The following is a 72,089-nucleotide window of genomic DNA, read 5'->3' on the forward strand; positions in this document are numbered from 1 at the left end:
ATCAAAAGGAGTAAACACTGACCGAACAAGCTGCGTTCTCCATGAAGCTGTGGTGTTCTCTATGAGCTCTGCAACACGACGTGGTGGATCCGGCACCAGAGACGTGATTGGTCTCTTAAAACTCTCTCTAGGGATCCAGTTCTCAGCCCATATATCTGTTTCTTCTCCGTCCCCAATCCGGCGAATGATCCCTTGTGCCAACACGTCACGTCCATCCAGAATTCCTCTCCAAATCTATGAGGGCCGTGAACCCAACTGAGCTTCCAAAAGTGATCGGTCTGGGAAATAGACAGCTTTCAAAATCTTAGCACTCAATGGTTCCGGGTCTTCCAATATCCTCCATGCTTGCCGAGCTAATAGGCTCAAGTTAAACAGCTCCAGGTCTCGAAAGCCCATGCCTCCCATGTATTTTGGCATTGTCATCGTATCCCAAGCCACCCATGCCGGTTTTCTCTGTCCTCTCTTGCTCCCCCACCAAAACTGTCGAATGATGGATGTGACACTCTCACACAGTCCTCTTGGGAACCTGAAGCATGACATAGAGAACACTGGTATTGCTTGAGCCACTGATTTTATAAGAACCTCTTTGCCCGCTGCAGATAGTAATTTTCCCATCCAGCCTTTAACTTTTTCCCAAACTCTGTCTCTCAGATACTTGAACGTGCCATTCTTTGAGTGTCCCACTTCTGTGGGCATGCCAAGATAACGATCACTAAGTGATTCATTATGCACCTGAAGCTTGTTCTTCACCCCATCTCTCAAAGTTTGAGGACATCCTTTGCTAAAAAATATGGATGACTTTGCATTATTCACTTTCTGGCCAGATGCCCCACAATAAGTATCCAGTAGGTTTGATACCTTCTCTGCACCCTCAACACTAGCTTTGAATAGCAACATGCTGTCATCCGCGAACAGGAGATGGTTAACGGCTGGTGCCGTGGGTGCCACCTTAATACCTGCCAACAAAGACGACTGAGAACTGGATTTTAGGAGGCACGAAAGGCCCTCTGCTGCAATCAAGAAAAGGTAAGGGGAGATTGGATCTCCCTGCCGAAGTCCTCTGGATGGTTTGAAACTCTCAAGCTTCTCCCCATTAAATAAAACTGAAAAAGATAAACTGGAGATCATAGACATGGTTGTATCAATCCACCTCTGTGCAAAGCCCAATTTGCCCATGATGGCTCTCAAGTAGGCCCACTCCAACCTGTCGTAAGCTTTCATCATATCCAGTTTGAGGGCACAAAAACTGTTATTCTTTGACCTTTTTCGCTTCATAAAATGCAAACACTCATAAGCACAAATTATGCTGTCTGTTATCAACCTTCCTGGCACAAAAGCTGACTGCTCATGAGATATAATTTCTGGGAGTACTTGCTTCAATCTGTTAGCCACTACCTTTGATGCTATTTTATAGAGGACGTTGCATAAACTTATTGTTCTGAATTGAGAGAGAAGGGTTGGGTTGTTCACCTTTGGTATGAGCACTAGGATAGTCTCATTAATGCATTCGGGGCTCTCCTCTCCTCTCACAATCCTCAATACAATGTTTGTAACTTCATCACCGCACACATCCCAGTGTTTTTGATAACTGTGCCGGAAAACCGTCAGGTCCGGGAGCCTTTGTTGGAAACATTTGGAAGAGTGCTGATTTGACCTCTTCCCTTGTATAAGGAGCACATAGGTCATTGTTCATCGCTGCTGTAACCTTGCGTGGGATATGCTGTAGAACCTCCTCAACTCCGTGGACTCCTTCAGACGTATAAAGATTCTGGTAGAACTCATTAACCATCGTCCTTAACTCGATGTGGTCATTTACTAGCACTCCCAACGCATTCTCCAAGGCCCGGATCATGTTCTTCTTTCTCCTTAAGCTAGCACGGAGATGGAAAAAATTTGTATTCCGGTCCCCCGAAGATAGCCACTCTATGTGTGCCCGCTGTCTCCACATAATCTCCTCCCGATGATAAAGCTCAACTAACCTCTCATTAATCTTGAGCTCAATGTGTGTCGGTGCCAGCCGAAGAGGATCGCTCCGCAACTCCTCCAGTTTTTGTTTCAGCTCCTTTATTTCTTTCCTCACGCTCCCAAAGGACTTCCTACTCCACGTAGTTATCCCTCTCGCCACCCTTGCGAGTTTCTCTTGAAGCTGCTGGACAGTCTCGATCGGGCCCCCTCCTTCCCATTCTAAACTCACAACTCCTCCAAACAATTCATGTTTCTCCCACATGGCTTCATAACGGAACGTTCTTGTTGGTTTGGAATCATCAGAACTCCCAAAATCTAAAAAGATTGGCCCATGATCTGAAGTTGCTGATGTGTGATGTTCAAGGCTCGCCAAAGGAAACCGTGTCATCCATTGCTGGTTGACCAATGCTCTATCCAACCTGCATCTGGTAAATGTACCTCCAGACACCTTCTTCTCAAAAGTCCAAAATCTCCCTTTATATCCAATATCCATCAACATGTAAACGTCAGTAGCCTCATGAAAGGCTTGGATTTGTGCATTGCTTCGTTGTCCAACCCCAACGTGTTCGTCCGGATGTAAAACCTCGTTGAAATCTCCCATGCATAACCACGACAGCGAGCTCAAAGTACTTATATTTTTTAAAACTGTCCACGTTTGATGCCGCAAGTGGGTTTGGGCCTCACCATAGACACATGTCAATCTCCCTACATCACATCCCGGTTCCTCCACAGACACATCAAGATGGTAGCAAGAATAACCCAAAACCTCAATCTTTATTTCATTATTCCAAAACAGCCCCAAACCACCACTTCTACCTTGACTACTAACTGCATAAGATTTGTCATAACCCAAAGTACTTGCTAAAGATTCTACCCTCGATCCTTCTATCTGTGTTTCAACAATACAAAGGAGGGCAGGGGCAAACTTCCTCGCGAATTCGCGAAGTTCTTGGACTGTCGCGGTGTTGCCCACACCACGGCAGTTCCAGCATAGGGCACTCATTGGGACGAGCGGCGCTCCTTGATGGAGCCCACCAAATTCTTCACTAGACTATTTTGAGCATCTCTATCTCCATCTTCCATCCTGGTGCGCTTCTGTTCCCTAACTGGTATTGGGCTAACCACGTTGGTACCACTTGGAACGATGGTCAGCTCATTCCCCCGATGAACTTGAGCCTGCTCTGGCCCCCGAGAGTAAGCACGAAGGTCATGGTCTGATCGGTCCCCTCTCTTCCTGTTCAGGTCATCTGTTATCATATCATCGTTTGTATCCTCTGGATCATACTCCCGGCCATGCATATTGGTCGCATTGGATTGCTTTCCTGCATCTCGGTTCCCCGATCTGCCCCCTCTGCGTCCTCCGCGGCGTCCACGTCCCCCACCGGGGCCTCGTCCAGCCTGCATTGTCCAAGAAGCATGGAGGTTGCTGAAAACTAAAGCAGATTTTGGGTGGATTCCATCCCCATGCTCCTTGAATACATGACCCAAACGTCCGCACACCGCACACCAATCCGGGAGGCGCTCATATTTTACCCTATAGATCTGCCTCTCTTTGTTCCTGATAAGTGACACTGCATTCTTGAGGGGATTGTAGACATTGATCTTAACCCAGACACGAAAGAAGTTGCCCACAAAATCATACGATGATCTCTCAACATGAAGTACTTCTCCAACCTTAGCAGCCAAAGAAGGCACCAAGTGTGCAAATAGCTCTGGAACATCATGGAGCTGAATCCAAATATCTATGGTGTCAAGCTTGACTCTGGTCGGCTGGGTTATTCCATCATACGGAGTAATACGACGGCGTGCCCTCTGAAATTCCAGGGCCCCTCTTGCATGACTCTTTCCCAGTCTCCCAAACAGCTAAATTGCAAGGTATACAGATTAGCTTCGAGTGGTCTGAAATTCACTGGCTGCGCCAGATCCCATGCCGATCTCATGTTTCTGAAAAACCATGTTTGACTATACGGTTTGTCGATGTGAACTCGAGCCACTGCCCTCCACCTTGCGGCTTCCTGCGGGACTTCAGACTCATCTACAACCACATCATCCATGTCGTCCTCCTGGAGCCCTAGCTCCTCCATCATCCTCTCCAGATCCATCGCGGTTGTAGGGCTAGCGGCCGCAGCCGACGTGCCCCCAGCTTCCGCAGACATCTTGCAACTCTTACCCGATCTTTTTCACAGCACCGGGTATACCTATGGGGAAACCCTAGCCCGGGCCGATTGCAACGGGGAGGACACAGCCAAGGCCGGGCAGCGTTCCGAGGAACACCCCTGGATCAGCCCGAACCAGTCTCCTGGAGCAGATCGGCGGGAGGGAACAAGTGATCTCAACGGCGGCTAGAATCGCCGCCGAGAGAAAAAAAACCCTAGCGTGAGGGAAAAACACTAATGGACACTTGCGCTCGAGTGCCATCCATAGTTTTGATCCACCGGCCTACGCGGCCCGCGAATGACCGTACACCACTGTTCTCCATCTATTTCGTCGTTCGACCCATTTCCCTGAGACGCGTATTTGTTCTGACAGGCCCACTAGCCCAGATCCCTAGAGGTGGACCTACGACCAGGATTACGTATTCAGATGGTCCTGCTCTCAGTTACGCCGCTCTCCTTTTACATCATCAAAAACACGCAACTCCAACACATGATATAAAGTATGGCGCTAATGCTCCAATGGATGATATACAATTGCAATGGTTAGATCATTTTAAGCATACCATGTTCATTTAAAACCAACATAGTTCATACTACAAACTAGATCATACCGATACTACTTAATACTTTTCTGCTTGATCATCACCCTAGACAAAACTACTCCTCGGGATCACAAACGAACTTCCTCCAGAACGGGTCGGTGGTGGGATTGTCAAAGTTGTGAAGCTCCTTCTCCTTCTCCTTCTCCTTCTCCTTCTCCTCCTCCTCCTCCGAGTCAGACTCGATGGGGATCACCGTCGAGGGGCTATCCTCGCCTTCCTTCTTCGCCTGCTTCTTCTTCCTCTCAACATCACGCTTCAAATAGACCTACATCTCGTTCTGAACATACTGGGGATTCTCCCGCGCAAACCTCGCCATCACCATTTCATCACTCTCGCCAGAAGCAATGTGGATTCCCGGCCTCTTCTTCCTCTCTTCCATTATCCGTATGACCAGATTCTTCAGGCCGATGAACTCCGCCTGCCCCTGGTTTTCGATCTCTGGGCAATTCATCCCCCCCCTAGCCAGCCGGAATGCCACATGGCGACGTCGTACACATGTGCGGCCTCATCGGTGGAACCATAGGTGCCGAGCCAGTAGCAACGACCGCCGCCCTGGAACTCGCAACCGAAGTTGCCGGAGGGGCGCGACCGCACACCCTTCAAGACAGACTTCCCCTTCGACGGCTTCTTCAGCAGCATAACGGTAGCGCGGGGGCTGCATTGACACAGGCGGCGCGGCGGCGGGAGACAGCTCGAGGAAGTGCAACAGGCCACATCGGAGGTTGTCGGGCTGTCGAATCGGGCGACGCGGCGGTCGAATCAGCCAATCTGGGATCATGGAGCAGAGGGAAAGTATCGAATCTGGTAGCGGTAGGGGTGGGATGGCCGTATCTGGCTGGCGATAGTGCAACCGCCGCGGCGGTCGAATAAACCGATTTGGGGTCATGCGGCAGCGGGCGGGTGGCGCGGTGGCTAGCACAGTAGTCACACGGGGGTGTGGGAAATGAAAACTCAGCGGTGATTGGGCGTTCACGAGGTATGGTGCTTTTTTTACTCGGGCACGGCAGCTGGTGATGCAAATTTGCATCACCAATGCCATATTTTACATCTAGAGGGAGCTTGGCGTAATTTTTTCCCTCTACATAATCTGTTGGAGCACCATTTTTGAGCTTTCGTGATGTAAAATTTGATTATGTTTGCATCGACACCATCTATTGGAGATGCTCTTACTATACCAACACATGCTGGATGCGTGGGTTTTTCAGAACAACAATCGCTTGGTTAAATCAGCACGATGTCATGGTCATGTCACCATGGTGCGTGTGTCCCTCTCCCTCCTCTCTGGGTGACGCCCGACCCCCGCTGTTACACATTTTCAAAACTCTTCTTAATCGACTAAAAAAACTCCTTTTAATCAAAGGAAACCAAACAAAAATCGTACATGTCACCGATGGTTTGTTCTGTTAAATAAATTTAACTTTTGTCTCTTGTTAGCTAGTAGACTACAACTGACATTCGGCGAGCTCGGTTCGTCCAAAGGACCGGACCTGAACATTCATTTAGTTGAGACTAAACCAAATATTTGAAAAACAAAGAATGTTTGAAGTTTATTTGAAATGTTGTGTGCTACTGAGACTGCTCAAACATCTTGACCGGAAGGTATATAATTATTTCTGTGTCCAGTGAAATGACTGAAATCCAGTTCAGTGACGTTCATCGACATCTAACTGAAAGTGAAAAAAAACATGAACAGCTAGAGACCTGTCTTTGAGCAGCAGCTTTTCTTGCAAAAATACGTAGGTGCAGGACGCAGTTAACACTTGGGGATTACTTTGCTGGTACGATCGGCATAAAAATGCTCTTGTACCAAACTAGTCTGTCTGTTGGGTAGTCACAGCGCGTTTGCTGTTCCACTGGATCGATCGGTCGGGAGATGGAATCGAACCATCATCTATCTAAGCTGGCTGTTACGGGCAAGCTAACTATCTTAAGCAGCTGGTCGCTCATCGACCACGACGGCGACATGGATATCGATCCATCTCCATCTCCTGATCTCTCGATCGACGAACCGATGCAGCTCCTCCGGCCAGTCCAGTCCAGTCCAAGTAACCTTTCATTTGGTGCTTAGTCCAGTCCAGTCCAAATAACATCTCATTTGATGCTTACTTGCCCTGCCGGTAAACATGCACGGACACAGACACGCCACTAGCGCTACGCGTATGCATAGGCCACAAAAGTAAGCATACACACACATATATCTCCTAAAAACACTAAGGAAAACGTGTGTCTCTCGTGAAAACAAAACCGTGCCTCTCACGGAAGCAAAAAAGAAACGAAAACACATTATTTTTCTGTTGTGCCTCTCGCGGAAGCAAAACCATGCCTTTCATGAAAGAAAGAAAATCGTAAAAAAAATATTTTTTTTCAAAAAGCTAAGAAAGACCATTGGAAAACCAAAAGGCCAAAAAAATCAGGGAAAAAATCGTTTAAAAAGTCGGAAACACGTGTCGGGAAAAAAAATCCAGAGGAAAGTGACGCGCTCTCAGCCCACCCCAAATAACCTTTGGGGAGGCTCCCGAACGAGCACTCCTCAATTAATTGCTCCCAAGTGGGTGGCGTCGTACTTGTGCTTCGCCTGTGGGCTGGGTTGTTCCTTCTTCGCTGGAAAACAATCTGATTAACGGGTCATGGACAGGCCAGAAGCTTGGTCAATGGGTCATCTGTTATTATTGGGCAAAATTCGTACAAAATCGTAAGAGCAAATGCAGAAAAAAAAACGGGCTATTGCCACAGATCCTATTTAGCGCCTTAAGCACTACTTATAGGAAGTTTTGCTACCCGGCGCACACCCCCTCCCAGCAATATGTGGCAAAAGGCCGACCAATGTAGATTTTTCCACAGTTTTCTGCCGTTTTTTTTGGGTGTTTTTCCTTTTTGTTTTTTCCTGGCATGGGTTGTACTCGGTTTTCCTTTTTTTCTGTCCTCTTTTTTTTTCTTTTCAAATGCATGAAATTTTTCAAATTGTAAAACATTTTCCAAATTTGTGAAATTTCTGAAGTTCGTCAACTTTTTCAAATTCTTGTGAACTTTTTTCGACTTTATGAACATATTTTCAAATTTGTGAAAATTTTCCAAATTACAAACTTTTTCATGTACTTTTTTTTTCAAATTCATGATGTTTTTAAAATCCTTGAACTTTTGCTACACTCATGAACATTCTCAAATTCATGAATTTTTCCCTAATTCGTGAACATTTTTCCCGACGTTCACAAACTTTGTCCTTGAAAATAACAAACATTTTTTTCAAATTCATGATCTTTTTGAATATCGTGTAACGAGTAAGCTAGAAGCTACCTGCTGGCGGCCCATGAGAGCATGCGTGTGAGTCCCAGTTTTGTTAGTTGCCACAACAGGTGCTGATTAGGAGTACTCTCCGTGGCCCGGTATGGTCATCACTATGCTCTGCCCCTGCTGCGCTGGTTATTCAAATTCTTTTGATCTGCATCGGCCTCTTCGGCGTTGCTTGCTTCTGCCGCATGATTCGGCTGATGGATTTGCATCGTGTGCCTCATTTTCCTTCTCTCCGAGCACCCAACAGAAAATCGCGCTTTGCATCGCTCTAGTTGAGTCCAATGGTAGATGCACGTCACCGTCGTGTGACTCGGCAGAAACTGATCGAACTGATATTTATCATGTTTGATCAGTCTAACATGTTGAACTAGTCATGCATGGATACATGTGTTTCTCCCATTTCTTCTGACGTACTCCCTCCGTTCGGAATTACTTGTCGTAGAAATGGATGTATCTAGACGTATTTTAGTTCTAAATACATCCAATTCAGAGACAAGTAATTTCGAACGAGGGAGTATCATGTAGCGTTTTTCTAAGGAATATGAGCACTTCGATTCACGATAGATGGGAAGTAAAGCTTATATAGCATACATTCAGCGACATGGATTTTTTGTTGTCGAGCTCCAATACACCAGCATGAACATTAAAATCTGAAAGAAATAGTAAATGTTTTTTAATCTAATTTTTTTGTCACTGGACATCAACATACATTCCAACATGCTGGAAAATTTAACCGCGAAATTTTTTCTTAGGGAGTTAAGATTTAGGGGAAGTGCTAGGTGCACACTTTTTTTAACTCCTCGGTTTTGAGGAAAGTTTTGGGCGCGTCTGGGGATTATTTTTTAGAGGAAAGGCTAGAGATGCTCTAAGGCCTGGTTGGAATGGCTTTTAAACCTTGTACAGTACTAGCAAACATGTCCGGGCGTTGCAATGGAAGAAACAAACTGTCATGCACCCCTAGTGAGTTGCCACTTTTCCTCTTTGTATCATAGTCGACAGTAGTCACTTGTCCATGTATTTACGAAAAACATGATAAGTCTCAAGGCGGTGATTTTGGTCATCACATTCTAAGAAAAATTTATAACATGGGATAAAAAAGAAACAAAGATCAATCTCAAGGCGGTGAGTTTGTTAAGTTGCCAAACTCCTCCTCCGTCATGTTATGTTGCCAATAAATTCAAAGCCAATATGTCCATGCATCTTATACGTTGAGCCCTCAAATCACTATTCAAACACCTGCACATGTGGGTTAATTACCACACCCATTATTCCTTCTTTTAATTTTAATTCCTTTTCGAGTCCATTTATTTAATCGGGGTCCTCTCTCTCCCATTGGCCCATCCAGCCATAGAATTCCTAGCCCATAATCTCATTTAATTAATGGGATCTTTTGTAGTACGTCCAATTTAATTATCCAAATATTTGTTTATTGATTCTCGTGGAGGCTCATTGTTTTTGCAGGCAACTCACAGACACATTTAACTTGGCAAGAGTATTTGTAAAGAGGCTAGGTGGGATTATCTAGTTAGCCTTGTCCTTTCTACTCTACATGACTAATCGTGAAATCGAGTCCCCACGCAACAATATTTGTTTTGGCCCACAAAAGGTCGTGGGATTTTATTTGGTCCAAAATATGCCACAGGATTTTTTTCGGCCCAAAAAGGTGGTGGGTAACAGACCGACTGAGCCCAACCGGAAGCCTGTTCTTATGACTTGGTGCCCAGGCTTTTTGGGCCAAGCCTGCAGCACGCACAAGAAGCTGGATATGGCCCTTCTCTCCAAAAATTTGTACCACCACAAATAGAGGCTCATGTGAGCATCTGAACTCGATAATAAGGAAATTTTGTGGGGATGCAAAGAGGGGAAGAGGAAGCCATCTTGGGTATCATGGGAAGTCATGCCAAAACCCAAATATTTGGGTGGGATGGGATTTAGGGACCATGAAATTTTCAATCTTGCATTGCTGGCTAGGAAATCATGGAGGATCTTACAAGCACCGGACTCGCTGAGTGCTAGATTATTGAATGTGGTATACTTCCCGGAGGGAACCATTATGGAGGCGGAACTAGGCTCTCGGCCATCACATATTTGGAGATCAATTCTGGAAGGGAGGGACATAATGATGCAAGGAGTGATTAGGAGAATTGGGAATGGCCAGAGCGCAAATATATGGCATGACAACTGGATTCCAAAACCCTCATTCCACAGGCCAATTCTGTCCCGAATAGTAAACCCGCCACAGTTGTTGTCGGAACTTTTGGTCCCGGCAACAGCAACATGGGATGCTGAGTTGATTAAGGGCATTTTCCTACCCTCAGACGCTGAGGAGATCTTAAAAATTCCAGTGTGCACAAGAAACATCGATGATTTTTGGGGCTGGTACCCGGATAAGAGAGGAGTCTTCACTATCAGTTCGGCTTACAAACTTATGATCACAACCAAGACTCAACAAGAGAATTGGTTAGAGGGACGAGGAGGAGCATCAGACACAAGTAGAGAGGAGAGTGCATGGTCCTTGCTTTGGAAAATGAAAGTGCCCTCGAAGGTGAAAATATATATGTGGAGGCTAGCGAAGCATTCGCTACCAACCACTGATGTTCTTAAACGGAGAAATATGTCAGTTGAAGATGCTTGCCCTTTTTGTGGGACTAAAGATTCACGGAGACACGCTCTCATTGGATGTACAATGGCTCGGTCTACTTGGGCTCTTTAAGATCAAAACTTGGTAGAAACATTGACAGAGAACAAGCAATCAACTACGAGAAATTGGATTTTTGATTTACACGAGGAGCTGAATCATGATCAGTTCACAAGAATGGTGGTCACATTGTGGGCGATCTGGTATGCAAGAAGGAAGGTCGTGTACGAGTCGATTTTCCAAAGCCCCCAACTAACGAACGCTTTTGTCCAATCTTATCTGCATGATCTGTCCGTGTGTGAGACGGCAGTGCGGGGAAGACAGGTCGAGGGCCAATAGAGGGAGAAGGTGCAGTGATGGCTTCCCCCACCAGAAAACAAGGCGAAACTGAATGCTGATGGAGCTGTGGCTCGAGACAGTCTGCAAGGAGCAGCAACAGCTATCTGCCGCGACCAACAGGGGCTTTACCTTGGCTGCTCAGCCTTGGTAGTTAGTGTTACTGATCCTTTGCTGCTCGAAACATATGCCGCGAGAGAAGCACTTGCGCTAGCAGCTGATCTTAATCTTCATCAGGTGCATATTGCGTCAGATTGCCAGGCGCTCATCAAGGAAATCCATCAAGGGGGTAGAGGAAGTAATGCGGCAATTATCCGAGAAATCTCCCTCACGATGAGAGAGTTTCAGATATGTAATTTTGCTTATGAAAATAGGAGTTTTAATTTTGAAGCTCATGCTCTAGCCAAGCATGCTTGTAATTTGGCCGTAGGCCGATATTTGTGGTTGGGGTCCCTTCCTGACAAAGTTCTTGTACCCTTGAACATTGATCAATAAAGGTTACGAGAATTCTCAAAAAAAAAACACAAATAGAAAATACACTCCAAAAATACAATTTAGGTGAACTTACCGTCATCCTATATAACGCACATTGCGCCAAGTTGCAGTGGAAACACACAGGAGAGAAGGTGTGGACGAATAACTAGCCTAACCCATTTTAGCAGCGAGCGAGTCATCGACAGAGTCTAGTTCTGAGAACCTCATGGAAGATTCCAAACAAGATTTCGGAACCTTCTAGTAGGTTCCTGAAACAATTTTTACTGGCTTTTCAGTTTGTTTTCTTTTTTCATTATTTTTCTTTTATCTTCTTTTTCTTTTCCCCCTTTTCCCTTTCGTGATTTCTATTCTCCTTTTCATTTTCAAGTTTATTTTCCTTTTTAATTATTTTCAAGATTTAGATAAATTTTTGTACATTTCAGATTTTTTTTACATTTAAAAAAATTTCAACCTTCGAATAAAGTTCCCGTTTTCAAAATTTGTTCACAAATTCAAAAAATGTTCGCTTGTTCTTTCACAAAATTGAAAATGTTCACGCGTTTCAAAAATTGTTTGGAAGTTCGGAAATTGTTGCTTATTTCAATTTTTGTTCACATGTTCAAAAAAGTTCCCTCTTTCAAAAAAATCATAGATAAAATTAAATTTTCACATTTTCCAAATTTTCTTCTGAGTTTCAAAAACTGTCCCCTTTTTATACAAAAGTGTTCATGTTTAAAACAATTTTTTTATTGTTTCAAATTTTGTCTTGTTTTTTAAAATATTTTCCGAATTTTCAAGAATTTTTTCAATTTTTTAAACTGTTTGATATTTCAAAATAGGTTATATTGGTCAAAAAATGTGTAAACCATTGTTCATATACTTTTTAAAAAAAAAATGTGTTTTCGATAAATGTTTCGTGATTTCCAAAAATGAACGGGTTTTACTAAATTGTTCAAAAAAATTAGACTATTTGCGATTTCAACATTGTTTGGGTTTTGACATAAAATGTTTGGAATTCCCAAAATTGGTCATATTTGCAAAAGCATTTGAATTTTCATAAATTATTTGCCTTCAAAAAAATATTTGGCTTTTCCAAATTGTTAAAAAAATACAAGAAAAAATAGAATACTGTTCAAAAATGCGTTCAATTATGATCGCTGCTTTGGATACTTTCATGTCTCATGCTTTTTGTAGTCCGTAATAGCCGCCCACTCTAGTGGCAAGCTGCTCACTTCGGTAGTGTGAGGTGGTGGGATGAAATACTTGCGAGCTCCCTCATTTCTAGGATTTTCTTACATCACACTTTAAATAAAAGTGGCAACCGGAGAAACAAATTAGTATCACCTTGTATAGAAAAAAATTGAAAAATTATAATATGAGTGAACTGCTCAAAACAATCTTACTTATTAATATTCTTATTATTAGGTAGGTATAGATATAGATGTGCCATTGGTGGGCCAGCCCAGTATGTGTCGAGCCTGTGCATCGCGGTCTGCATCATCATATAGGAGGTCCCTGTACGGACGAAAAAACCGGAGAAACAAATTAGTACCACCTTGGATAGAATTTTGTTAAAAATAATAATATAAGTGATCTGCTCAAAAAAATCAGAGAAACGCATGTCCCTTTATTTATTTATTATTATTAGGTAGGTATAAATATAGATGTGCACTATATATGATAGATACGTAGTCGCAACATAAGTCTGTGGAAGACCTTTCTATAGTTTTCCTTAGGATCTTAGGGCCGACCTTGTTCTCCGGTCCCGGGCGATATTTATTATGTGGTTCCCTAATAAGAAAGTATGAAGATCCAAACTTTGTTTTGAGCCCTTGAAATTGAACGTGTAAACTTGAGCCCATGAAATTGAAGGCGTTTGGCCCATCTCATTCCGCCCTCTGTCGTCGCCGAAATGAATGTGTCTAGGCGTATTTCAGTGCTAAATACATATGTTTAAGCGACAACTAATATGGGACGGAGATAGTACAAGATTATTCTGTCTACACATATGTTTCTTTTTTTGCGGAAAAACATCCAATCTATCATCTTCAATCATGGAAGTACAAGTATTTACCACGTATTGTCCATCTTCACTTTATCTTATGCAATGATTCATCAACCAGTATTTGGGTGGATGTTATGTTTCTAGTACACCTAAACACAACATTATGAAGAAATAAAAGCATATATAACCTACTTATAAACCACAACCACAACAATAATGTAACAGTACAACTTTCCGGTGTGCCATATCCATCCTTTGCTTTTCCTCAAGACCAAGAAGAAAAAGCAGTTGGTGTGGTGTGGTGTGGTGGTTGGTGAGCCAGAAAGCCCCATATAACCAAGCCCCTTCCCGTCCTCCCTCCAAAGTAGGTCATCGCTCAGTCGCTCGCTCACACTCACCGCCACGTAGCAGCAGCTCGGCTCCGGAGAGGCAGAAGCAAGCAGAGATGGGCTCCATTGCCGCCGGCGCCGACGAGGATGCGTGCATGTACGCTCTCCAGCTCGTCTCGTCGTCCATCCTCCCGATGACGCTGAAGAACGCCATCGAGCTGGGACTCCTCGAGACCCTGATGGCCGCCGGCGGCAAGTTGCTGACTCCCGCTGAGGTTGCTGCCAAGCTCCCTTCCGCGGCGAATCCGGAAGCGCCGGACATGGTGGACCGCATGCTCCGTCTGCTGGCCTCGTACAACGTGGTGTCGTGCAAGACGGAGGAGGGCAAGGACGGTCGCCTCTCTCGGCGGTACGGCGCCGCGCCGGTGTGCAAGTACCTCACCCCCAACGAGGACGGCGTCTCCATGTCGGCGCTGGCGCTCATGAACCAGGACAAGGTCCTCATGGAGAGCTGGTGAGCTAGATCGATCATCCCTCTTTCTTCATCTTAGTTTGCCCTCATGTAGTAGCATCTCCCTGTTGCAAAAGATGTGGCAAGCAGAGCACATGCATGTTCCAAATGTGTGGGTGAATCATACCGTACCATTTTTCAGGTACTATCTCAAGGATGCGGTCCTCGACGGTGGCATCCCATTCAACAAGGCGTACGGGATGTCGGCGTTCGAGTACCACGGCACGGACCCGCGCTTCAACCGCGTGTTCAACGAGGGGATGAAGAACCATTCCATCATCATCACCAAGAAGCTCCTCGAGTCCTACAAGGGCTTCGAGGGCCTCAACACCCTCGTCGACGTGGGCGGGGGCGTCGGCGCCACCGTGGCCGCCATCACCGCTCACTACCCCACCATCAAGGGCATCAACTTCGACCTTCCCCACGTCATCTCCGAGGCGCCGCCGTTCCCGGGTGTCACCCACGTCGGCGGCGACATGTTTCAGAAGGTGCCCTCGGGCGACGCCATCCTCATGAAGTGGATCCTCCACGACTGGAGCGATGAGCACTGCGCGACGGTGCTAAAGAACTGCTACAACGCCTTGCCGCCGCACGGCAAGGTGGTGCTCGTGGAGTGCATCCTGCCGGTGAACCCCGAAGCCACGCCTAAGGCTCAGGGGGTGTTCCATGTCGACATGATCATGCTCGCGCACAACCCAGGTGGCAGGGAGAGGTACGAGAGGGAGTTCGAGGCCCTGGCCAAGGGCGCCGGGTTCGCCACCATGAAGACCACTTACATCTACGCTAACGCATGGGCCATCGAGTTCACTAAGTAGATGGTCCATGACAACGTCCTCCCATCTGATGCATTAATTCAACTGCATGTGTACTTTCTCTTGGGTTTCCCTTAATTTTGTCATTCTCTGAATCATTCTAAATTCTAATGTTTGTGTCATCGATTGATTCGGAATGTACTGCCATTAATAATGTTAATTGCTCCTAATGGTTGTGTGTATTAAACTCCACCCTTTGTTGAAGAAAAATGGTTGTGTGTATCTTATTGATCTATATCTAGAGTCATCCCTACTAACTTATTTATTTTAACAAGGATGTAACCTCACTATAACATTATGAGTGAGATAAGGCTCATCTTAACATGCAGTCATGCATGAAAAAAAACAACTACACCATTCAACCATGCATGGAAAAATATTTTTCATTCAGTTATTCTACTTATGTTCAATAAATATTGTTACAACTATACATACTCTTTTTTTAGTACAACTATACATAATCAAATATAACAAGTCATATGTATTTTAAATTTTGCTTATCATTCTAAAATTTCATCAACCAATTCTTGCATCAACACGTGGGGTATCCTATAGTTATATACTATATGATATAAATGATGACATGATTTCACTCCTTTATTGAGTATACTTTTTTTTCTTGAGTATACAATGAAATGAAGTATTATTGATCTTTCTCTGGAAAAATTGTCTATGGATGTTTTATTGCTTAGATAGATCTGCTGCCTTGTAACCATGGGGTCACGGGTTCAAGTCCTGAAAACAGCCTCTTACAGAAATGTAGGGAAAAGTTGCATATAATAGACCCAAAGTGATCGAACCCTGCGCAAGCGGGAGCTACAAGCACGAAGCTGCCTTTTTTTATAGATCCTCAGATAATATATTAATACCGGCATTGTTAAGTGGATGCACCCAAGCTTCTGGCTGCAATCATTGCAAATAATGGAACGAAAGAACTCCTACATTCAAGATGGAGCACCGAGTTACCATTCTGGATTTCATTATCAAAACACTGGATCTTCCAAACGACTATGATTGATACTCCACTAGACCAACCGGAGTACCAGGTGAATCTGACCAGCCATCTACAGGGATAACGACTTTCTGTCCATCCAAATAGAGGAGTAGTAGTTATCAACCAGGAAGTGGGATTATGTCACCGTTGCGTAGAACCTACGTTTAGACTAGCCAGCGGTCTTTTTCTTTCTTTATTATAATCTTTCTGGCCAGTCATTACCGGACTCACGGCCCATGCCTACGGCCCAGGGCTGCCCAGGGCCGTCGGCATAGGTCATTTGCCGTCGGCATAGATCTATGCCTACGGCTGTCGTTGGCATAGGCCCGTCGGCGTAGATCACGTCAGTGTAGTCTTGTCAGACTGTCGGCGTATTATAGCCGTCGGCATAGGGACCTATGCCGATGGCCGGGCATCAGCCGTCGGCATAGTTTAGCCGTCGGCAATGTTTTTCGCCTGACGGCAACGGACGGCGCCGTCAAAAGCGCTGTCGAATCACGGGAAGCCACGTGGCAGAGGTATGCCGACGGCTTGCCTCTGCCACGTGGCATTCAGTGGTTCCTCCTGGTGGCTGGGCTATGCCTAAGATAGAATCTATGCCGACGGCTTTGCCGTAGGCATAGCCGTGCCACATGTCGTCCCCTGGTGCCTCTTGGCGGCAGTGCTATGCCTACGGCGAAGCCATCGACATAGATTTTCATCTATGCCGACGACTTTGCCGTAGGCATAGCCCTGCCACGTGGCGCGCTCTGGGAAGCCCTGGGCGCATATATATATATATTCCCTGTTTTCTCTTTTTCAATTAATTTGACAGCATTTCAAAGCAGAATAATATGGGATTATGCAGAAATATGACAGTTCATCATCTAAACATACTCAAGTTCATTATCATCATTTAAACATAGTCAAGTCCATCATCTAAATATCATCACCGGCTAAAGTTCATGAACATAAAAGTAGTGCAAGACATGAAACATAAGTAGGACATGAAAGGTATGGCACGATGGCCACATGCACGATCATCAACATCAAGCAAGACCGCCGCCGCCAAGACCACCTCCGCCAGAACCACCACTGCTAAGACCACCTCCGCCAAAACCACCACCGCCAAGACCACCTCCGCCAAAACTGCCACCGCGACCACCATCACTCTGCCAAATCGGAGTGACTGGGGTCGACGAAGTAGGAGTCGAGCCACCGGTCCCCTACATGTTCGAGAGAAGATTCTAACGGTAAATATGATATGATAGTGTTGAATGAACGAGAACTAGTTTGTCAGTAGTTAGGCAAATGTACTAACCGGACTATCACTGCCTAGTGCCACCCATTCATCGAACGTGGGCACGTGTGGGGGTTCTCCCGCATGTGGTGGTGGGGATCCCATTTGTGGTGGATCCGTGCGGTTACTCCAAGACGCCAACATAGTCTGGATGTTAGTTAAACAAGCAAATTAGAAGGTCAGAAGGAATGAAAGTGCAAAATTTTAGCTTGGTTTTAAGAGGGCAAAACTAATCGTCATCATCTGACAGTTGTAATCATCGTTTGCCTTCACTCGTTGCAAGTACTCTCGCACCTCGAGATTCCTATGCTTGACAAAGGCCTTATATGCCTACATAATTTAGGTTGTTTCTAAGTGAGCGATGCTGAAAATAAACTGAGAATGCTAGAGAGAAAGAAGATAAAGGGGACGTACTTACAACATGCTGGCGGGCTAAGGGAGTTTGTGAACGCCCTGTACTCTCTAACTGGCTCGGGTTGGTAGCCCGAAGCCGTGTGTACGAGATCGAAGGAGTGATCAAGCCATCGAAACACGGATACCGGCCATGTGACTTCCCCTGGATGGCCACCACTGCCGTGTCGTTGATCTGAGACTGGGCGACCTCAGGAACAGGAACATCCGGATGCAACTTCTGTTAGTTCTGAGTGTAAGACTCTAGGTGCTCCTCGGTCTTGCCGTAGTACTGGCTCTCGCAGTCCTTGCGATCACTCCGCTCGCAGGCCAGCTTCCACGACTCCATGTCTGAGAGCGGCCTCTTCAGCTTGTCCTCCTGCAACGTCAAACAGAAGTTAGGCATACATAAGAACATGACGGTAAAGAATAACAAAAATGCATCATGCATATAGATATACCTTCATGGCCTTGAAGCCCCAATGGTTCCTGTTTCCTTGGCCGTGTGTCCCGTCTTTTCCACGGTTAGCCCGGGCCTTGATGCTCTTGGCAGCAAACTCTGCATCGTCGCCGAGCCACCTGTCCACCAAACTCACCCATCCGTCATGCCTTCCATAGCACCAACGTGGAACAACCTATGCAAATTTTGGAAGCATGACATGTGAGCACGAAACATATAGTTGACTGCTTGAAACAATGAAAAGTTAGTAATAGTTACCATCATGAACTGCTCCCTGTTCAAGGTAAGTCGTTGCCTCTGCGCTTGAGTTTTGGTCATCTTTTGTTGTAGGTAGATGTGTTAGTACTGCGAGACGGCAACCCAGCGCACCTCGTACTGCAACTAACGAGCTTTCTTCTTCGCAGCCGCAAGCAAGACCACGTCGGATCTGGTCTTGTGCTCGTCAAGAACTCTATAGAGTTGCTGCAATCATGCATATGAAGGAAATATGCCCTAGATGCAATAATAAAGTTATTATTTATTTCCTTATATCATGTTAAATGTTTATTATTCATGCTAGAATTGTATTAACCGGAAACATGATACATGTGTGAATACATAGACAAACAGAGTGTCACTAGTATGCCTCTACTTGACTAGCTCGTTGATCAAAGATGGTTATGTTTCCTAGCCATAGACAAAGAGTTGTCATTTGATTAACGGGATCACATCATTAGGGGAATGCTGTGATTGACTTGACCCATTCCGTTAGCATAGCACTTGATCGTTTAGTTTGTTGCTATTGCTTTCTTCATGACTTATACATGTTCCTATGACTATGAGATTATGCAACTCCCGTTTACCGGAGGAACACTTTGTGTGCTACCAAACGTCACAACGTAACTGGGTGATTATAAAGGTGCTCTATAGGTGTCTCCGAAGGTACTTGTTGGGTTGGCGTATTTCGAGATTAGGATTTGTTACTCCGATTGTCGGAGAGGTATCTCTGGGCCCACTCGGTAATGCACATCACTATAAGCCTTGCAAGCATTGCAACTAATGAGTTAGTTGCGGGATGATGTGTTATGGAACGAGTAAAGAGACTTGCCGGTACCGAGATTGAACTAGGTATTGAGGTACCGACGATCGAATCTCGTGCAAGTAACATACGGATGACAAAGGGAACAACGTATGTTGTTATGCGGTTTGACCGATAAAGATCTTCGTAAAATATGTAGGAGCCAATATGAGCATCCAGGTTCCGCTATTGGTTATTGACAGGAGACGTGTCTCGGTCATGTCTACATAGTTCTCGAACCCGTAGGGTCCGAACGCTTAAAGTTCGATGACGATTATATTATGAGTTTATGTGTTTTGATGTACCGAAGGAGTTCGGAGTCCGGATGAGATCGGGGACATGACGAGGAGTCTCGAAATTGTCGAGACGTAAAGATCGATATATTGGACGACTATATTTGGACATCGGAAAGGTTCCGAGTGATTCGGGTATTTTCGGGAGTACCGGGGAGTTACGGGAATTCGTATTGAGCCTTAATGGGCCATATGGGAAAGGAGAGAAAGGCCTCAAAGGGTGGCCGCACCCCTCCCCATGGGCTGGTCCGAATTGGACTAGGGAGGGGGCGCCCCCTTCCTTCCTTCTCCTTTTCCCTTCCCTTTCCTTCCCTCCTACTCCTACTAATTGGAAGGGCTCCTAGTTCTACTAGGAAAGGGTGAATCCTACTCCCGGTGGGAGTAGGACTCCCCTAGGGCGCGCCATAGAGAGGGCCGGCCCTCCCCCTCCTCCACTCCTTTATATATGGGGGTAGGGGGCACCCCAAGGACACAACAATTGATCCCTTGGATCTCTTAGCCGTGTGCGGTGCCCCCCTCCACCATAATCCACCTCGATCATATCGTAGTGGTGCTTAGGCGAAGCCCTGCGTCGGTAGAACATCATCATCGTCACCACGCCGTCGTGCTGACGAAACTCTCCCTTAACACTCGGCTGGATCGGAGTTCGAGGGACATCATCGGGCTGAACGTGTGCAGAACTCGGAGGTGCCGTACGTTCGGTACTTGATCGGTCAGATCGTGAAGACGTACAACTACATCAACCGCATTGTGCTAACGCTTCTGCTTTCGGTCTACGAGGGTACGTGGACAACACTCTCCCCTCTCGTTGCTATGCATCACCATGATCTTGCGTGTGCGTAGGAATTTTTTTGAAATTACTATGTTCCCCAACAGTGGCATTCGAGCCTAGGTTTTATGCGTTGATGTAATATGCACGAGTAGAACACAAGTGAGTTGTGGGCGATATAAGTCATACTGCTTACTAGCATGTCACACTTTGGTTCGGCGGTATTGTTGGATGAAGCGGCCCGGACCGACATTACGTGTACGCTTACGCGAGACTGGTTTTACCGCCGTGTTATGCACACATGTGACTAGCGGGTGTCAGTTTCTCCAACTTTAGTTGAACCGAGTGTGGCTACGCCCGGTCCTTGAGAAGGTTATAAAACAACACTAACTTGACAAACTATCATTATGGTTCTGATCCGTAGGTAAGAACGGTTCTTGCTAAGCCCATAGCAGCCACATAAAACTTGCAACAACAAAGTAGAGGACGTCTAAGTTGTTTTTGCAGGGCATGTTGTGATGTGATATGGTCAAGACGTGATGAGATATAAGTTGTTGTATGAGATGATCATGTTTTGTTGAAGTTATCGGCAACTGGCATAAGCCTTATGGTTGTCTCTTTATTGCATAAGATGCAAGTGCCAAATAATTGCTTTACTTTATCGCTATGCGATAGCAATAGTTGCAAGAGCAATAGTTGGCGAGACGACCATGTGACGGCACATTGATATAGATCTAGATGATGGAGATCATGGTGTCATGCCGGTGACGATAGAGATCATGACGGTACTTTGGAGATGGAGATCAAAGGCGCAAGATGATCATGGCCATATGATGTCACATATTTTGATTGCATGTGATGTTTATCTTTTATGCATCTTATCTTGCTTTAATTGACGGTAGCATTATAAGATGATCTCTCACTAAATTTCAAGATAAAAAGTGTTCTCCCTGAGTATGCACCATTGCCAAAGTTCGTCGTGCCCAGACACCACGTGACACTACTGGAAAACAGGTTATTAATGGCGCACCTATTTTGGCTACTAATGGCGCACATTAGGTGCGCCATTACTAGCACGCCATTAGTAAGTTTTAGTAATGGCGCACATTTGGTGCGCCATTACTATCCCAGACAGTAATGGCGCACCTAATAGTGCGCCATTACTAACCCTTACGTGCGCCATTAGTAATAAAGCCAAGTGCGCCACTAGTAACCTTAGAGGTGCGCCACTAGCTAAAAAGCTAGGTGCGCCATCAATAAAGGCTGAAATGCGCCACTAATAGTATATTTGAAAAACAAAAAAAATACAAATTAAAAAAAACCTATAAGGAAAAATAATTTAAAAACAAAAAATGAAATAGAACCATAATTTTTATTATAGCAAGAATATTACCATGTCTTTACAAGTATCCAATAAAAAGAAAATTGCACAGAAATAAAACAAAATCCTATAACTAATCTTCTACTCCCTCCGTCCAAGAATACCTCTCGCAAGGGGAGGAAGTTTTGAACTGAAGTGCATTTTACATTACAACCCGTCATATTTCAAATCAAAATCAATCGAGTCCACGTCCGATCGGTAGCAGCGCCTCGTCCTGGCATCGAGGAGAGCCAGAACTCATCTCTTCGGTAGCTCGTCACCACCCTCCCGGCAGCCTCCGACATCACGTACCCACCCTCCCGGCGTCGATCAACTGCTTTGAGGTAGCAGATTCCTCCTCTGTGTCTGCTCCTGCAATTAACACTTTGAATGCAATTAACAATTTGAATGTTAATAAGAGGCAAAGACAAGATGGATCAGTATATAACAATGGAGTACATGCACAATTAGATGTTCAAGCTGTTTAATGTCACTCCCATCATCACAATTTCATCTCGGGAAATGGAGTAGAATAGATTTAAGCATAGTGGGAGAACTTGGTGATGTGAGCGAAGCAAACTGCCTACATTCTAGAGATAGAGGAATATAGATATTGTTCCATACGAGTCTGCAAACTTACAATATAGGACCATATAGGCAGCCCTGTCATTGCCAAAAAACAAATATCACAGGCAGGCAGGGATTCTAGAAATAGAGACCAACCAGAATTAACAAGATGACACAGGCCAACAACACAACACACTCGTGTAGTTTTAAAGAGCAGTGAACCCTTGATAATATGGAACGACAACATATAAAGCCCATTCACCGTCAGTAAAGTAAATCTGTGTGTGCCGGACTAGCAGGACTGGATTTAACCGAACAATTAATCACAGCGCACTACTGGACCTTAAAAGAGTTAGCTAGCTAGGGGGGAGGGGGAAGTAAAACTAAAGCGTTGCTGGGTTAATCCAACAAATTTGCGATACAGACAGAGTTAATCCATTGGATTCAGACTTGTTCGTCACCAAAAAATACATGCAAGTTACTAACTTGCTAGCGGACCAAGAAGCTACATGAGGTGATGCATTTGTGACAGCCTCTATTTCATCCAAACTGGTGTAAATGGATTTGAGCAACCCTAAACCGTGTGCGTACTGTATGGGCGGCCAATCTGAAGGCACAGGCGGATGGGAGCAGCTTCTCTTTCTCCCCCTTGACCAAATCAGGTCAGAGACACAAATGCTCAGGAATCAGATCTGGAGATGGAAAAAGAGCTAAGGTAGCAACAACAGGAGAGGATACCTTCCATGGCATGCGTGGTCCCGGTGGGGAAGGGGAAGGAGCAGCTTCCATGGTGTTGTCCTCCTTCCTACAGAGATGAGACCTCTCATGGTGAGAAGTCCATGGAAGAAGGAGGAGCATAGGGGTCCGGTGCTGTACCTCGTTCCTGCGGCATGCATGCTAGGGTTTCGGGCGCGAGGCATGGCTGCTGGCAGGTCGGACTTCCATGGTCGGCCTCGAGGACCTCGGTGGTCGCGGCCCAGGTGGACGGCGGCGCGCCGAAGCGCAAGGACCCACCCACCCGATGTGGATCTGGGACCTTCCCTTCCCGATCCGCGGATGGGAGAGAAGGTTCTCGATCTGCGGATGGGAGAGAAGGTGGGGGGCGCGGGAGAGGGTGGAGCGGGGACGGCGGCGGCTCCACCACTCCCAGATCCAGCGCCGCCGCTGCCTTCCGATCCGTCGCCGCCGAGCTCGGGCTCCTTGGCTGCGACTGCCGTGAGGAGGCGCGAAGGGGACCAAAGAGAGAGGAGGGCAAGGGCCGCCGCGCAGGAAGAGGAGGGAGCACTGGGAGGCAGCATGGATCGGGGCCGGGGCGAGGCCGAGAGACGTGTGTGCGTGGGGTGAGGGAGAAGAGGATAGGGTTTCCGTGCGAGAGAGAGAGGAGAGAGATGGTGGGCGGTCGGGCTGCGGCACTTGCCTACAAAACCACAATGGCGCACCGCATGGAAAAGTGCGCCATTAGTATCAAAAATAGCAATGGCGCATCAAGGGAAAAGTGCGCCATTACTATGTCCAGAAGTGGGTCAAAGCTTGGTCAAACATAGTAGTGGCGCACTTTTTACTAGGTGCGCCATTAGTAGTTTTGCAAAAAAAGGAATAAAAAATATAATAAAAAAACAACATTATTGGCGCACTTTCCGACAGGTGCGCCATTACTAGTTACAACTAGTAATGGCGCACTGTGTCTGGATGCGCCATTAGTATGTTTGGACAGGCGCACTAGTTCAAATTTTTTTTTGATACTAATGGCGCACCCTGGGCCAGGTGCGCCATTAGTAGTTTCAACTCTAATGGCGTATCAGAAGGTGGTGCGCCATTAGTATATACTAATGGCGCACCGCTTGTCTGGTGCGCCATTAGTGTCAATCCCATCTATAGCCCCTTTTCTAGTAGTGTGATGATCGGGTGTGATAAGCTCTACGTCCATCTACAACGGGTGCAAGCCAGTTTTGCACACGCAGAATACTCAGATTAAACTTGACGAGCCTAGCATATGCAGATATGGCCTCGGACACTGAGACCGAAAGGTCGAGCGTGAATCATATAGTAGATATGATCAACATAGTGATGTTCACCATTGAAAACTACTCCATTTCACGTGATGATCGGTTATGGTTTAGTTGATTTGGATCACGTGATCACTTAGATGATTAGAGGGATGTCTATATAAGTGGGAGTTCTTAAGTAATATGATTAATTGAACTTTAATTTATCATGAACTTAGTCCTGGTAGTATTAGCATATCTATGTTATAGATCAATAGCTCGCGATGTTGCTCCCTGTTTAATTTTTATATGTTCCTAGAGAAAACTAAGTTGAAAATTTTTAGTAGCAATGATGCGGATTAGATCCATGATCTGAGGATTATCCTCATTGCTCCACAGAAGAATTATGTCCTTGATGCACCTCTAGGTGACAGACCTACTGCAGGAGCAGATGCAGACGTTATGAACATTTGGCTAGCTCAATATGATGACTACTTGATAGTTTAGTGCACCATGCTTAACAGCTTAGAATCGGGACTTCAAAGACGTTTTGAACATCATGGATCATATGGATGTTCCAGGAGTTGAAGTTAATATTTCAAGCAAATACCCGAGTTGAGAGATATGAAGTCTCCAACAAGTTCTATAGCTAAAAGATGGAGGAGAATAACTCAAGTAGTGAGCATGTGTTCAGATTGTCTGGATACTACAATCGCTTGAATCAAGTGGGAGTTAATCTTCCAGATAAAATAGTGATTGACAGAATTCTCTAGTCACCATCACCAAGTTAGTAGAACTTCATGATGAACTATAGTATGCAAGGGATGATGAAAACGATTCTCGAGCTTTTCATGATGATGAAATCGATGTAAGGTAGAAATCATGAAAGAGCATCAAGTGTTGATGATTAACAAGACCACTAGTTTCAAGAAATGGGCAAAGGGAAAGAAAGGGAACTTCAAGAAGAACGGCAAGCAAGTTGCTGCTCAAGTGTAGAAGCCCAAGTCTGGTCCTAAGCCTGAGACTAAGTGCTTCTACTACAAAGGGACTGGTCACTGGAAGCGGAACTGCCCCAAGTATTTGGCGGATAAGAAGGATGGCAAAGTGAACAAAGGTATATTTGATATACAGATTATTGATGTGTATTTTACTAGTGTTCGTAGCAACCCCTCGGTATTTGATACTGGATCAGTTGCTAAGAGTTGTAACTCGAAACGGGAGTTGCAGAATGAATAGAGACTAGTTAAGGGTGAAGTGACGATGTGTGTTGGAAGTGGTTCCAAGATTGATATGATCATCATCGCACATTCCCTATACTTTCGGTATTAGTGTTGAACCTAAATAAGTGTTATTTGGTGTTTGCGTTGAGCATGAATATGATTTGAGCATGTTTATTGCAATACGGTTATTCATTTAAGTAAGAGAATAAATTGCTGTTCTGTTTACATGAATAAAACCTTCTATGGTCATACACCCAATGAAAATGGTTTGTTGGGTCTCGATCGTGGTGATACACATTCTCATAATATTGAAGCCAAAAGATGCAAAGTTAATAATGATAGTGCAACTTATTTGTGGCACTGCCGTTTAGGTCATATTGGTGTAAAGCGCATGAAGAAAATCCATGTTGATGGGCTTTTGGAATCACTTGATTATGAATCATGGGCAAGATGCTTGCGAACCATGCCTCATGGGCAAGATGACTAAGACTCCGTTCTCCGAAACAATGGAGCAAGCAACTGACTTATTGGAAATAATACATACTGATGTATGCAGTCCGATGTATGTTGAGGCTCGCGGCGGGTATCATTACTTTCTGACCTTCACAGATGATTTGAGCAGATATGGGTATATCTACTTGATGAAACATAAGTCTGAAACATTTGAAAAGTTCAAAAAACTTCAGAGTGAAGTGGAAAATCATTGTGACAAGAAAATAAAGTTTCTACGATCTGATCGCAGAGACAAATATTTGAGTTACGAGTTTGGTCTTCAATTAAAACAATGTGGAATAGTTTCACAAAATCGTGCCACCTGGAACACCAGAGCAAGATGGTGTGTCCGAACGTCATAACCGTACTTTATTGGATATAGTGCAATCTATGATGTTTCTTACCGATTTACCACTATAGTTTTGGGGTTATGCATTAGAGACAGCTGCATTCACGTTAAAAAGGGCACCATCTAAATCCGTTGAGACAACACTGTATGAACTGTGGTTTGGCAAGAAACAGAAGTTGTCGTTTCTTAAAGTTTGAGGTTGCAATGCTTATGTGAAAAAGTTTCAACCTGATAAGCTCAAACCCAAATCGGAGAAGTGCGTCTTCATAGGATACCCAAAAGAAAATGTTGGGTACACCTTCTATCACAGATCCGAAGGCAAGATATTAATTGCTGAGAATGGATCCTTTCTAGAGAAGGAGTTTCTCTTGAAAGAAGTGAGTGGGAGGAAAGTAGAACTTGATGAGGCAACTGTACCTGCTCCCTTATTGGAAAGTAGATCATCACATAAATCTGTTTCTGTGACTCCTACACCAATTAGTGAGGAAGCTAATGATGATGATCATGTAACTTCAGATCAAGTTACTACCGAACCTCGTAAGGTCAACCAGAGTGAGATCCGCACCAGAGTGGTACGATAATCCTGTTCTGGAGATCATGTTAATTGACCATGACGAACCTACGATCTATGAGGAAGCGATGATGAGCCCAGATTCCGCGAAATGGCTTGAGGCCATGAAATCTGAGATGAGATCCATGTATGAGAACAAAGTATGGACTTTGATTGACTTGCGCATTGACCGGCGAGCCATTGAGATTAAATGGATCTTCAAGAGGAAGACGGACGCTGATAGTAGTGTTACTATCTACGAAGCTAGAATTGTCGCAAAAAGGTTTTCGACAAGTTCAAGGTGTTGACTATGATGAGAGTTTCTCACTCATATCTATGCTTAAGTCTGTCTGAATCATGTTAGCAATTGCCGCATTTTATGAAATCTGGCAAATGGATAAACAAAACTGCATTCTTTAATGGATTTATTAAAGAAGAGTTGTATATGATGCAACCAGAAGGTTTTGTCAATCCTAAAGGTACTAACAAAATATGCAAGCTCTAGCAATCCATCTATGGACTGGTGCAAGCATCTTGGAGTTGGAATATACGCTTTGATAAGTTGATCAAAGCATATAGTTTTATATAGACTTGCGGTGAAGCCTGTATTTACAAGAAAGTGAGTGGGAGCACTATAGAATTTCTGATAAGTATATGTGAATGACATATTGTTAAAAAAATGTTCTTACCTACGGATGAGGGGGCGACCACCGGAGCAGGGGGGCGGCCGGTCGGGGCAGGGGACGACCACCGGAGCGGCAGGCAGCGGTCGCCGGAGGGGCCGGCCGGTCGGACCAGCAGGGGGCCGGCCAGGCTAGGCCGGGCGGGGCGGGGAGGGGAGGGGGGAGGAGGGGGGGCGGGGGCCGGGCGAGGGGGGAGGGGCGGGGGGGGCGGGGGGGAGGGGGCGGGGGCGGCGGGGGGGCGGGCGGCGGGGGCAGGGGGGGCGGAGGGGGCGAGGGGGGGGCGGCAGGCGGGGGCGAGTGCGGCGGTGGCGGCAGGGGGCGAGTGCGGCGGCGGCGGCAGGGGGCGGGAGTCGGCGGCGGCGAGCAGTTCGGGCCGGGGTCGCGGGGAGCTGGGAGAGAATGAGTGGAGGAGGCACCACTCGAGGGGATAAGGCAGTCTATGCTGTCGGCATAGACGCCATGTCACCGATCCGCGTGACACGTCCCCTGTGGCCGCAGCTATGCCGATGGCTTTGCCATCGGCATAGTTATATTTTTCATTTTTAAATGTTTTTAATAGTTCATATTTTTCCTTCTTTTATGTTTTTTTATTTCATATAGATTTTTTAATGTTTTTATAGTTATATTTTCCTTTTTTATGTTTTTTAATGTATTATTATTTCATATGGATTTTTAATGTTTTTTTAATCGCTCGGCCCTCTCCTCTCCTGGAACCACACAGAGGGGAGGGGAGGCACCGAACTCGAGCAGCTTCGTCCGCCGAGGCCGTGGCCTGGTCACGGGTCTGGGAGCGCATGGCCGCTGCCTCGCGTGCTCGATGTGGAGCTTAGTAGGTCAGCTGAGTGAAGAGGGAGGGGGGTCGTCGACGGTGGGGGTTGGGGTGGGGGCGGCGGCGGATCCAAGTCCGTCGGACGGAGATGGTTCGCGCGGGGACACATGGGAGCAACATCCGGGCCAAACCTACATCTACACCCCCTCCATGTAGACCCGACGCGTCCGTTTTCCCCCTCCGAGTATTTAATAATTTTCACGCCGCATCGTTACCGCAGAACGTCTACTACCATGTCATCGCCGTTCGTGAGGGGGGCCACACGCCGGAGACGTGTGCCGCCTCTTCGGACATGCCACCACACCACCCCGCATGTACGAGGGCCCAATGCGACGCTCCGGTGGCATTGCTACCCCCAGGGCCCCTGTCCCGCCTAACCCTGTAGCGTTTGACCACGGGATCTAGTCATTTGACTTTGCACGTACGGGCTTTGACCAGTGGACCTCTCCACCCAGTTGTGTTAGGTTAGCCCATAGGAACACTTTGGAGCAACATCCGGGCTAGACCCACAACAAGATCCCCTCCGTGTAGACCCGACGTGTCCGCTTCCCCCCTCTAGGTGCCGGCGGCGGCGCAATCCGTGAGGGGGGCACGCCCCGGAGACGCGTGTCGGGCGTTTGCAACCGCCACAACACTTCCAGACTTGTGAGAGGCTGCCTACGCAAGATTTGGCGGCATGCTAGCCCCCGGAGGCCGCCGACGACAGTCGTAGACGCGCGAAGAGCAATCCGCATAGAGGGAAGTGTTCAGATACTTCTCCATCACGAAAAATTATGAAAAATTACCATCAGTCCTATAGCACATGTGCCCACGTCGTGTAAAAAACTCATGATTTTATCGCGCTCCGAGTATTTAATAATCTTCATGCCGCATCGTTACCGCAGAGCGTCTACTATCGTGTCATCGCCGTCCGTGAGGGGGGCCACACCCCGGAGATGCCTGCCGCCTCTTCGGACATGCCACCACACCACCCCGCATGTATGAGGGCCCGGTGCGATGCTCCGGTGGCATTGCTACCCCCCAGGGCCCCCGTCCCGCCTAACCCGGTAGCGTTTGACCACCGGATCTAGCACTTTGACTTTGCATGGACGGGCTTTGACCAGTGGACCTCTCCACCCGGTTGTGTTAGGTCAGCCCATAGGAACACTTTGGAGCAACATCCGGGCCAGACCCACTGCAAGATCCCCTCCGTGTAGACCTGACGCGTCCGTTTCCCCCCTCCAGGTGCTGGCGGCGGCGCCGTCCGTGAGGGGGGGCACACCCCAGAGACGCGTGCCGGGCATTTGCAACCGCCACAACACTTCCAGACTTGTGAGAGGCCGCCTACGCAAGATTTGGCGGCATGCTAGCCCCCGGAAGCCGCCGGCCACAGTCGTAGACGCGCAAAGAGCAATCCGCATAGATGGGAAGTGTTCAGATACTTCTCCATCACGAAAAATTATGAAAAATTACCATCAGTCCTATAGCACATGTGCCCACGTCGTGTAAAAAACTCATGATTTTATCGCACTCCGAGTATTTAATAATTTTCACGCCGCATCATTACCGCAGAACGTCTACTACCGTGTCATCGCCGTCCGTTAGGGGGGCCACACCCGGAGACGCGTGCCGCCTCTTCGGACATGCCACCACACCACCCCGCATGTATGAGGGCCCGGTGCGATGCTCCGGTGGCATTGCTACCCCCCTAGCCCTTTGACTTTGCACGGACGGGCTTTGACCAGTGGACCTCTCCACCCGGTTGTGTTAGGTCAGCCCATAGGAACACTTTGGAGCAACATCCGGGCCAGACCCACAGCAAGATACCCTCCGTGTAGACCCGATGCGTCCGTTTCCCCCCTCTAGGTGCCGGCGGCGGCACCGTCCGTGAGGGGGCACACCCCGGAGACGCGTGCCAGGCGTTTGCAACCGCCACAACACTTCCAAACTTGTGAGAGGCCGCCTACGCAAGATTTGGCGGCATGCTAGCCCCCGGAGGTCGCCGGCCACAGTCGTAGACGCGCGAAGAGCAATCAGCGTAGAGGGAAGTGTTCAGATACTTCTCCATCATGAAAAATTATGAAAAATTACCATCAGTCCTATAGCACATGTGCCCACGTCGTGTAAAAAACTCATGATTTTATCGCGCTCCGAGTATTTTATAATTTTCGCGCCGCATCGTTACCGCAGAACATCTACTACCGTGTCATCGCCGTCCGTGAGGGGGGCCACACCCCGGAGACGCGTGCCGCCTCTTCGGACATGCCACCACACCACCCTGCATGTATGAGGGCCCGGTGCGACACTCCAGTTGCATTGCTACCCCCCAGGGCCCCATCCCGCCTAACCCTATAGCGTTTGACCACGGGATCTAGCCCTTTGACTTTGCACGGACGGGCTTTGACCAGTGGACCTCTCCACCCGGTTGTGTTAGGTCAGCCCATAGGAACACTTTGGAGCAACATCCGGGCCAGACCCACAGCAAGATCCCCTCCGTGTAGACCCGACGCGTCTGTTTTCCTCCTCCAGGTGCCGGCGGCGGCACCGTCCATGAGGGGGGGCACACCCCGGAGACGCGTGCCGGGCGTTTGCAACCGCCACAACACTTCCAGACTTGTGAGAGGCCGCCTACGCAAGATTTGGTGGCATGCTAGCCCCCGAAGGCCGCCGGCCACAGTCGTAGACGCGCGAAGAGCAATCCGCGTAGAGGGAAGTGTTCAGATACTTCTCCATCATGAAAATTTATGAAAAATTACCATCAGTCCTATAGCACATGTGCCCACGTCGTGTAAAAAACTCATGATTTTATCGCGCTCCTAGTATTTAATAATCTTCACGCCGCATCGTTACCGCAGAACGTCTACTACCGTGCCATCGCCGTCCGTGAGGGGGGCCATACCCCGGAGACGCGTGCCGCCTCTTCGGACATGCCTCCACACCACGCCGCATGTATGAGGGCCCGGTGCGATGCTCCGGTGGCATTGCTACCCCCAGGGCCCCCGTGCCGCCTAACCCTGTAGCATTTGACCACGGGATCTAGCCCTTTGACTTTGCACGGACGGGCTTTGACCAGTGGACCTCTCGACCCGGTTGTGTTAGGTCAACCCATAAGAACACTTTGGAGCAACATCCGGGCCAGACCCATAGCAAAATCCACTCCATGTAGACCCGACGCGTCCGTTTCCCCCCTCCAGGTGCCGGCGGTGGCGTCGTCCGTGAGGGGGGCCAAACCCCGGAGACGCGTGCCGCCTCTTCAGACATGCCACAACACCACCCTGCATGTATGAGGGGCCGGTGCGACACTTCGGTGGCATTGCTACCCCCCCCCCCAGGGCCCCCGTCCCGCCTAACCCTGAAGCGGTTGACCACGAGATCTAGCCCTTTGACTTTCCACGGACGGGCTTTGAACAGTGGACCTCTCCACCCGGTTGTGTCAGGTCAGCTTAGAGGGACATCCTGGGAGCAACATCCGGGCTAAACCGATAGCTACATCCCCTTCGTGTAGACCCGATGCGTCCGTTTTCCCCCTCCAGGTGCCGGCGGCGGCGCTGTCCGTTAGGGGGGCCACGCCCCGGAGATGCGTGCCGCCTCTTCGGATGAGGATTTGTTTTTTTTTGAGTGATGAATCCTATTCCGGGTTTTTCTTATTTGCCGCATTCTGCTCACTATCAACAAAGTTTTTTCTTGTTTTATTACCTTTACTTACATTTTTTATTTGCCTCAGAAAAATTTACATTTTTTGTTAAACAATATTTTACTTAAGTATTAAGAAACAACCATCCTGCAATACAAAATACTGACCGGTGTAGAAATTTAGTTCGCGCAACTTTACAAATTGGTGATAGCACTCCAGATGATATTCAAGACAGTCAACAAATGTTCATGCGTTAAAAACATGTTCGTGCCAATTTTTTTGAATATTTATACACAATCTCAAAATTGTGTGTGTAATTAAGAAAATGCTTTGTACTGTTCAAAAAAAAAAGTAACGCTTCAGAAAATGTTCACGAGTTTAAAAAATATGTTCATAACATACAAAAAATATGTTCATCACAGCCTTAAAAATATGTTCACACGATTCATTAAATATGTTCATGGAATTTCAAAACATGTTGATAAAATATAAGTGAAATGTGTAATATGAAAAAGTTCCATACAATTCAAACAAAGGATTAACGTCTATTTGGAAATGTTAAAATTTATTAAAATGATTTCAAACATGGAAAATTAATTGAAAAATAAAAATAAAAAAATAAAACCAGAAGTAGAAAGACCAAATAAAACCATGAAAAATAGTAACCAAAACACAAAGAACCAGAAAAGAAAATTTTCACTGAAGCATCTAAAACCGGACCGAACCAGTCCAATGAAAAGAAAACCACTAACCTCCCGCCAGAGGCGACACCGATATATCTGGGTGCGGGCGAGACATAGCCCTAGCGTCGCACAAGGGTGAGCGCCCGAGCGGATCGATGAACTGGCCCATTTATAGATAGTGTGAGCTTCCTTCTTTTCCATCTATCTTTCGTTTTGTATTCTGCTTTTATATTTTTTTTCAAAATTTCACAAAATATGTTCTAAATTTCCAAAAGTTTCTTAGGAATTTGAAAATTATTTTCCCGCAAAACAAATGTAATTTCAATAGTACATGATTTACAAAACAATTCATAGTTTTAAAAAATAGCTTGTACTTTTCCAAAAAGTACATTATTTTCAAAGCAAAATATGATTTCCAAAAGATGCTTTATTTGAAAAAATTATTGAAATTCTAATAATTGCTCACTATTCGAAAATTGTTTGTGTTTAAAAAAAATGTTCGTGTTTCAAGAAAACCTTTGCTTTTGTGACTTATGAGAAAACCCGTCGATAAACACAAAAAATCGGTAGTACATTGAACTCCTCAATTAAGTGCTCAAAAATGTGTCGGCCAGTTGGGCTTCCTTGTGTATCGCGCCATCTATTTGATGCTAAATGTGCCAAATATGAGTTCCCATTATTTCGCGCGCAACGCCCCGGATACGGGCGCCCCTATTCCTCGCATTCAGCGAGACAGGAGCGAACCTCTCGTGTCGGGGGAGCTCGACATGGGCCACGGCCCAGCCGCGGGGGAAGCTCCGGCCTTCTTTTCCTAATTTTTTCCTTCTGTTGTCTGTTTTCCTTTTCATTTTTTGTTTACATTTGTCTATACTTTAAAATATTCTAAATATATATTAGAATATTGGCAAATATTTAATAAGTATTAAAAATGTTGAACAAATATTTTAAAAATATTGAGTAAGTATTAAAACATGTTGAACAAGAAATAAAAAATGTTAAACAAGTATTTTAAAATGTTGAAAACATTTTTAAAATGTTAAGCAAGTATTTGAAAGAATGTTAAATAAGTGTTAAATATGTTGACAGGTAAAAATGTTGAACAAGTATTTGAAAATGTTGACTAAGTATTAAAAATGGTGAACAAGTATTTGAAAAATTATAAAAAAATTTGAAGGGATATTTGAAAAATGTTGAACAGGTACTTGAAAAATGTTGAATAAGTATTTCGAGAATGTGGAACAAGTATTTGAAAAAATGTTGAACAAGTGCTTGAAAAAATGTTAATCGAGCATTCGGAAAAATGTTGAACAAGTGTTTGAAAAATGTTAATTAAGCTTTTGGAAAATGTTAGATATCTATAGAAAAAATGTTGATCGTGTATTGAAAAAACTACTACACTTTTAATTTGAAAACTGTTGATCAATAATTTAAAGAAAATGTAAATGTATAAAAAAATGTTCAACATGGTATTAAAAAATGTTAATCTTGTTTTGAGAAAATATTAATCTAGTATTTAAAAAAATGTGTATAGAAAATGTTGATTTTGTATTACAAAATGGTATAGCTTGTATTGGAAAAATGTTAGACATGCATTAGAGAAATCTTTTTCGACATATACAAAAAATGTAGAATAATAACCAAAAGAACAAAAAAACCGAAAAAAGATCCAAAATAAACAAAATAAAATGAAAATAAAAAGACAACGAAGAAAAAATGCAAAAAAGAATGGAAAAATGTCGATGAAAAAGAAAAGAAAAAACCAAAAAAAACTAGCTTGAATCAACTCATGTAGGACGCGCTCCTGCAACCAACTATGTATGGGAACTGGGTGGGGTAGCTAGAAACATGCTTGTTGTCCTTAGAGGGATCAAGCCCTCCTTCTCCCCTTTTCCTAGGTATTTTTACTTGCTACTCTTGTTCGAATGGGCTAGCTCAATACGACGTGCGGGATGGAGAAACCTTCGGCGAGAGATCCCCACGCGATCGCTTAATGCGATAAATAGCGTTCGGCCGGATACACCACAAAGGGTGCACCTTCTGTAGGACTCGCACTAGGCCGGCCTGTATATCAGCTTTTCATGTGTCTAGCCTTTGCTTCTTTGTTGTTTAATTCATACCCATTGTTGAGGAAATCGTTAACTGGTAGCTGCTCGGTTGGCTAGCGAATAGGGGATTAATCGGCTAATCGGCCATTTAATTAATTAATCGGATGATTTTTCGGTTTATCGGCTACTTCGGTGACCCTATGAGTAGGGATTAATCGGCAAGTTAACTGGTTAATCGGATGAAGTCTTGAACAGGGTTCATACCTATTTAGAAGCCAAGTACCACTCAATTTTTTTGTAGAAGCCAACTGCTCACTATGGATCATTTATAAAATATGTTGTTTATAGGTTGCTTCGCTTCATGGCTTTAATTTATCTTTTGTGCTCCTCATCTTACATAGGCATAGTTTTTTTAGATTGCACGCACCGGCCGGTTCACCCAACAGCTCAAGCTGATGGGGAAAGGTGGGCAATACAATTATGCGTCAACACTCCACCTCACGTGTGCTCCCTCAGGCCTAAACTTGGACTGAAAGTGGGCTGCAATTTAATTGCTCCAGCCGAGTCATGAACTCAAGACCTCTTCTTCGATACCATGTTAGAGGGGTAGAGAGGGATTGGCGTAATGCGTTTGATGTATTATTGAGCCTCGAGGACAAGTATATATAGAGTACAAGACTTGGAGGGAAAGAAGCCTCTCCTAGAGATAAGGTAGGAATCGTATAGGAAAGAATACAATCGACATAACAAATCGTAGCCTACCATAATCAATACTCTAACAGTTTCGTAATATGTTCATAACTTGCTTAACTTCGTGATTGTTGTTGCTCTTTGCGTCAATGGCATAATGGATCATCTAGTATATCGATATATCTAGGCCTTATTTTTCACACGCATTGCGTTGACATATATGCTCTCTCTCTCTCTCTATCTATCTATCTATCTCTCTCTCTCTCTCTCACACACACACAACTCTTTCGCGACTTCTCGCACACATCATCTCTCTCTCTCTCGCACACACATATTCTAGGTGAAGTACGAAACACCAAGAGAAGCGGTTCACACACACGCGTGGCGGTACGTGGTGGAATGCAGTACAACATAAGAAACAAACAAAGAAAGAAGAAATAGGGCTTGAGGGGAGCCCCAGAAGAAGAAAAGAAAGGAAAAACACTAAAGGCTAAGAGGAAGTAAAAGAAAAAGATTAGAACTATATTACAAATAAAGTACATGTGAAAGAGCTCTCATGACATGTGCTCTAGCTATCTGGAGAATGAAGCTTCATGCTTGTCCTTAATTCTATATTTTAGCCATCTGAGCTCCATAGTGAAAATTGCCTTCCAGCAGTTAAATGAAGGTTGTATGTTCTCAAAAATCAGATTATTCCTGGATTGGTTGACTCGACCGAACAAGCATAGAAAAATATATGACGCATTGACCCAACACATGAAAATTGAAATAGAAATAGAAAAAGAGGTATTACTATTATGTTTGCACCAAAGATGTGTTATTTTGTCAAATGGAAAAACGTGCTTATGAGACAAAGAAAAAAGATATGTATTATTTTGTCAAAAGTTTCTTTTCATGAACCAACACAACTCTATATAAATTTATATAGTTTCTTATTTTGGTTGAAGAATCATGGACTCTAACCTTTAAATCAAAGTAATACAAAAGATATTCTTTCTCACTAACGCCTTATTGTTTCTGCAGAATTTCTGCCTAACTCCCTTAATCATATTACAGTTAATATGGTATTTTTATTTGTTTTTTTCTTTGTCTCCCACATTGATGGTTGGTACAATATTATTTATCTATAGATTTTACAAAAAGGTGAAACAAAAATAAAAATTGGTAGTCATATTACAATACCTTTTCATTTGATCCAAAATGCATTATTTGTTGACCCGGAAATATTCATCAGGTTGTAAAAAATTTTGGTGCCAAAAACATAATATTTATTCATAGATCTCAATAAAATATAAAATCTTTCATGGATCACAAGATCAGATCAACGGTTCTTGATATTGACCGTGCAATAACAAATTCTCATGCGTTTAGAATTAAAAAAATTGTATTCTTATTGGCAAACCTACTAAGTCCACAATATATATATACTACTCGTATTCAATAATTATAGTATGAATATGTGTAGTTAGGTGGGAGGGGTTGCAATCTTATTGATAAAAGGGGCAACCTTTCAATAAATAATATGTTTAATCTAGATTATCTATAGTAATGATTTCTTTAAACCATGAAGATTCTAGACCAATATATGAAACAGTGAGCTATAGAGTATCTTTGACAATAACAAATTTACTCTAGCATTCTCTAAATTAATCATGTCGAGATATTTATGTTCCATGAATATTCTACATCTAAGACCTTGAACATCCGATCTGTACAATCTTCTCTAGTCCTAGGGTTATTCTCCAAATTATGTCATGGTTGTTGTTTATTTCTTCTAGGGTTCTTCTCTCAAACACTTTATCATGTCCAGTACTCCAAAATATCCTAGAAGCCTTCTGCAACTTTATCAACATTCCTAGAAACCATTGAAGTATGTATTGACTTTTTCCCAAGACTACTCTTTGGTATTTACTTGGGGCATGGATCATCTTCTGGCTAATGTTCTTGAATCTAATAGCCCTTGCCATTCCCAGTTTTCTTATTTTATTTTGATGCCATGGAGACCTATCATAACTTCAACTTTTTAACTATTAACCTAATATTGTATCATACTTTGTGTTACATTGTAATTTAGTTCTATTTTCAGTCCGTACCCATGCTTGTTCATTTGCTAATATCTCCTACAAAAGTAAAAATAACTTGAGCTCTTTGTTTATTCACACGTATACATGGGATTTGGTTATTCCGAACTTTCATTTGATTTTCTTGTTGACTTGACCGGAGGTCCATGAACCATACATAACATGCATTTTACCTCTCGGGAGCACATGTTCCCTTTATTTCAGAAAATTCCAAACAAAGTTGCATTTTTTTCAATAATCATCATGTTCACATATTAAAGTGAATCATGTATCGGCAATATTTATGATTTTTTTATCATGTGGTATGGTTAAAAAAATGAAAGTGGGGATAATAACATCTTTCATGTTTTGAAAAGGTGCTTTGGTTTGTAATTTTAACATTTTGCAAATGAATTTTGATCATCACAATACTGAAAAATTCAAAATGAACTTGAGTTATTTGAATTTGATAATTTTGTTCTATTTTCATGATTAGTGGAAAACCATAGGTCAAACATGATAATTTTGTTCTATTTTCATGAATGTGATAATTTTGAGGCCCGGGTTTGTAGCAGAGTGTGACCCATGAAGGCCTCGTCGGCAGCGGCACTACACAAGCAAAACAATTAGGATATGAAAAGTACCATGGAGAAAATAATGTTGGGGATATGCCCTAGAGTTAAGAATATTTTTATTATTATATTTTATGTATTCATAATTAAATAGTTTATAATCTATGTTATAATTGCTATAATCCAGGAATACGCGATTCATGGAAAACTGATATGCACGTGTAATGGCTTGTATCTGCGTTGGTATTTCCCCAAAGAGGAGAGGATGAACACATCAACGGTAAGTATTTCCCTCAGTTAGGAAACCAAGATTATCAATCCAGTAGGAGAACCAAGAAACACTATGTAAACAACACATGCACACAAATAATAAATACATGCAACACAACGCGTAAGAGGGGTTGTCAATCCCTCCTCAGTATTGCGATATATTAAATTGTATGAGATTGGATAAGTAGATGTAGCAAAAATGCAGGAAGGTATTTTGTTTTTTTGGAATAAAAGATCTGAAAACAATATGATAGGAGATACACCTGGGGACCGTATATTTCACTAGTGTCTTCTCTCGAGAAAATAGCATACAGTGGGTAAAGAAATTACTGGTTGGCAATTGATAGAAGAGCAAATAATTATGATGACATCAAAGGCAATGATCATGTATATAGGGATCACGTCCAAGATTAGTAGACCGAAACGGTTCTGCATCTACTACTATTACTCCACACATCGACCGCTATCCAGCATGCATCTAGTGTATTAAGTTCATGGAAAAATGAAGTAATGAATAAGAATGATGACATGATGTAGACAAGATCTATTCATGTAGGAATAGACCCCATCTTTTTATCCTTAATGGCAACGATACATGCGTGTCATGTCTCCTTCTGTCACTGAGAATAAGCACCGCAAGATCGAACCCATCACAAAGCACCTCTTCCCGTTGCAAGAAAAATCAATCTAGTTGACCAAACCAAACCAATGTTTTGGAGAAGAAATACGAGGCTATAAAGATCATGCATATAAGAGTTCAACAAAGACCCAAATAATATTCATGGATAGATCTGATCATAAACTCACAATTTATCGGATCCCAACAAACACACCGCAAAAAGTCATTACATCAAATAGTCTCCAAGAACATCGAGGAGAACATTGTAATGAGAATCAAAAAGAGATAAAAGGCCATCTAGCTACTGCCTACGGACCCATAGGTCTGTGGAAACTACTCATGCATCATCGGAGAAGCACCAATGAGGATGATGAACCCCTCCGTGATCGTTTCCCCCTCCGTCAAGGTGCCAAAATAGGGCTTTAGATTAGATCTCGTGGTTCTGGAACTTGCGGCGGCTGGAATTGTGTTTCGTCGACTCCCCTAGGGTTTCTGGAATATCTGGGTATTTATAGGGCTGAGAGGCTGTGGAAAAGCTTCTCATGGGACCCACAAGGCATTAGGGCACGCCAGGGGCCTCTGGCACGCCCTGGTGTCTTGTGGGCCCCATGGGCCTCCTCTGGTTCACCTCCTGGGCTCCCTCGGTCTCTTCTGGGCAGAAAAAATCTCCAAAAAGTTTTGCTGCATTTGGACTTTGTTTGATATGGATATTCTGCGAAGTAAAAAATAAGCAAAAAATAGCAATTGGCACTAGGCACTATGTCGATAGGTTAGTCCGAAAAAGTGATATAAAGTTTCTAGTAAATGAATATAAAACATCCAAGGTTGATAATATAATAACATGGAACAATAAAAAAATATAGATACGTTGAAGACGTATCAACGCGTGGAATGATAAACGGTTAAATAAAAGGTTTCGAGTCTTGCCTCTAAGACTAGCTCAAGTGTTGTTGCTGATCATGTTTTTCATATCTTAGGATCGTTAAGTGTAACTATAGTCCTAAAACAACATTGAGAGTATGACGTTACAAGAACGATCATATTGAATCAACCCAAACTTGTCTGTTATGAATTGAGTTTATATCGTCTCTAATCAATTGTAATAACATGGAGTGTTAACGTGTGATTTTGCTCCTTAAGCCATTAGAGTATCGTAGTTACTTCTTACTGTATGGTGGACTTTGGGTTTTCTCAAACACCTGTAACACGGCGATCATAAGGATAACTTATAAGCTCATCGAAAAGTTTGACAAGGAACTAAATAGCTCGAGAGTGGGATTTGCTCCTCTGATGATGATGGAGAGATATTCTTAGTGCCCTCTCAGTGTGACGGCATCCATCACCATCTGGCAGACACAGGTGACTACGTTACGGGGATGCGGGAACACGACAACGAGAAAAAAGAACAAAACTAGTAACGAGGATAACAGTATAGTGAGCATGTGATGACTCAGGAGGATACCGATGCATCCCGGGTTTTGTGAAGTATCATCAAGCAATGGGAACATCACATGATAACCAAATGTTTACTCGAATATCATTCGTGTACTCATAGGGATCCATATGGATGTCCATGGTTCCGCTATCGATCATTGAACAAAGGGGTTTCGTTCATGTTTATGAGTTACCGAACCTATTGGGTCACGAGCTTAAGGAAATCATGATATGCTGAGTGCTAGTAGGATCGGAGTGATGAGAATATATTCTGAATTGTTTCATAAATATTTGAAATAGTTTTGAGAGGACCCAGAATAGTATCGAGGTCACTGGAAGGGTTTCAGAGAGTATCGGATAATACGGGGTATTACTGATAAATAATATATAAGTGGAAAATGTTTTGGAGCCGTTAAATTCTGTATATAATAGTCTAATATTTATTAGAAGACATTTATATTAAAATTAATACCAACGGGCCTTTAAAGGACAAACTGGGGAAGGAGCATTGGGCCAACTTGGCCCAATAGAAAGTGGCGTCCCCTTTCCTTATGGGTGTCGTACCAGTACATTCTACATACACCTTGATCCAAGTGAGTTTGAAAGGGTGAAAAATAAAAGAAAGTGAGTATATGCTAGAGCGCGTGTCGTAGCAAGACATATGTTCAGTCTGCAGCGTACGCATGTCGATCGTCATTTTGATACTAGTACTAGTAGTATGTTGTTGAGTTCTCTTTGGTGAATTCAGTCAATCCGTTCGTCATCAGGAGTTTCACGTTGACCGCGGCGCCGGCTACTAACCTGGACATGGGTGGTCAGAGACTTCTTATTGTTGCTGCTAGGTTTCCTCGCAACTAGGATTAAGCGGGGGCGGAAGCCGTCCACCTCCTCCACGGCAAGCCCCAGCTTACAACCACCACTGGTAGTAGTTGTACTAGAAGTAGTTGTGGGTTCTCTGCCCATGCACGCACAATTCAACTGAATCATTAGCAGTCAGAAGTCAGAACACAAAAAGAAAAGAGCATATGTATCTAGTCAGATTTGGTGACGTGTGCGTAGATAGATCGAGCAACGCAAGCAATCACGCAACTCATTGACTGAGTCATCGCTTTGTGGAGTAAATGTGAGAAAATTATGGACTTCATTCCTATCACTACAAAAAAATACACTTTGGTGATGATACGTGTTTGTCATAGTAGGTCACGTTTTCTATCATGCATTTACATCCATGACAAATTTATGATAGAATGAAGATAGTTATACCTGTGCTATCGTAGAAGTGTTCCATGACATTACCAAATTTATCATCACGGAAGTGTCCACTTCCATGACGATAAATCACGCGTCATAGAAGTGCTTTTTTTTTATTTGGGCCTTCTTCCCCTTTTTTCTTGGCCTCTTTTCTCTTTCTTTTTTTTCGTCCGGAGTCTCATCCCGACTTGTGGGGGAATCATAGTCTCCATCATCCTTTCCTCACTGGGACAATGCTCTAATAATGATGATGATCACACTTCTTTTTACTTACAACTCAAGAATTACAACTCAATACTTAGAACAAAATATGACTCTATGTGAGTGCCTCCGATGGTGTACTGAGATATACAATGAATCAAGAGTGACATGTATGAAAGAATTATGAACGGTGGCTTTGCCACAAATACGATGTCAACTACATGATCACGCAAAGCAATATGACAATGATGAAGCGTGTCATAATAACGGAATGGTGGAAAGTTGCATGGCAATATATCTCGGAATGGCTATGGAAATGCCATAATAGGTAGGTATGATGGCTGTTTTGAGGAAGGTATATGGTGGGTTTATGGTATAGGAGAAAGTTGCGCGGTACTAGAGAGGCTAGCAATGGTAGAAGGGTGAGTGTGCGTATAATCCATGGACTCAACATTAGTCATAAAGAACTCACATACTTATTGCAAAAATCTATTAGTTATCGAAACAAAGTACTACGCGCATGCTCCTAGGGGGATAGATTGGTAGGAAAATACCATCGCTCGTCCCCGACTGCCACTCATAAGGAAGGCAATCAATAAATAAATCATGCTCCGACTTCATCACATAACAGTTCACCATATGTGCATGCTACGGGAATCACAAACTTCAACACAAGTATTTCTCAAATTCACAACTACTCAACTAGCATTACTCTAATATCACCATCTCCATATCTCAAAACAATCATCAAGTATCAAACTTCTCTTAGTATTCAATGCACTTGTATGAAAGTTTTTATTATACCTAAAAGCAAATTGCCATGTTGTTCTAAAGGACTCTCAAAATAATATAAGTGAAGCATGAGAGATCAATTATTTCTATAAAATAAAACCACCACCGTGCTCTAAAATATATAAGTGAAGCACTAGAGCAAAAACTATATAGCTCAAAAGATATAAGTCAAGCACATAGAGTATTCTAATAAATTCCAATTCATGTGTGTCTCTCTCAAAAGGTGTGTAAAGCAAGGATGATTGTGGTAAACTAAAAAGCAAAGACTCAAATCATACAAGACTCTCCAAGCAAAACACATATCATGTGGCGAATAAAAGTATTGCTCCAAGTAAAGCTACCGATGAACGAAGACAAAAGAGGGGGTGCCTTCCGGGGCATCCCCAAGCTTAGGCTTTTTGGTTTCCTTGTATTTTACCTTGGGGTGCCAAGGGCATCCCCAAGCTTAGGCTCTCGCCACTCCTTGTTCCATAATCCATCAAATCTTTACCCAAAACTTGAAAACTTCACAACACAAAACTTAACAGAAAATCTCGTGAGCTCCGTTAGCGAAAGAAAACAAAAAACCACTTCAACGTACTGTAATGAACTCATTATTTATTTATATTGGCGTTAAACCTACTGTATTCCAACTTCTCTGTGGTTTATAAACTCTATTACTAGCCATAGATTCATCAAAATAAGCAAACAATACACGAAAAGCAGAATCTGTCAAAAACAGAACAGTCTGTAGTAATCTGTAACTAACGCAAACTTCTGGAGCCCCAAAAATTCTAAAATAAATTGATGGACGTGAGGAATTTATCTATTAATCATCTGCAAAAATAATTAACTAAATATCGCTCTCTAATGAAAAATGGCAGCAATTCTCGTGAGCGCTAAAGTTTCTATTTTTTACAGCAAGATAAAAAAGACTTTCCCCAAGTCTTCCCAATGGTTCTACTTGTTACAAACACTAATTAAACACAAAAACACAACCAAATCAGAGGATAGATAAATTATTTATTAAATAACAGCAAGGAAAAATATTGGATTGTCTCCCAACAAGCGCTTTTCTTTAAAGCCTTTTAGCTAGGCAAAAGATTTCAACGATGCTCACATGAAAGACAAGAATTGAAGCACAAAGAGAGCATCATAAAACACGTGACAAACACATCTAGGTCTAACATAGTTCCTATTCATAGGCATCTTATAGGCAAAAAAATTATCAAGGCAAGCAAAAATTAGCATATGCAAGGAAGCGGAAAGAAACAATAGCAATCTCAACATAACGAGAGGTAATTTAGTAACATGGAAATTTATACAACCATATTTTCCCCTCTCATAATAATTACATGTAGGATCATAAGCAAATTCAACAATATAGCTATCACAAAACATATTCTTAACCCAATCCACATGTATGCAAAGTTGACGCTCTTCCAAAATAGTGGGATTAACATTAACTAAAGTCATGACCTCTCCAAACCCAGTTTTATCAAAAACTTCATAAGATTGAACATTCTCCAAATATGTGGGATCTAAAGTTGACACTCTTCCAAACCCACTTTCAATATTATTGCAAAAAATATTATCAATCTCATATTCATCATGGGGCTTAAATAAATTTTTAAGATCAAAAGAAGAATCACCCCAATCATGATCATTGCAACAAGTAGTAGACATAGCAAAACTAGCATCCCCAAGTTTAGGGTTTTGCATATTATAAGCACAATTGACATTAATATAATTTATACTATCAACATTGCAATCATACTTTTTATTCAAATATCTATCGTTAATCACTTCATAAAGTACTTCATCGCAATTTTCAGATTCACGAATTTCAAGCAAAACTTCGTAAAGATAATCTAGTGCACAAAACTCACTAGCAATTGGTTCGTCATAATTGGATCTCTTAAAAAGATTAGCAAGCGGATGAGGATCCATAGATCTTAGATTCTCTATTTAGCAATAAATAAACAACTATTCCAACCAAACGAGCAAACGAGCTAAGTAAGACATCAAAGCAAAAGAAAAGACGAACAGAAGAAGGGTGAATAAAACGGCAAGGGTGAAGTGGGGGAGAGGAAAACGAGAGGCAAATGTCAAATGATGTAATGCGAGGGATAAGAGTTTGTGATGGGTACTTGGTATGTCTTGACTTTGCGTAGATCTCCCCGGCAACGGCGCCAGAAATCCTTCTTGCTACCTCTTGAGCATTGCATTGGTTTTCCCTTGAAGAGGAAAGGGTGATGCAGTAGAGAAGCGTAAGTATTTCCCTCAGTTTTTGAGAACCAAGGTATCAATCTAGTAGGAGACCACGTGCGAGTCACCTCGTACCTACACAAACAAATAAGAACCTCGCAACCAACACGGTAAAGGGGTTGTCAATCCCTTCACGTCCACTTGCAAGAGTGAGATCTGATAGAGATGATAATAATAGGACAAATATTTTTGGTATTTTTATGATATAGATTGAAAGTAAAGATTGCGAAATAAAATAGATGGGAAATTTGTATGATGAAAAATAGACCCGGGGGCCATACGTTTCACTAGTGGCTTCTCTCAAGATAGCATAAGTATTAAGGTGGGTGAACAAATTACTATCAAGCAATTGATAGAAAAGTGAATAATTATGAGAATATCTAGGTATGATCATGTATATAGGCATCACGTCCGTGACAAGTAGACCGAAACGATTTTGCATCTACTACTATTACTCCACACATCGACCGCTATCCAGCATGCATCTAGAGTATTAAGTTCATAAGAACAGAGTAACGCCTTAAGCAAGATGACATGATGTAGAGGGATAAACTCATGCAATATGATGTAAACCCCATCTTTTTATCCTCGATGGCAACAATACAATACGTGTCAGTTCCCTTTCTGTCACTGGGATCGAGCACCGCAAGATTGAACCCAAAGCTAAGCACTTCTCCCATTGCAAGAAAGATCAATCTAGTAGGCCAAACCAAACTGATAATTCGAAGAGACTTGCAAAGATAAACCAATCATACATAAAAGAATTCAGAGAAGATTCAAATATTGTTCATAGATAGACTTGATCATAAACCCACAATTCATCGGATCTCGACAAACACACCGCAAAAGAAGATTACATCGAATAGATCTCCAAGAGAATCGAGGAGAACTTTGTATTGAGATCCAAAGAGAGAGAAGAAGCCATCTAGCTACTAGCTATGGACCCGAAGGTCTGAAGTAAACTACTCACACATCATCGGAGGGGCCATGGAGTTGATGTAGAGGCCTTCCGTGATCAATGCCCCCTCCGGTGGAGCTCCGGAAAAGGCCCCAAGATGGGATCTCTGGGTACAGAAGGTTGCAGCGTTGGAAATAGGGTTTCGTGGTGCTCCTGGATGTTTGCGTGGTATATGGATATATATAGGAGGAAGAAGTAGGTCGGTGGAGCAACGAGGGCCCCACGAGGGTGGAGGGTGCGCCCAGGGGGGCACCCCCTGCCTCGTGGCCTCCTAGATTGTTTTTTGACGTCCACTCCAAGTCTCCTGGATCACGTTTGTTCCAAAAATAACGCTCCCGAAGGTTTCATTCCGTTTGGACTCCGTTTGATATTCCTTTTCGACGAAACTCTAAAATAGGCAAAAAACAGCAATTTGGGCTGGTCCTTTGGTTAATAGGTTAGTCCCAAAAATATAATAAAAGTGTAAAAATAAGCCCATTAACACCCAAAATAGATAATATAATAGCATGGAGCAATCAAAAATTATAGATACGTTGGAGACGTATCACCTTGTAATACAAGTCATACACATATGGCGGTTTACACCTACGGGCCTTAGGCCGCCTTTGGGCCTTGGGCCCTTCACAAATTATCCTCATGAACCGCCATCTTCGATTCCTTCATGGGCTTTGTCTTATGAGTCGCCATGGGTATAACCCGGCCCCTCCTGGGCAGGTTAACTCAATAGCTATATCCCCAACATTTTTTGCCTGTCCTTTGCCTCAAAAGGATTGGCCTACCTTGCTGCACTTTTGTTACTATTATCGTTACTTTCTAGTTACAAATTATCTTGTTATCAAACTACTCTGTTACTTACAATTTCAGCACTTTTAGGCATTACCTTACTGAAAACCACTTGTCATTTCCTCTGCTCCTCATTGGGTTCGACACTCTTACTTATCAAAAAGGCTACAATTGATCCCATATACTTGTGGGTCATCAAGGCTCTTTTCTGGCGCCGTTCCCGGGGAGTGAAGCGCTCTTGGTAAGGAAAAATTATTACTACGTGCTGAAATTTATTGTCACTTGTTACTATGGAAAGCAATCCTTTGGGGGTTTGTTCGAGGTATCTTCACCTCGACCGGAACCATAATTAGTTACACCTCAACCTAGTGCACCTACAGAAAATATTGAATATGAAATTCCTCCGGGTATGATAGAACAACTGCTAGCTAATCCTTATGCAGGAGATGGAAGTGAACGTCCTGATATGCACTTGATTTATGTGGAAGAAATTTGTGGATTGTTTAAGCTTGTAGGTTTACCCGTAGATGAAGTTAAGAATAAGGTTTTCCCTTTATCTTTGAAGGGAAAAGCATTGGCATGGTATAGGCTATGTAATGATATTGGATCTTGGAATTGGAACTGATTGAAATTGGAGTTTCACCAAAAAAATTATCCTATGCATCTAGTTTCATCGTGGTCGTAATTACATATATAATTTTTGGCCTCGTGAAGGAAAAATTATCTCTCTAGCTTGGGGGAGGCTTAAGTCAATGTTATATTCATGCCCCAATCATGAGCTCTCAAGAGAAATTATTATCCATAATTTTTATGCTTGGCTTTCTCATAATGATCGATCCATGCTTGACATTTCTTGTGCCGGTTCTTTTATGAAGAAGACTATTGAATTCTGGTGGGATCTTTTGGAAAGAATTAAACGCAACTCTGAAGATTGGAAACTCGATGAAGGTAACGAGTCAGGTATTAAGCATAAGTTTGATTGTGTTAAATCTTTTATGAATACCGATGCTTTTCAAAAGTTTAGCACTAAATATGGACTTGAATCTGAGATAGTATCCTCCTTTTGTGAATCTTTTGCTACTCATGTTGATCAACTTAAGGAGAAGTGGTTTAAATATCACCCACCTATTAAAGAAGAAATTAAAGAACCAGTATCAGCTAAAGAGGAGACTATAATTTATAATGTTGATCCAGTTGTTCCTACTGCTTATATTGAGAAACCACCTTTCCCTGTTAGGATGAAGGAACATGCTAAAGTTTCAACTGGTCAACAAAAGTTATATTAGAACACCTAAACCTGATGAAAAAAAATCAAGGTAGAACCTAGTGTTGCTATGGTTAAGGATCTCTTGGAAGAAAATATAGATGGGCATGTTATTTACTTCTATGATGAAGCCACTAGAATTGCCAAACCCGTTAAAACGGATAAACATAGACATGTAGTTGGCATGCCCGTTGTCTCAGTTAAAATAGGAGATCATTGTTATCATGGTTTATGCCACCTAGGTGCTAGCGTGAGTGCTATTCCCTATATCTTAATCAAGAAATTATGAATGACATAACACCCGCTGAAATAGAAGACATAGATGTTACTATTAAACTTGCTAATAGAGACACCATTTCACCAGTTGGGATCGTTAGATATGTTGATGTCTTGTGTGGGAAAATAAAATACCCTACTGATTTTCTTGTTCTTGGTTCCCCACAAGATGACTTTTGTCCCATTATCTTTGATAGACCTTTCTTGAACACCATTAATGCTAAAATAGATTGTCACAAACAAACTGTTGTGTTAGCTTTGGTGATGAGTCTCATGAGTTCAATTTTTCCAAGTTTAGTAGAAAACCTCATAAAAAAGAATTGCCTAGTAAGGATGAAATAATTGGTCTTGCTTCTATTGCTGTGCCTCCTACTGATCCACTAGAACAATATCTGCTAGACCATGAAAATCATTTACATATGCATGAAAGAAATGAAATACATAATGTTTTCTTTGAACAACGCCCTCTGCTTAAACACAATTTGCCTACTGAAACTCTAGGAGGTCCTCCACCTAAAGGTGATCCTGTGTTTGAATTAAAACAATTGCCAGACACTTTGAAATATGCTTATCTTAATGAGAAGAAAATATATCCTATTATTATTAGTGCTAACGTTTCAGAACATGAAGAAAAAAGATTAATGGAATGTTGGGGAACGTAGTAATTCAAAAAAATTCCTACAGTCACACAAGATATATATCTAGGAGATGCATAGCAACGAGATGGGAGAGTGTGTCCATGTACCCTCGTAGACTGAAAGCGGAAGCGTTTAGTAACGCGGTTGATGTAGTCGAACGTCTTCACAATCTGTAACATCCCAAATTTTCAATTTGGAATGTTATACATTAGATCATCTATGCATATCAAATTTTATTTTGCATTTTGGTTGATCCTAGAAATCCTAAGCAACTCAAGGACCCACAGAGAGAGTTGCGGGTTTCGTTATTTTCATATTTGAGTTTTCTCAAATTTTGAGAATAGGATCATTTGATTTTATTTATATTATCATCAATTATTTCTATTACAAAAATATGAGAGAGAGAATAAAATGACTTTCCCAAAATAAAGAAATATTGAGGATCAAATAATAAAATCAAATAAGATTTTATTTCGGAGTTTTTTGGTGTTTTATTTGAATTTAGGAAAATGTGCGTTTTTCAAAATTGCATTTAGGTCCCAAATAAATGTTCACCTTGTGCGGCTTGATTTTAGAAGCCCGCGAAAATTTATTTCGCAATTTTTGGAGTCCGTTTAGTATTTCTTTTTATTTTTCTTCTGCGCGTAATTATTTAAAAAAATCGAACCGACCTACGGGCCGTGTCCGACTAGGACTCCGGCCCGGCTAGCCTTTATAAGCCGGGGAGAGGCCCAGCCCCAGCCCCAGCCCCGCCCCGCCGCCGCCGCGCCGCCCCGCCGCCGCCTCGCCGCCGCCGCCGCCGGACGCCGCCGCCGCCGCCCGCTCGCCGAGGTTCGCCGCCGCCTCGAAATCTGTGCCCGGTTTTTTTAGAAAACCGATCGGTTTTCTGTCGGTTTTTTCATCGGTTTTTTTAGATTCGGTTTTTACGGTTTATTTAAATAGCGAGCGTTCGTCCGTCCGTTCGTTCTAGCGAACGTTCGTCGTTTTTCTTTTTCTCAGATTAAATCCGCGATTTTTCTGATAGCGATTCCTGATCCGATTTTCGTTTTAGTATAACTTTTCGCTCGTTTATCGGAATCAGTTGATTCAAGCGCCCGGAGTTTCGTCTCTAAACCCTCTATCCGTTTAACCAACTTAAATAAGATTTTTGCTACTATAAAATTTGCCCTAGATCCAGATTAGTAGAACGAAGTTGTTTTCTTTCGCCGTTTGACTTTCGTTGCTTCGTTCGATTTGATTCTTTTTGCCAACCGGAGTTTTTAAGTTGAACCTTCTGGTTAGATCTCTTATTTGAGTTTTACCCGTGCATTAGATGAGTACTTATTGTATGTGTAAGTGCATCTAGTGCCACCCCTAGTTGGTTTTGGAGAATTGACGACAAACCTAGTTGAGGGACTAATGTGTTTGTGAGAATTGCAGGATAACACAGGTAGAAGTCCCTCAATGATTCGGTTTTCCTACCAGAGATGACCCCTAAAAATGTATGAAGACATTGATGTCAAAGGTGGTATATGAAGATATTCACATTGAAGACTATGACAAAAGAAGACATCGCATGAAGCCTATGGAGCTCGAAGACTTAGATCTTTCGTAGTTCTTTTTCTTCTTTGTTGAGTCATAGGAACCACCGTACTGTTAAGTGGGGTCCAAGAGAACCAGTCAGAATGACTAAAGTGATGCTTAACCAAAACCTATGTCTTCGAGTGAAGACTATGAGAGCGAATCTTGTCCAGAGTCGGACAAGTCAGCTTTGCTTGTAGCCCAAGTAAAGTTGCCGTGTGAGTTTGAAATCTGACTGTTGGAACACGTGTCAGTTCCTTAGTGACCTAGGGTCATTTCGGACAAATCAGGTCGGGTTGCCTAGTGGCTATAAATAGCCCACCCCCTACAACCATAAACTGTTGGCTGCTCAGAGTTAGAGTACGGCTTTTGTCGTTTGAGAGCAACCCACCTCGAAGCCTTTGAGAGATACTTCCTTGCAAGGATAAAGCCCTAACCACCCAGAGCCAAAGAGAATTAGGCATCACTTAAGTCTTCTTGTCTATGTGATCTGAAGACTTATTACACTTGAGGACTGTGAATCCTCCAGCCGATTAGGCGTCGCGTTCTGAGCATCCAAGAGACATTGTGGATCGCCGGTGAACGAAGTCTGTGAAGGGTTGGGAGTCTACCTTGAAGACTTACCAGAGTGATTGGGCGAGGTCCGTGTGACCTTAGCTCAAGGGGAATACGATGAGGACTGAGTGTCTTGAGCTGCGTATTCAGGACTGGGTGTCCGGGACTGTGTGTCCTCAGGTTTAAATACCTAGCCGCCCTAACCAGACGTACAGTTGTCACAACAACTGGAACTGGTCCAACAAATCATTGTCTTTAACGAGTCACTGGTTTCATCCTTCTCTTCCCTTTACTTACTGTTACTCCTTGTGAAGTTATTATATGTTTGCACTATCTTTTGTCTCCACTGAGTGACCGCGTGTTCTGTTTGGCTTCATAACATCTTCCTACCTGATCCTTACTACATTGCTGCTATTAGTCATTGTGCTCTCACTCCATTGAATACTTGACTATGGTTTGCCTAGTGTAGTCTACCTTCCGCTGCATGGTAATAGGTTTATTTCTATTGGTTGTCTTCGAAACTTCCACGTTTTGAAGACTTTCATAAAAATCGCCTATTCACCCCCCTCTAGTCGATATAACGCACTTTCAATTGGTATCAGAGCAAGGTACTCCCTTGTTCTGTGTGATTCGGTTTAACCACCTGGAGTTTTAGCTATGTCGACTGCAGGGATAATTAAAGTCTCTGCTGCGTGCCCCGTCTTCGATGAAACTGAATATCCCTACTGGAAGAATAAGATGCGCATGCATCTTGAAGCCATTGATGTCGACCTATGGTATGTCGTCAAGAACGGTGTTCACAAGGCTGGAGAAGGTGTCACTGTTGCTGATGTCAAGAAGTTCATTCAACTGGACTCTACTGCCAAGAATATCATCTGTGGTCATCTGACCAAAGGACAATCTGGCCGCGTGAGTGCTTTGGAAACATCTGAGCTAGTCTGGTACTGGCTCTCCAAAGTCAACGAAGGCGTCTCAACCCAGAGAGATCAGAGAATCAGTGTCCTTCGCAACCTCTTCAACCGCTTTAAGAGAAATGACAATGAGAATGTCCAGCTCACATTTGATCGACTCACTAACATCACGAATGAGCTTCAAGCCCTTGGCGCCACTGAGATCACCAAGCATGAAGTCGTCAAGACACTACTAAGATCACTTGATAGTTCGTTTGACACCCTAGCCCTGATGATTCAAGAACGTCCTGATTTCAAGACACTCGATCCATTTGACATACTTGAGAGGCTCAACACACATGAGTTTCAGCTTTCTGAGAAAAGAGATATCTATGGTCCAAACTATGGGCGAACTCGTGCCTTTAAGGCAAAAGCTGTCTCCTCATCTGAAGAAGAATCTGACAACAGTTCTGATGATCCTGAAGACATTGGAAGGGAACTTGCTATGCTTGTGAAGAAGTTCCAAAAATTCACCAAGAAGAAAGGTTTCAGAAAGTCTTCCCGATCAAGCTCAAGGAATGATGAAGCTTCTGCTCATGACTACAAGAAGAAAACATGTCACAAGTGCAAGAAACCTGGCCACTTCATCTCTGAGTGTCCACAGTGGGACAATGAGAATAAAAAGAAGAAGAAGAGCAAGGAATATGACTCTGATGACAAGAAGAAGAAGAAATACTCAAAGTCTTCTTCCAAGTCTTCCTCAAAGTCTTCATCACACAAGAAGAGCTCATCTGGCAAGGCACGTGCGTTTGTTGGCAAGGAAATGGATTCAGAGGTGGAGGTGGAGTTTGAGGAGGAGTCCAATTCTAGCATCACAAGTCTGGCTACAACATACGTTGCCAAGTCCATCTTCAACACTGAAGACAATGACTTCATCACCGACACCGATGCAAATGACAAGGACTACTCCGCTCCTACCTACTGCTTCATGGCACGCGGTGCCAAGGTAAACACACGCACTACTCACTATCAAACATCTAGTGACGATGACTCTAATTGTGGTTCAAAACCCAGCTACAAAACACTTGCTAAAATCGCAACTGAACAACAGAAAGCCATGGAACATATTCAAAAACTGTTAGACAAAAGCGATGATCTGTTAGGCGCTGAAATGACTCGTTCTGAGTCCTTAATTGAAGACATAAAAAATCTTCACGTTAAGTATGAGGAACTTAAAAGTCGTCATGAAACGTTCTCAACAACTCAGGGAAAGCTTTCCTATGATTATCTTCAAAGGAAGCAAGATCTTGAGAAATTGAGAGCGGCTCATGAAGATCTTCAAAAGGAAAATGAGTCACTTCGCGCCAAACAGATCAATTCCGCTCAGGAAGGATTTGAACCACCATGTCTTAAATGCATTGAGCGTGATAATGCTACTACTGTTGCTGAATGTTCTACTGCTGCTACTGTTGCAATATCTTCAACTGTTGATGTGGGAACTAACCCCTCTGCTGAGGATTCCACTGCTATTGCTAATGAGAATGCTAGGTTGAAGACATTGCTTGAAACAGGGATGTACAAAAGTATTAAAGGGCATCAGACACTATGTGATGTCCTCAAAAAGCAGATCTTGAACCGAAACCCGAGGAAAGAGGGTGTTGGGTTCGTAAGGAAAATGAATGCTGATGGCTCTTATTGGAAACCTAAGAAGTACCCCAAAACCACATGGGTTGCTGCAAAGGAATCTTCAGCAGATCCATCCACTCTATCTGGCTTCACTTGTGCAAACCCCATTGTCATTGATGAATCCTTTGATGCAAACTATAAATTGTTTAAGAATCAGAATGGTGAAGTGTTTGCCAGGTACATTGGTACTAACTGCAGGAATGGACCGCCTATGAAGAAGATCTGGGTTCTGAAAAAGTGTCTGGAGAATCTTCCTGTGAATGTCATCATGACACCACACGTGAAGAAGACAAACCCCAGACCAAAGGCTTCATACAGACAGAGGACTCACCCGAGTCGCACTAACACAGATGTTTTGCAGGGAAACCATACTCAGGCCTATGAATATGGGCGCGGTTCATCAAACCGCCATGTTCATAAGACCAAGAACTATTCTACTTATTCTTATGAGTACTATTGTCCGCCTGCAAGACTGTTTGCTAGGGCTCCAAAGCCAAAGTTCTCAGATGCTGCACTTAGACTTATTGCTTCTAAGCCACCCTTGAAGATGTGGGTGGCTAAGAAAGCTTAACTCTCTTTTGCAGGGAAAGGTCTCCAACAGAAAACCAAAATTGTCTGACGCTATTGCTGGGGACCTTAAACATCTTGTAGGGCACAAGATGAAATGCCCGAATGGTCTTACTATGTACTTCGTTCCTGAATCGCTTGCTACTCTCCCTATTAGTCCTAATCTGGATCTAAGCTTTCATAACCCACTAGTTCGTCAATGTTTTTGCTTCACAATTCTCTTCGTGAAGCCTATCCCCCTAACTGCACTGTAGGGTACGACACCAGCGTCTTCAGAATGGATTATTGATAGTGGGTGTACCAATCACATGACTGGCAAAAGAAGCCTTCTTATGGACTCAACCTTACGTCCATCCGACAAGAGTCACATCACATTTGCTGATACTGGTAAAAGTAAGGTATTGGGTCTAGGTAGAGTTGCAATCTCAAAGGATCAACACATGGATAAAGTCATGCTTGTTGAATCCCTTGGCTTCAACTTAATGTCTGTCTCAATGCTTTGCGATTTGAACATGATCGTAATGTTTGGAAAATATCGCTGCCTTGTTCTAATGGAATCTAACAAGTCTCTAGTGTTTGAAGGGTATCGGAAAGATGATTTGTACGTGGTAGATTTCTTAGCAGGACCACAGCTTGCCGTATGTCTTCTAGCAAAAGCTTCAGAATGCTGGCTCTGGCATCGGAGGCTAGGGCATGCTGGCATGAGGAACCTCCACACCCTTGCAAAGAAGAAGCATGTCATAGGCATCGAGGGCGTCAAGTTCAAGAAAGATCACTTATGCGGTGCCTGTGAAGCAGGAAAGATGACGAGGGCCAAACATCCCTCGAAGACAATCATGAAAACTACTCGACCCTTCGAACTGCTCCACATGGATCTTTTCGGTCCCACTCATTACTCAACTCTTACTACTACTGCTTGTCTCTATGGCTTTGTCATTGTTGATGATTATTCTAGATATACTTGGGTGCACATAATCCTCTACAAGACTGAAGAGCAGGATGTCTTCAGACGCTTTGCCAATCGAGCAATGAACAACTATGGCGCCAAGATAAAGCACATCAAAAGTGACAATGGCACTGAATTCAAGAACACCAGCCTTGATACATATCTTGATACCTTGGGCATCACACATGAATTCTCAGCCCCGTACACACCATAGCAGAATGGCGTCGTCGAACGCAAGAACAGAACACTCATTGAGATGGCCCGAATGATGCTTGATGAATACAAGACTCCAAGAAAATTCTGGCCTGAAGCCATTGATACTGCATGCCATACAATCAGTCGTGTTTATCTTCACAAGCTTCTGAACAAGACATCTTATGAGCTCCTTACTGGCAAGAAGCCAAATGTCAGTTACTTCAGAGTATTTGGAGCCAGGTGCTGGATCAAGGATCCACATCACACTTCAAAATTTGCACCAAAAGCACATGAGGGTTTTATGCTTGGATATGGAAAGGATTCACACTCCTACAGAGTCTTCAATCTCTTCCATTATAAAGTGGTTGAAACAGTGGATGTGCGGTTTGATGAGACTAACGGTTCACAAAGAGAGCACCTCCCAAATGTGCTAGATGAAGTTCAATCCAACGAATCAATCAAGCTTATGGGAACCGGAGAAATCATACCCTCTGAAGCTCAATCTGAATAGGAACTTATCATCTCCGCACCTGATCAACCTGAAGACAATGCTCAGCCTGAAGAAAATCCCACTAACAATGACAATGATCAGCAAGAGAAAAACCTTCGCCCTGTACATCCTCGTGTTGCCAATGAAGTGCAGATTGAGAGAATAATTGATGGCATCAATGCACCCGGTCCGCTCACTCGTTCAAGGGCAACTCAGCTAGCAAATTTCTGTGGGCACTTCGCATTCGTCTCAATAACAGAACCCAAGAAAGTTGAAGAAGCCTTCATGGAACCTGAATGGATTCAAGCTATGCAAGAAGAGCTTCAACAGTTTGAGCTGATTAATGTATGGGAACTGGTTAAGCGTCCTGATCCTCGGAAGCACAACATAATAGGCACCAAATGGATATACTGCAACAAGCAAGATGAGCATGGTCAAGTTGTCAGAAACAAAGTTCTTCTCGTTGCTCAAGGATATACTCAAGTGGAAGGCATTGACTTCGATGAAACATTTGCTCCTGTGGCTAGACTTGAAGCCATACGCATACTACTGGCCTATGCAAATCATCATAACATACTTCTATATCAAATGGATGTGAAGAGCGTCTTTCTCAATGGCAGGATTGAAGAAGAAGTGTATGTTGCACAACCGCCTGGCTTTGAAGATCCAAAACATCCTGACATGGTATACAAGCTCAACAAGGCACTGTATGGCCTCAAACAAGCCCCTCGGGCCTGGTATGACACACTCAAATACTTCCTGAAGAGCAAAGGCTTCATACCTGGTTCCCTCGACCCCACTCTCTTCACGAAGACATATGATGGTGAACTGTTTGTGTGCCAAATATATGTGGATGACATTATCTTCGGCTGCACCAATCAGAAGTACAGTGAAGAGTTTGGATATATGATGCAAGAGCAATATCAGATGTCCATGATGGGAGAGATGAAGTTCTTCCTCGGTCTTCAAATACGACAGCAACGCAACGGCATCTTCATATCTCAAGAGAAGTATCTCAAAGATTGCCTGAAGAAGTTCGGTATGCAAGACTGCAAAGGCTTCACGACACCAATGCTAGCCAAGCATCATCTGGGTCCTGACGACAATGGTAAAGAGTTCGACCAAAAGGTATACCGCTCCATGATTGGTTCTTTGCTTTATCTATGTGCATCTAGGCCAGATATTATGCTTAGTGTTTGCATGTGTGCTCAGTTTCAAGCGGCACCAAAGGAGTCACATCACTTAGCTGTGAAGCGAATTCTTCGATATTTGGCTCACACCCCAACTCTAGGATTATGGTATCCAAAGGGCTTAGAGTTTGATCTGGTTGGATTCTCGGATGCTGATTATGCTGGTGACAAAGTGGATCGCAAGTCTACATCAGGCACATGTCATTTTCTGGGACGATCACTTGTATGTTGGTCCTCAAAGAAGCAGAACTGTGTATCTCTCTCCACTGCTGAATCTGAATACATTGCAGCTGGATCTTGCTGCGCTCAGCTTCTGTGGATGAAGCAAACACTCAAGGATTATGGCATTCATCTGAAGCAAGTGCCACTCTACTGCGACAACGAAAGCGCCATCAAGTTGCCAACAACCCAGTTCAGCACTCGAAGACAAAACACATTGAAATTCGTCATCACTTTCTCAGAGATCATGTTGTGAAGGAAGATATTGATATCATACACGTCAACACTGAAGAGCAATTGGCAGATATCTTCACCAAGCCCTTGGATGAAAAGAGATTTTGCAAGTTACGGTGTGAGCTAAATATCTTGGAATCCTCAAATGTCCTGTGATCAGGCACACATCCTAACACTTATGCATATTGATGACTTAGATGTGCAACACATGAAGTCAAGTATATCTTCAATCAATGAAGACATACATTCTAAGTGTGAATACATTAATGTGGAATTTGACTTCGGAGCGCCACGATAATTGTGCGCCGTGTCTGGGTCTAATACTTCCTATACGGTGGGTAACGCCACCACCAAATGTTCTGTTTGAAGTGTTTCACTCATGGCGTTACATTTGCTATGTCTTCACATTTGGTTTGGCTTCAATCTCAACATGTCTTCATGATTATCTTCACTATGTTGATTATATATATATATACTAGTGTTCTGTCCTCTACAGCATTCACTTATAGCTATGCCTTCTTGTTGAATCTTTTGAACTAAGTGAATGTGATCGGACCCTAACCTCTCTATGCTTTCTATCTCAAACTCTATCTCTCCAAATCATATGCATTCTATTGAAACTGTCGAATGTCTTCTCTGCGTCCTTGTCAGCAGAAGATACAAAGACAAACATTAATTCCGTTTTCAATGCTCATTCCTTCACCTGAAACCCGGAGAAGTGGGAACGACCACCCGACAATCCAGGCATGCGTGGGACGTGGAACAACCTCCGATATGCTGCATGATGGCCACGTGTTCCTCAGATGTGAATCGCTAGGGGCACCTGTGTAATAACGCAGTGCCGCCCCTGCACCTATAAATACACACCTCACAGCAGTCATTATCTCTTCTTCCACTCTCGCACGAACCCTAGCGCCACCGCTAGCCCTCGACGACACCGGCGACGAAGCGCTTCACTGCCGCAACCTCTCCGACGCCGTCTTCACGCCGACCGCGGACATCGTCTTCTCCGCCGTCGCGGTAGGTGTCCTCCGTCGCCAAGTTAGGGCATGGACGATCGAACTGCTCGGCCTCCTCTTCCACTCCGTCTAGCAGTTCTTTGTGTGGTAAATAATACTTCCTTTTTACAGCCTCTTTGATCCTATAGCTTTATCACTTTCTACCACAAGCAGTTTCTATTCACACAAGTTGGATCTCTTTCATACTGCATCTCATAACATGCCTAGTATATTCACTTATGCTTCACAAAGTAGTTAGATTCCTCACTTGTACTGATCCGTGGATTCGTACAAATCTGGAACCAACTCCTTATCTATGAGTGAATGTCTTCGCACGATGAGGTCAATGTCTTCTAAACTGATTTTTCTTCAAAATCTTCTGAGAATGCATATGACCTCTTCCCCTTCCCTCGCGCCTTAATGCTGTCATAGGTACATGTCCGTGGGAGAATCCCTTGGTTCTCATAGTCTGCATTCATTTGCAGAATTCTTACAGTATCACATAAATTCTCCCGAAGCCAGTTCCTGTCTGTCCAGCAAGCGAAAGCCTTTATTGAAGCCTTTCAGTTTAAAGCTCATGGCTTCAGAGAAATCATCAAGGAAGGGTGGCAGAAAGTGTCGAGGAGAAACATCAAGAGATCTACCCGATGACCTCTCAGAGCTGTACAAGACAGATCCTGAAGAGGATTACAATCAGTGCAAGACACGAATCCAATGGATTCAACGCTATTGGGCAGAACAGTGGTTCAAGTACAGATTTGTGACAAAGGAATATGCTGAAAAGAATGCCATCAAGCGATCATGGGGAGACATCCTCTACAAAAATCTTCAACCCAGGACCAGAGATGAAGCCATTGAACAAGGCTTCTATCCCTGCATGGTCCGTGGACCACAGCCTGCGGATGCTGACCCATCGTCACTGCTATGGTGTCGTGACGACAATCTGTTTAAGCGCAACTTCCAGTTTGCCCAGAACTCAGCGAAGCAGAACAAGAAGTCTTTGGGATTAGATTTCAACCCTGGTCCCTCTGCTCCCCATGCCGATGGAACTCGCGAAGCTGAACCCAATCTTCTTGGGCCCTTCTACAACCTTAAAGGTCTCATCACCCACATAGTGGTTCAAGGGACTGTCGTAAATGAGCCTCCAGATGATTGACTCAGATGAAGCACCTGCAGCGCCGAAGCCAAAGAAACTGAAGCAGCCAAAAGCTTCCAAGCCTGCCTCTGCACCAAAAATCTCACGAGCGAAGCCATTGGCAACTGCACCTCCTGAAGACAGTGTACAGTCTGAAGATTTGTCACGCATCTCCAAGCCCCAGAAGGTCAAGATGCCTCTGCCACACACCGGCCAAGAGCTGACAGCTGCTGCCATTCTGCGCAACGATGCCATTGATCTGTCCAGTGATGAAGATGTTGCAGATGACGCTCTTGAGCAACTCATCAAGAGCAAAGAAGAAGCAGAAATCTTCAATGATCTGTCTCTCTTTGACGTGATAATCATCCACAACTTCATTGATGAGTGGTTTGACACACCAAACATCAGCTTCGAAGATCTGCAACTACCCATTGGCCTCAGTGTCGCCTTCCATGGCGCCATTGCTTCAGAGCTAGCTCTCGCTCAGCACATCGTCGAACTGAAGCAAAAGATTGACTATGAAAAGGCTCGGTTCAAGAAGCATATGGCCAAGCTCAGCGTGCAAGAGGTGAAAAACTTCAAGATTATGCTGCACGAGCTCAAAGAAGCCTTTCTCAAGAAACGCGCAGAAGCTCAGGGTTCTCGGGAGTGCATGAAGAGCCTGGATGACAAGTGTGTGCAAGGCTACAACGAAGCTGAGAAGCGCAAGGCCCTTGGGCGTCCGGGCATTGATCCCAGGATGGCTGCTAAGCAGAAGAAGAAGCCCATTGTGGCCGAACCTCTCGCACCAAGGCAGGAAGCAGATCCCATTGTCTTCCCAACTAGCATGACTGGCTCGAAGCCAAAGGCCCGGTCAACCGCTTTAGAGCTGAAGAAGACGAGGACTGCTGAGGCTGAAGCCAGGAAGAGGAAACATCCTGAAGCCTCTCCTACTGCCCCCTCCAAGAAGAAGAGGAAGACCAAGAAGGAACAGGCTGCTCCCACAGAGCCCTTGATTGTTGAACCCATCTCCATGGTTCACCCTGATGCTGAACCACAAGAACGTCAACTGATTGTCCCTGAGCCTGCTTTCACAGAGGCTCACGACACTGAAGACTTTCCAGCAGCCGATCCCATCGCTGCTGAAGACATTGGTCACCATGACCATGTTGAAGATGATGCAGTCCTTCCTCAGCTCGAGCACCAACAGGTATCATCGCCTGTGCTAACGCACAGCGAACTCATCAGCATTGGTCGTCCTCTGACGCCAATTGCTCAGGATGCTTCATGGGCTGATCGCCCACAAGAGGAAGAAGACTTTGAGGCTCAGCCAACACCAACTCCACAGGCGTCGCCAGCGTTGCGCAGGCTTCGCAAAGGACCAAGGCCTCCAGTCTCTGCGTCTGAAGCTAAAGTTGCTGAAGACATTCCGGCTGCATCAGCCGATGAAGAAGCCCCACAAGCTGCTACTCCCCTGTCCCACCAAGAAGCGGTTCTCGAGGAGAACGTGACTGTGACCGACCCTCCAGCTCGTCAAGTGGAGGTTGAAAATCTTGAGGCTGCCACCACCAACACCAATGAAGCCACTGACGTTGTCATGGCTGAAGCTAATGTGGAGCCCTCACCAACAAAAGCACCAGAAGTCAGCGAAGCCACTGATCCCACTGCCTCTGTTCCTGCGCCTACTACCGGTCCTCAGTTCGACTATCATGTTGAGCACATGCCTCAGGTACAGAAGCCAATCCCAAGATTGCCCAGGTTCCCAGGTCCTGCATCAGCACCTGAATCTTTCAATATCAATGGCTTCAAAGCAGACAACACTTTCTTCAATAGCTCCAGGAACCCCTACTCAAGGGAAAGAATATCATCTGATCGGTTTTGGAGCTATCCGCAGCGAAGCTATTACTCCTGCATTCTTTACAATCAAGGTCACATCTTCCCACACAAGTGTCTTGACATTCAAGCAATGGCTGGTCTGCCCTATCTGGAAGAAGCTCTGGATTGCTTCAAAGAGGTTGGATTGCTGCCATTCGTCACCGATCAAGAGCATTGGAATGAAGAGTTGCTGCTACAATTCTATGCCACACTTCACATCCGCGGGTATAACAGAGATACGAAGACTTGGGTCCTGGAGTGGATGACAGGAAATGTTCATCACGAAGCCAAAGCTTTTGACATCATTGAGCTCACTGGTCTACCCACTCCTGGCGATCTCTACTAATCTGGCTGTCAACTTCACAGGGAAGCTATGGAGAGCATCTTTCAGAAGCCTAAACCTAACATGACTCAGATGCTCAGTATGATGAAGCCATTGCCCCAAGATGCTGCATATCCCAAAGAGTTCTTTGTTGAAGACCTTGAGTATCTGCCAAGGACTATTTATCACATCATAAGGCGAACTCTTTGGCCCATCAAAGGACACTCTCCACATGCCAAGCTGGAAGGTGCAATGAAGACTTTGGTCTTCTATATTCTTCATGGAAAATGCTTTAATGCACAGGACTTCTTCATTCACCAACTTGCTGCATCAGGCTCTGATCTTTTTGGCTTGAAGTTCTACGCCCCATGGGTAATGCGGCTGATCAAACTTCACTCCGCTATCTCATATCAGCCATCTGCTCGCAATCATCGGATCTTTCTGCCTGATGTGGATATGTATATTGAAGCCATCTATCCTGAGCCTGCCAAGGAACCTCTAAGTCTTCAAAATGCAGAGCATCAAAGTTTTTCTCAGAACATTGAAGGAGTTGAAGCAGTCACTCGTGTGTATCCTTTGGCTGGCACTACACGTGCACCGCATCCTGCTCTCACTGAAGCCACTGATAGTACAATTGCCCAACGACCCAAGAAGTGCACTCGTGTTCTCAATGACCGAGAGCTTCTTGTGGCTCTTCATCAGAAACAGGATAGGTGCCGGTGTCAAAACCAGCGGATCTCGGGTAGGGGGTCCCGAACTGTGCGTCTAGGCCGGATGGTAATAGGAGGCAGGGAACACTTTGTTTTACCCAGGTTCGGGCCCTCTCGATGGAGGTAATACCCTACTCCTGCTTGATTAATATTGATGATATGGGTAGTACAAGAGTAGATCTACCACGAGATCAAGGAGGCTAAACCCTAGAAGCTAGCCTATGGTATGATTGTTGTGTATGGAGTTGATTGCCTACAGACTACAACCCTCCGGTTTATATAGACACCGGATAGGGTTAGGGTTACGTAAAGTCGGTTACAATGGTAGGAGATCTTGAATATCCGCATCGCCAAGCTTGCCTTCCACGCCAAGGAAAGTCCCATCCGGACACGGGACGAAGTCTTCAATCTTGTATCTTCATAGTCCAGGAGTCCGGCTGAAGGTATAGTCCGGCTACCCGAACACCCCCTAATCCAGGACTCCCTCAGTAGCCCCTGAACCAGGCTTCAATGACGACGAGTCCGGCGCGCAAATTGTCTTCGGCATTGCAAGGCGGGTTCCTCCTCCAAGTCCTTCATAGAAGATTGTAAACACCAAGAGTAGTGTCCGGCTCTGCAAAATAAGTTTCCACATATTGCCATATAGAGAATAATATTGACACAAATCAAATCTGCCGACGTATTCCGCAGTGCGTCATCACACTACGACCAAGCCCTTTACTCGAATCGTTTTTACTTTTCCACCTCAGCATGTTTTGCGAGGCGGTTTCCTTGGCACGTCTTGTCAAAGCAGAGATCGTGTACCCCCCTTTTACGGGATTCTCATCAATACGGACGTGGGTAACCAAATCGTGCCCGTTAGCATGTTTTCTCGATTAAAGGCGAGTCCCAAACGGTTACGGGGAGGGCTCCTGGTATTCAACCTCTTATAAAGAGACCAAGGCCTTACTCCTTTTTCCAATCTCAAACGAGTTCGCCCGTCGCCTCGAGTTCCAACACCCTAGGCTCCAAATTCCAGGCGCTTCGGACCTTCGACAATGTCCGGTTCCGACCTTCATGGCGGATGGATGCCCTCTTCCGTCACGGAGGAGGACGTGCTAAAGTTGAGAGAGGCTAAGTTCTTGACCGCTGAAATTCCGCATAGGTTGCCTGCTCAAAGGCAGGCTATTCCTAGTCCCCAGCCCGGTGAGAGCGTAGTGTTCATGTCTCACTTCCTTCGGGGGTTAGGCTTCCCGATGGATCCCTTCGTGAGGGGGCTGGTGTTTTATTACGGGCTGGAATTTCATGACTTAGCCCCGGAGTCCATCCTCCACATTTCCTCATTCATCGTTGTGTGTGAAGCGTTCCTCCGTGTTACTCCTCACTTCGGATTATGGCTCAAGACTTTTGGATTGGAGCCGAAGATGATCGGGGGACGGCACCTAGAGTGCGGAGGCTCTGTCATAAGTAAGAATGTTGATGCTCCATGGCCCGAGGGCTCCTTTCAAGAGGAGCTCGGCTTGTGGCAACGAGAATGGCTCTATATCACCGCTCCCAGGAGCGCCAAGTGGGCGGCGCCTCCTGCCTTTCGCTCGGGTCCCCCATCACGGCTAGCGTCATGGGTCAACAAAGGATTAGATTGGGGTTTGCCCAAAGACGTGCCCCTGTTACAGGGCCGAATTAAGGATCTCTTGGAAGGAGACCTCAGTTTGGTCAAGGTGACGCAGGTCATGCTGATTCGCAAATATTGCCCGGCAAACGTCGCCCCCTTCGCCTGTGGGAGTTTAATCCGGAGGGACCGCGAGCTCTCCAGAATTTTACGGGCGCAACGCCCGTGGAGATGTATAGAATGTGCTTCGGATCACAAGAGATGTGTCCGGATTTAACCGAGGACGCAGGCCTAAGCTGCAATCGCCCGGATACTCAAGTAAGCAACCTTGTGCCCAGACCTTCTATCAGTATAATTGTCATAAACTTGCCCCTAAAAGAGCCGTCCTTTTAAACAGGAGTGGATAGCGAAGGCAAAGCTGATCAGGTGTCCGGCTCCCCTTCCTGAAATCAGGCCGGATCCCGTGCTAGTCAGGATGCTGGAGATAATGCCTTTGGAGGGGGAGGACAAGGAAGCTACGACCTCCTCGAAGGAGGCTGCCCCGAAGGGAGGAACCGACAATTCCTCTCCTAAGGGGAAGAAGAGAGCCGCCTCTGACGACCCAGAAACCATGGCCTCGAAACGGGGGAGAAAATCCTCGTCAGAGGGTCCGACGCCGGGGAGTTCCTCGGCCGGACTACGCCCTCAAGGGGATCAGCCCTCCAGCGAGCCGTAAGTAGAGAGAGGTTTTCCTTTTGAGGGATGAGAGAAATCCTTGATTTATATCTGAGAAGATTAACCGAAATTTTACCTTGTAGCTCGGACCTCAGCCCTTCTCAGCAGCGCTCGTCTTCGGCGGATCTTCTTCTGGAGATGATGGAGAGCGGGACGCCTCCCCCTGCCGTACCGCCTAGCGAGGCGGGCGACCCTGAGGTGTCGTCGCGGAGGGTTTCTCTGAATCTGGCAGGGGTGGAAGATAGCTATGTGGCCTCCCAAGGCTCTCCGCGTCCGGCCTTCGAAGGAGGCCATAGGACAAGTCCGGCACCGTCTGGTGCTCGGCCGGAGGAGCTGAAGATTCTGCTGGGGCGAGCTTCTATCTCAGAGGAGCACCGTGCATTGATGGGCACGGTGATTGAAAGGATTTCATCCGCAGAAAGCGGATTGCATGAGGCCGTCAAAAGTTTACTGACGGGTTTTGAGGTACATTAGATAATGTACACTTTTGTCAGTTGCGCATAAGTAAGATGCGCCCTGTATAGATAGTAGCCCCTGAGACTCCGCGCGTTGTCAAGAAATGACGGCACGCAGAGGATCATAATCCCAAGTCTAAGATGTCGCCTTTGAATGTAGGTGGCGAGGTGTCCGGAATCAAGACGAACTGATGATGTGGCGGAACTAAAGCGGCAACTGGACGTGTCAGACGCCGACATCGCGCTTGTCAACAAGCGGCTTGATGAGGCTCAAGGTATGTAATTCTTCGGGCGGCATCATGTAAGAGGAGCTTCATGTCAGTGTCTTACAATGTGTATGCTTGACGCAGATGGTACGGCCGCCGTGGAGAATCTTAGGGCAGAACTTGCCCGAGCTAAGGAGCAAGCCAGAAAAAGCGATGCGGCTGCCGAGAAGGCCCTTGAAGAGCTGAAAGCCGAACAGGCTGCTCACTGCCGAAGCAAAGAAGAAATGGCCGAGATGGCTGAGAAGTTAAAGAGCGCTGCAAACCGTTGCAAACTTCTTGAGAAAGAAGACCGGGCGAGACAGACGGACTTAGAGAAGGCCGTTGCCGATGCCAAGGATGCTCGCTCTGCGATGAGAGTTGCAAGGGAGGAGCTGCGTCAGGCCGAATAGATTGCGGCTGGAAAGCCCTTTATGCTGCGGAGGAAGTTTTGTGATCCGAAGTTTGCTCCGTTGGACCGGATGTGGAGTGTGGAGGATACCTATCTGGATTTGGCAACGAGTGCTGCTGATGCGACCGAACACTTTCGAGATCAGAAAGATCGCGAAGTGGAAAAGCTTTTCTGGTCGCAGTTTCACAATCCAGAGCCTCCACTGGCAGTGGATGATCGTTTGGATCAATGGGCCGAACTGAATAGGTTGTCTAGACTCGCCATGAAGTACGTCATGGGTCACCTGTGGCCGGGGAGATCGGAGCCGAAGAGTTACTTCAGCTTGGTGCATCAATTCCTTGACGCGGTGCCGCGTATAAATGCAATGAAGAGGTCAGCATGCATAGAGGGCGCTAGGATGGCTCTTGCCTGTGTTAAGACATACTGGGCAGAGATGGAGACCGCCATTGTTGCGTCCCGAGATTCGGACAAAAGCCGAGTATCCTCCGAGCACTATTTTCAGGAAGTTCTTGAAGGCGCTCGTATAATAGAGACGCAGTGCTCGAAAGATGCTATGTTATGATAGCATATGTAACTATAAAGTAATATTTTGATAAACTGTAGTGGCCTTTTTTATACTTGTGCCTCCAAGTATTGGGAACACCTCCTATGCGGCCATTTTAAGATATATATATATATATATATATCGAATCTGAAAGATGGCAGTCGTTGGCTTCAGCCCCCACGCACATAGTGCGGGGGTGCTCGCAGAAGACGCATTTTCACACTTAACCCAACATCTTGGTCCTACAAAGGAGGTGATAGTGCAGCGGGCCAGGCAACCAGACTATAATGCTTTAACACTTTCACTTAGCCATAGGTGTTTGACAATGAGACTCTTTAGGTAGCTCCTTGGTGGCAACTGCGCTCGTCCGAATTCGGGGCGCGTGTGTGCCTGACCGGGAAGCGGCCCTTCGTTAAAGCGGAGGAATCCGATAGATTCCGATAGGTCATCGAGTGGCTGACCAGTCTCACGCTACATCATGACAGTCAGTTTTCGGCTTTCTCTACTGAGGTGCTCGCCTGGCCGAACCAGGGGCACAATCGCAGTAGTTCTCCTGGTGCTACCTTAGCCGATAGAGCGGAACGTAAGGTAGCCGAACTCAAGAGCCGGGCAACCCAACATTTGACCGAAGACATGATTCAGAGCTGATGCATATAATGCCAAAACTCGCGACGCCGAACACTCCCTAAGGTGTTCGGTCTTTATGAGTGCGGGCGAAATGACACTCTTTATTAAAAAAGCCCCTAGTGTCCAGGTACGTGCAAAAATTCTGACGTGGCCACATGCCAAGACGCCAGCCTCCTCCTTGGTTATATCAGAAAGAAAAAACCAGGGGATGTGTAGCAACAAGAGACAGTAAAAAAGGTTTACGCAGGGTCTTAATCTAAAAAGGATCCTTTAGGACGGGTCCCTATTGCACGTCTGCGCCTGCGTCTCCGTTGTGCCATATCCTGGACGGGCGCCGCACGACGTTCATCTGTAAAAGAGAGGAACTGAGTTGAAAATGGGTCATGCCGAAAAAAGTTTAAAATAAACAAGGTATAAAGTAAGATATATTGAGCTTTATTGTCTCTTATTGTATATGAGTGGATCCCCTAGTGCGGGGGTATATGGCTTCTAGGCCTGCATCAATGATGATTTTGCACCGAACTCATCTATCCGCGTTCGTGGTCTTTAATGACCTATTTCGAAGTTTTCTGGCCGGTGAGGCCGTTTTGCTGTGGGGCTGTCAAAGCGGCCGCACAGTCCTCCGCTTGGGGAGGCGCACTTTAGTGCTTCCCCTTCAAAGAGATGATGCCTCGTGGACCGGGCATCTTAAGCGTAAGAGATGCATAATGCGGTATTGCGTTAAAGCGAGCGAAAGCTTCGTGTCCTAGTAGTGCTTGATAGCGACTTGAGAACGGGACGATATGGAAGATCAGCTTTTCGCGGCGGAGGTTATCGGCTGAGCCGAATATGACTTCGAGCCGGAGAAAACCCATACAATGGGTGTCCGGACCAGGTATTACCCCTTGAAAGGAGGTTTTGCTGTGGCGGATTCTTGCTGGGTTTATCCCCATGTCCTGGATTGTATCCTGATATATCAGGTTTAGTCCGCTGCCGCCGTCCATAAGGACATTTGAAAACTGGAGTCCGCCAATTATTGGATCGAGTATCAAGGCAGTCCAGCCTACATTCTTGATATTCCTAGAATAATCTAGCTGATCGAAGATGATCGGTTTTGACAACCAGTGGCAGGACCCTTTGGGGATGGGCCGTGTGGTGCGTACCTTTACGGGCGCCGCACGTTTTGTTATGTGAAGTAAGTTTACTGTTTTTACTTCTTGTGGGAAGCTCTTTTGTTTCCTGGTGCTCTGCTGTTGGGGTTCGTCCTCGTCTTCGCTTGGTCTGACGAGCCCCTTGTGTTCGGCATTTAGTCTGCCGGATTGTTTGAAAACCCAACAGTCTCTGTGGGTATGGTTAGCAGGCTTCCCGGGAGTACTGTGTATCTGACATATCCTGTCCAGGATTTTATTTAGGTTGGATGGATCGTCCCTGTTATCTTGGGGGGCGATTTTTCCTGTTTTTGTCGTGAGCCTTTGAATCCGGCATTGACTGCCGTGCTCTTTGGACTTTTGTCCTTAGTCCAGCGACGGTCCTTGTTGCGTCGCGGTTTTCCGTTTCCATCCCTAGTTTTGGATGTACTTGGGTCGCTGGGGCTGCACCTTGCCAACCAGCTGTCCTCCCCTGCACAAAAGCGGGTCATGAGGCTTGTTAGTGCGGCCATTGTTCTTGGCTTTTCTTGGCCGAGGTGTCTGGCGAGCCATTCGTCTCGGACGTTATGCCTGAAAGCTGCTAAGGCTTCGGCATCCGGACAGTCGACTATCTGATTCTTTTTAGTGAGGAATCTATTCCAGAACTGCCGAGCTGATTCTCCGGGTTGTTGAGTTATGTGACTAAGATCGTCTGCATCCGGGGGGCGGACATAGGTCCCTTGAAAGTTTGCTCGGAAAGCATCCTCGAGCTCTTCCCAGCTTCCAATTGTGTTTTCGGGAAGGCTTTTAAGCCAATGCCGGGCTGGCCCTTTAAGCTTAAGGGGTAGATATTTTATGGCGTGGAGATCATCTCCTCTAGCCATGTGTATGTGGAGGATATAATCCTCGATCCAAACTCCAGGGTCTGTTGTTCCATCATATGCCTCTATGTTTATGGGTTTGAATCCCTCTAGGAATTCATAGTCCAGAACCTCATCGGTGAAACATAGGGGGTGTGCGGCGCCCCTGTATTTGGGTGTGCCGGATTCTGATGATGGCTTCATAGCGTTGCTTACGAGAGCTTGCTTTCTTGGCCCGTAAATGGACCTGACTGGGCCGTGATGCGAATCCTTAAGTGGGTCGCATGCCGATTTAGGTGCGGCGCGGCTTGCCGCTTTATGGGGTCGTCTATCCGACCGTGTGGCTCTTTTATTTTTTGAATGCGAGGGCTCTAGGGCCTCTTCATCGAATTCAGGCAGTAGCTTTCTTTTCGGATAGCTTTTAGTGCGGCGACTGTCGCCGTACTTATCTGTGGTATTGATTACTTTGCTCCATCTAATCCGGAGTGCATCTTCCGCTGTTTTTAGCTTCCGCTTCTGCTTTTTTAGGCTGCGTACAGTTGCAACGAGCCTCTCGTGGAGATTCTTCTGCTCCAGAGGTTTATTTGGCGTGAGGTCGTCCGAAATGCCATTTTCTCCGGAGGAGGGATGTTCGGTTTCTCTATCCGTGTTGCCCTGTCCGAACGGTTGCTCTAAGGCCTGCTCGTCGTCTACCGGCTCGTCCTGCTCTATGGCTGGGTTTTTGTCGAGGCGGGGCTTTGGTCGGCGTTTACGCCGACGCTTTGATTGCTTTTCGGGGGTCGATCTCCCGTCCCATCCCCTTTTTCCTCGTTGTCCTTTCCTTTAGGGGTATCCACCATGTACACATCGTGAGATGAGGTGGCTGTCCAATGCTCTATGGGCGTTGGTTCGTCGGTATCTCCTGCATCGTCATCCATGCTGTCGATGTCTCCGGAGTCGAAGTTGAGCACGTCGTTTAAATTGTCGACAATGGCTACCAAGTGGGTGGTGGGTGGGCTTTGAATTTCTTCATCATCCATATCCCATCCTCGCTGACCGTAGTTCGGCCGGGGCTCTCCTGATAAGGAGAGAGTCTTGAGGGAGTTCAGGATATCACCACAAGGCGAGTGCTGAAAGATGTCTGCAGCAGTGAACTCCATTATCGGCGCCCAATCGGATTCGATTGGCAGGGGCGCGTGGGGTTCGGAGTCCGGAGAGGAGTCCGGATCCTCGGAGTCATGGGTAGTGCAGAGTGCGGGGCTAGCGTTCGGCTCGATCGCTTTCGGGGTCGCAGCCCCTGAGGTGACGTCCAACCGTTCATCCTCGATTGGCGCAATAGGCTCCGAGTTAGGGGTCGGAACCGATGTGTATGCGGCCTCCAAGGCGTTGTTCGGCGGCAGAGCTATATCATGCCTATCGAGACAGTGCGGCGCGCTTGGCCGTGGCTCGAACCCGTCGAAGATCAAGTCTCCGCGGATGTCGGCCATGTAGTTTAAACTTCCAAACCTGACCTGATGGCCAGGGGCGTAGCTTTCGATCTGCTCCAGGTGGCTGAGCGAATTGGCCCGCAGAGCGAAGCCGCCAAAGACGAAGATCTGTCCGGGGAGAAAAGTCTCACCCTGGATCGTATCGTTGTTGATGATCAAAGGAGCCATCAGGCCTAAGGGCGACGACACAGAGGAACTCTCAATGAAAGCACCAATGTTGGTGTCAAAACCGGCGGATCTCGGGTAGGGGGTCCCAAACTGTGCGTCTAGGCCGGATGGTAACAGGAGGCAGGGAACACTTTGTTTTACCCAGGTTCGGGCCCTCTCGATGGAGGTAATACCCTACTCTTGCTTGATTAATATTGATGATATGGGTAGTACAAGAGTAGATCTACCACGAGATCAAGGAGGCTAAACCCTAGAAGCTAGCCTATGGTATGATTGTTGTGTATGGAGTTGATTGCCTACGGACTACAACCCTCCGGTTTATATAGACACCGGATAGGGTTAGGGTTACATAAAGTCGGTTACAATGGTAGGAGATCTTGAATATCCGCATCGCCAAGCTTGCCTTCCACGCCAAGGAAAGTCCCATCCGGACACGGGACGAAGTCTTCAATCTTGTATCTTCATAGTCCAGGAGTCCGGTTGAAGGTATAGTCCGGCTACCCGAACACCCCCTAATCCAGGACTCCCTCAATAGGCATCATGACTGGCTGAAGCGTCAAATGCAAAGCCTCTTGGTGGATGTTAATCGCATTCGCAATCTTGCCACCAAGAATGCCTTTGTTGCCCATGAAACCTCTCGTCGCACATGGAAAGGGCTGACGCTGATGTGTTCTGAAGATGATCTTCAAGAGGATGGCTTCTCTGAACGCTTCAAGTTTGACTCCACACCTCCTCGAAGGGCAGTGATGCGACGAACTCCATCTCTTGAAGACTCTGAGTTCTCTTCCTCTGTTTCAACTGTGAATGCCAGAGTGATCGAGGATGACGACGATGCTACTTCACCGCCACCTCCTTCTGCACGCTTCGACACTGCTCCAAGTTCTTCTGCACCGCCGAACACCACCGACGACCCTGCGGCTTCACCTACTCTTCATGGGAACGAGTAGATGCTCTATGTCTTCAAACCTTTTTGGTCCTTACTGACAAAAGGGGGAGAAGCATATAAGTTTGATAGTCTTCAAGCGGGTCCATATGGGCGAGTGCTTTATACTTTTTGCTTCGTGTTTACAACTCTTGTTTGCTTTGATACAGTTGGTTCTTTGAGTTGTAACACTTAAAATCGATGGTCGTCTGCTACTTATTTGCCACCTCGTGATGCGATGATAAATTCTACATGTGCGACGATAAATTCCGCACTTAGATCATTTTGCAGACGTCCATTTTCCATTATGCATGTCATTATCTTCACATACCTTCACATGCATAGTGGATTGTCATCATAAGTTGAAGAGGATCTCCACAAGCACAACCTGCCATGTGCATTTGCATTCCAAAAGCAAATTACTTATATGCACATCTTCAGGGGGAGCCCTTGCAACTTATGAAGACAATTCCTTATCCTTTACAATTTCACATATTATATTCCCCGTTGAAAACTTCAACTAGTTTGTCATCAATCACCAAAAAGGGGGAGATTGTAAGTGCATCTAGTGCCACCCCTAGTTGGTTTTGGAGAATTGACGACAAACCTAGTTGAGGGACTAATGTGTTTGTGAGAATTGCA

At 44.8% G+C, this 72,089-nt stretch overlaps 1 protein-coding gene across 1 annotated transcript; it reads left to right on the forward strand.

The window, feature by feature from the left end:
- The first annotated feature begins 13,817 nt into the window (after positions 1–13,817).
- LOC125546399 (tricetin 3',4',5'-O-trimethyltransferase) lies at positions 13,818–15,354 on the forward strand. Its single transcript, XM_048710657.1, has 2 exons — positions 13,818–14,310; positions 14,450–15,354. The coding sequence occupies exons 1-2, from the start codon at positions 13,913–13,915 to the stop codon at positions 15,120–15,122; spliced, it is 1,071 nt and encodes a 356-aa protein (XP_048566614.1). The 5' UTR covers positions 13,818–13,912; the 3' UTR covers positions 15,123–15,354.
- The last annotated feature ends 56,735 nt before the right edge of the window (positions 15,355–72,089 follow it).

Source organism: Triticum urartu, chromosome 3, assembly GCF_003073215.2.
Source record: "Triticum urartu cultivar G1812 chromosome 3, Tu2.1, whole genome shotgun sequence".
NCBI lineage: Eukaryota > Viridiplantae > Streptophyta > Magnoliopsida > Poales > Poaceae > Triticum > Triticum urartu.

What these genes read in the sequence shown, in the direction of transcription:
- LOC125546399 (XM_048710657.1), top strand. Translation starts at nt 13,913, where the DNA reads ATGGGCTCCATTGCCGCCGGCGCCGACGAGGATGCGTGCATGTACGCT. An exon ending in AAGGTCCTCATGGAGAGCTG is followed by an intron (nt 14,311 to 14,449) that starts GTGAGCTAGATC and finishes ACCATTTTTCAG; the next exon opens with GTACTATCTCAAGGATGCGG.